The 72089-nt window shown below is 32.7% G+C and overlaps 5 protein-coding genes, 1 non-coding gene and 1 pseudogene across 15 annotated transcripts; 5 read left to right on the forward strand and 2 right to left on the reverse strand.

Moving 5' to 3' along the window:
- Positions 1-8456: 8456 nt before the first annotated feature.
- Positions 8457-8537, forward strand: TRNAL-AAG (transfer RNA leucine (anticodon AAG)). Its single transcript has one exon. It is a non-coding gene; the product is annotated as a tRNA-Leu (tRNA).
- Positions 8538-9836: 1299 nt separating this feature from the next.
- LOC107898984 (glycine--tRNA ligase, mitochondrial 1) lies at positions 9837-14096 on the forward strand. Its single transcript, XM_016824573.2, has 9 exons — positions 9837-10622; positions 10906-11288; positions 11442-11559; positions 11771-11965; positions 12051-12275; positions 12619-12678; positions 12825-12905; positions 13002-13407; positions 13648-14096. Exons 1-9 carry the CDS (start codon positions 10110-10112, stop codon positions 13878-13880), a joined length of 2214 nt encoding a protein of 737 aa, XP_016680062.2. The 5' UTR covers positions 9837-10109; the 3' UTR covers positions 13881-14096.
- Positions 14097-23164: 9068 nt separating this feature from the next.
- LOC121215926 (transaldolase) lies at positions 23165-26013 on the forward strand. The gene is made up of 7 exons (XM_041090807.1): positions 23165-23616; positions 23903-24074; positions 24173-24222; positions 24436-24736; positions 25055-25243; positions 25338-25520; positions 25609-26013. Exons 1-7 carry the CDS (start codon positions 23429-23431, stop codon positions 25852-25854), a joined length of 1329 nt encoding a protein of 442 aa, XP_040946741.1. The 5' UTR covers positions 23165-23428; the 3' UTR covers positions 25855-26013.
- Positions 26014-27143: 1130 nt separating this feature from the next.
- On the forward strand, positions 27144-29776 carry LOC107898981 (peptidyl-prolyl cis-trans isomerase FKBP19, chloroplastic). 2 transcript variants are annotated; one of them, XM_016824562.2, is made up of 10 exons: positions 27144-27427; positions 27522-27696; positions 27795-27880; positions 27978-28028; positions 28160-28240; positions 28327-28371; positions 28642-28697; positions 29024-29099; positions 29175-29327; positions 29413-29776. In XM_016824562.2, the coding sequence occupies exons 1-9, from the start codon at positions 27350-27352 to the stop codon at positions 29268-29270; spliced, it is 744 nt and encodes a 247-aa protein (XP_016680051.1). In that variant the 5' UTR covers positions 27144-27349; the 3' UTR covers positions 29271-29327; positions 29413-29776. The 2 variants fall into 2 exon arrangements, with proteins under 2 accessions (XP_016680051.1, XP_016680052.1); XM_016824563.2 differs by lacking the exon at positions 28160-28240.
- A 1535-nt stretch (positions 29777-31311) lies between these two features.
- On the reverse strand, positions 31312-34624 carry LOC121202922 (E3 ubiquitin-protein ligase At3g02290). 9 transcript variants are annotated; one of them, XM_041090814.1, is made up of 8 exons: positions 34266-34534; positions 34126-34135; positions 33454-33536; positions 33320-33346; positions 33113-33238; positions 32253-32688; positions 31970-32079; positions 31312-31724 (listed from the first exon to the last, which is right to left on the reverse strand). In XM_041090814.1, the coding sequence occupies exons 5-8, from the start codon at positions 33230-33232 to the stop codon at positions 31698-31700; spliced, it is 693 nt and encodes a 230-aa protein (XP_040946748.1). In that variant the 5' UTR covers positions 33233-33238; positions 33320-33346; positions 33454-33536; positions 34126-34135; positions 34266-34534; the 3' UTR covers positions 31312-31697. The 9 variants fall into 9 exon arrangements, with proteins under 9 accessions (XP_040946748.1, XP_040946750.1, XP_040946749.1 ...); XM_041090816.1 differs by having other exon boundaries at positions 33113-33346; positions 33464-33536; XM_041090815.1 differs by lacking the exon at positions 33320-33346 and having other exon boundaries at positions 33113-33255.
- A 976-nt stretch (positions 34625-35600) lies between these two features.
- On the reverse strand, positions 35601-44986 carry LOC107898109 (indole-3-acetic acid-amido synthetase GH3.17-like; annotated as a pseudogene).
- A 17090-nt stretch (positions 44987-62076) lies between these two features.
- On the forward strand, positions 62077-64904 carry LOC121215927 (probable protein S-acyltransferase 6). The gene is made up of 6 exons (XM_041090817.1): positions 62077-62365; positions 62445-62642; positions 62728-62910; positions 63006-63314; positions 63798-64031; positions 64114-64904. Exons 2-6 carry the CDS (start codon positions 62538-62540, stop codon positions 64555-64557), a joined length of 1275 nt encoding a protein of 424 aa, XP_040946751.1. The 5' UTR covers positions 62077-62365; positions 62445-62537; the 3' UTR covers positions 64558-64904.
- Positions 64905-72089: the final 7185 nt, after the last annotated feature.

Here is a 72089-nt window from a genome sequence, read left to right on the forward strand (position 1 = left end):
TTTGGTACCCAAATACTAATTGGCAAGCAAGGCATTCACATGGCAACCATACACCATAAATAATAAGGCCATTTACACATATATACATCACCAAACATACCAAAATCAAGCAAAATCAAATGGCTAAATACATGACCAAAACATATAGGCTACCATTAGCCAAAACGACCTATAGATGCCATTTAGCCAAAATATATATTCAAAAGTACCTAAATAACGTTTGATAGTATGATGAGATCCCTGACGACTTCCAATCCAAACGAGCTTTTGAATCACTATAAAAAATAGAAAAATAAACAGAGTAAGCAATTAAACTTAGTAAGTTCGTATGACACAAAATTAAACTTACCATTTCACCACAATTTAGGTAAGTAACTCAAAGCATAACACAATTCAATTTGGCCAAAGCCTATCACATAATCAATAACCAAGTTAGCCATGTATTCATATGTAAACCGAGAATCATGTATGAATTTAACAATTATTAAATTCCATGTACATGTAACATCTATACCGTGTATCCGAATAACACATATATACCATTTCCATGTAAATACCTGTACTAGTTCGCATCGAACTTGTATAATCTCATAATAACACTATGCCCGTTGAACCATTTAGAATATCGTTAGATACGCGGGTGGTACACACAAGGTGTACTGAACTGTAATCTGTCAATTCTTTACATGTATGCTCATACGAACGATAAATGGTAAGCTCATTCGAGCTAAATATTGGTAAACTCATACGAGCTGAGTATCGGCAAGCTCATAAGAGCTGGAATTGGTAACCTTAATGACATGTCATTTGTATCCTACAAATTCCTAAGGTTCAAATAGGGCTTGGTATTCTTCATATGTCGTCGGTTATGCATTCGACAATTATATATAATAATTAAACATTTCACATACATATATTTCAATTAAAACATACAAATACGCAATTTAATTACACGAACTTACCTCAACTCGCATGACGGAAAATGATCGTTTAATTGATAACTTTGTCCTTCCCCCGATCTAATTTCGTACGTTTCTTTTATTGATCTATATAATCAAATTTAACTTATTTAATCTTTATTCTATTCAATTTAATTCAAAATTCATGTTTTGAAAAAAATACTATTTTGCCCCTATACTTGTGACCTATTTACAATTTAGTCCCTAGGCTCGTAAAGAATGAATTTTATACAATTTCACCACACCCAAGCCTACTAGAAAATCCTATGGGCTCATAGCAGCCCATAAATTTTATAATTTCACATATTTAACACATACTTTTCATATTTCTCAATTTAATCCCTAGTTGACAATTTCATTAATACTCATTTAGCAAAAGTTGTTTAACTAACAACAAAGATTCATTTTCTTCCATTAAACTTCAAAACCCTAACATATTCATCAATGAAAAATCTTAAACTATTCAAAAGTTTTGCAAATTAGTCCCCTAGTTAGCTAGGTTTAGCTACAACGATCCTGAAAATATAAAAATTAATAAAAACGGAACAAAAACGTACGTACATGCAAGGGAGATATGGCTGAATATTTGAAGGTCTCCAATGGTGTTCTCTTTGCTGTAATTTTCGATTAGGAAGATGAATAAGGATGGTAACCTTTTGTTTTATTTTATTTTATTATCATTTATTTACCTAATTACCTATTTACCATTACTTACTTTAAAAATTACTCAATTACTAAGCCATGCACACCCACTAACTCATTTAATGGTCTAATTTCCATATAAGGACCTCCACATTAAATTTCTATAGCTATTTAACACATTTACCTAATAGAACACAACTTTCGCACTTTACGCGATTTAGTCCTTTTTCACAAATTGAGCATAAAAACGGTAAACGAAATTTTTATACTATAATACTATCATGCTGTAGATATTAAAATAACATTAAAATAATTTTTTTGACTTCGAATTTATAGTCTCGAAACCACTATTCCGATTTTACTAAAAACGGGCTGTTACAGCATCAATATTGATTTTTTATCACATGTTTAGGGGAATGTTTGTCTCCCAATAATTATTAGTTACTTGTTTGGCTTGTCAACGTGTGAGTCCCCTTCTAAAAATTCTTCATGTTCGCAAATAACATTGAATTAGATTTGGACTGTGCTACAAGTTTTGCCCTCACGCAACCATGAATTGTGAGTTTTCCTAATAACCCCCACAAACCCCATATTATCAAAATAATTTGTAATACCCTAAAATTATCTTACTTTTTTACCTTTTTCATTAATTTTATTTTTTAAAAAATAAATACAAATAAAATTATGTAATAATCAAAGTAATGTTAATTTTATAATTAATCATAAATTATTATTTTCATTATTTTATTAAAATATTTTTAATTTTATACAAATAAATGATAATTCATAAAATAATTTAAATTAATATTTAATAAGCAATTTATACGATCACGATGAGAACTCATTAGTGAAAAAGGGGAATATATACTTATTTGGAATGATCGATGTATAACTTGAAAATTTTTAGGTTTCTTCCATTTCTCCATCGATTGGCTCAAGTACAGTTTCCCAACTTATCAGCGGTAAAAGAAGATAGTGGACATGGTACATGTTGCATAGACCTTTTAACCTTGAAGAAGCGGAGGCAATTCAGTACATCCTAATTATACTTAACTATAAGGATAGTGTGCTAGTGTGACATCACGCCTAAAGCTAACAAAACATACTCGAGTTTAAAAACTTGGCCATGTTAATCTAAGTCTAAGAAAGCTCGAGGTTATTACAGATTCAAGCTTGTAAAAAACTTGAGCCCCAAAAAGTTCAATTGTAATGGCCCAAATTCAAGGTCATCGGAATAGTGGTTTCGTAACCACAAATCTGATTTAAAGAGAAATTTATTTTAATATTTTTGCATGAATATTTGTATGATAGGAAAATCGTATGAAAATACCGATAGAAAAATTTTACCGATTTAGTGGTTAGTTAGAAAAAGAAATTATTGAAGAAATTGGGTAAAAATAAGGTATCGAGACCTCAATCTCGTAAAACTGAGTCAGAAATATTTTTATAAATATTTATGAAGTGTTAGTAATATGGTATTAAAATTTCGTTAGAAAATTTTAATGTTTGGGTAGTCAATTAAGTGAAAAGGACTAAATTGAAAAAGGTGTAAAAGTTACTAGAATGATTAAATAGCTCAATTGTTAAATGAGGAGGGACATAAATTGAAAATAATCCCAAAAGGAGATATTTTGGGCGGCATAAGTTGAGAAAAATTAGGAGAATTGAAGAATTAAGGGTAAAATTGGAATATTGCAAAATTTACTTTAAAAGTTAGGACTAAAGTGAAATTATCTAAATTTCTCTTTATTTTTCTGCATTCTCATCAGCCAAAAACGTTTTAAGGGTTTCTTCAAGCTGGTTTTTCATAATTTTTGCACCAAGTGAGTTAATCCTTTCCTTTTTCTTGTAATTTTTGTGTTTTTAAGACTTTTACAACTAGGTTCTATTACTAAATTCGTTAGTTTTTGATTTTATGAATGAATTTGAAAGTTGCTATGAATATGTGCTGGAAGTTTATGATGAAATAGGATGAAATTAAAGTAGAGGTGTTCATCGCCCGGCCCGACGGCCCGCCTGAAATATGGGAGGGTTTGGGTAAAAATATAGGCCCGAAATATGGGCTTGGGCAAAAAAATGAGGCCCGTTTAGAAAATGGGCCGGGCCTCGGGCACTACTTTTTTTCTCGGGCCCGGCCCGGCCCGAATATAATAAATATATATTTTTTATTTTTTAAAATATTTTAAAATACTTTTTTATTTTTAAAATACTTTTTTAAATTTCTAAATTTTTTTTGGGTGTTTATTTAAAAAATGGGCCGGGCCGAGCCCGGGCTTAGGAATTTTCCCCCTGGCCGGGCCTGGACAAAATTCCAGGCCCATATTTTAGGTCGGGCCGGGCCTGGGCCTAGGACTCGGGCCGAAATTGTTTATGGGCCCGGCCCATGAACACATCTAAATTAAAGCTTTAATCTATTTATGAGATGATTTTATTAGGTAATTTCAATAGAAATTGATTTGTAGGACCTAATTGTGAAAAAGTTTGGAATCAAAGTCTAGTACTAAAATTCTGATTTCCAAAGCTTATAAAGTAGTCTAAAGTGATGAGATAAAGTGTTAATTGAGAAAAATCAGCTCAGTTGAGAGGTTAATTGAGCAGGGATGAAATTATCATTTATTGAAAGTTTAGGGAAAAATGGTAATTAACATCATACACTAAAACAGTTTTGGACAACAGCAGTAGTCTAACTTTGAAAAATCACAAAAATTTGTATAGATCTAATTAGAGGATGAATAAAATATGAAATTAAAGCTTGTTGAGTGTAGTTTCTCATAAAAGAAACGGTTTAATCAATGGAATTGTAAATCATGAGATATAATAGATTTTGTGAGACAAGGTCAGAATGAATTCGGGTTCCCTTATTCTGAATTTGGAAAATCATTAAAAATTGTACAAAAATGATTATGAGTTACAATATATATGGTTAGAATCCTTAATGAGTCTATTTTTAGAAAAAACAAACAGAAACATAATCCGAATTCTTTACAATGAGATAATTAATTTTTAGTGAAGAGGGGTCGGAACTGTCAAACAATGAAATAGGGGAAACTTTAAAGAATAAACTGTACTTTTTGGATAACCAAAAATTCTGAAAATTTTATGGTAAGAATATATGTGAGTCTAGTTTCAGGGAAAATTAATAAATCTTAATTTGGAGTTCTGTATCTCAAGATATAAATAATTTAGTGACTGTGACTTAGTGAGACAGCTTTGAATGCACTATAAATAATAATGGAATTATAGAGAATGTTACATATGAACATGAAATGTATTAGACTAATGATTAAATTTATTTATTTAGATCCAAAAAATTCAAATACGAAGCTAGATCGAGGAAAAGAAAAAGTTTGAGATTAGTAGATTTTTGTTTACAAACAAGTGTCGAGGTAAGTTCTTGTAACTTGAATTATATTCCTAAATGCTTAAAATGTTTGTTATGGATGTGAATAGGATTTGAATGTTTATTGTATGATAATTGATGAAGTATTGATATTCTTGATGAAAAGAGGAAATAAATCCCGGTTGAATGGAAGGAAAATTCGATGGATCTCTGAAAAGGAATTGACGGTAAAAATGATATAGCCTGGACGGGTGATCCTATTCTGATATAGCCCTTCCAAAGAATATGTGGAAAATGGATTTAGCCCGGATGGGTAATCCGAATTAGGGTCTGAATTTAGCCTGGACTGGTAATTCAGATCCAAGCTCATTAGAGTAATTGTCGTTGTAGGGGATTTAGCCTGGACTGGTAATCCCAACAATACTCTATGAGTTTATATTACAGGGAATTTAGCCTGGACTGGTAATCCCGCTGTAAGGATGAGGTTCACGGGAGTGTGCTCTCTGAAATGGAAATGTGCACACATGAATATGAATTGACGGACCCGGATTTGTACACTAAAGTGTACCTCTGAAAATTCATTGAAATTCCGAGAAATTCAACGGGATAAATATGGAAAAATAACAAGGAAATGAAAATCATGGAATTGATGAGCTTATCAATGATGGTATAAATTATTGATACATGAAAATTATTGGACTAATTTGAATGTTGAGTTTGTGCATGATAGGGGAATAATATATTGAATGGATGTATGAATGTTTATTGCATTGTATTGAAAATATTAGGTAAGTATAATTCTTGTTACATGAGCTTACTCAGCACAAAGTGCTTACCCTGTTTCCTTTTCCCCTGTTTTGTAGTGTTAAGAGCTCAGAGGTCGGATTTGGTCGGAGACGCATCACACTATAAACCTCAAGATCTCGGTACATAAAGAAACTTTATTTTGGAAATCAATGGCATGTATAAGCTAGTAAAGTAAATGTCAATGTGAAATGAATGTATGGTTAGCTATTGGTATGGCTAACAAATTTTGGTTTTGGTATGAGATGAGGTTATCTATTGAACATGTTAAATCTATCTTGAAAATATGTTGAAATGAATTGGTTGTGTTAGATTGGTCTCGGTTTAAAATTGCAAGGAAGATTAGATATTTATAAAGGAGTTATATTGAGTTTTAAAAAAAAATTCAGTAAAATCTAGTAATACCTCGTATCCTATTCCGGCGACGGATACGAGTAGGGGGTGTTACATCAATACTGAGAATATTTGTGCTTGAAAAAATTCCTACTCGAGAAAGCCCAAGTCTGTATGAATCCAAGTTTGAGGTCAATTTCGCCTAAGCCTGAGATAAATCCAAACCAAAGCCCCAAAATATAAATAAATTATTATTATTTATTTTATAAAAATGTACTAATAAGCATTACATATAAAACTAGCATGGTTCCAACCCATGCTTCGTTGGGTTAATTATTTATTTTTGGCTAAATTATAAAGTAGAAAATTTTAAAATTACAATATTCTAAAAATCCTTGTACTCTTTGTATGTTTAAAATTTAATCTCCATACTTTTATTTTCAGGAATTTAGTCCCTTTACTTTTTGAATTTAAATTTCAAGTCTATTCGTTAACACCATTAAATTTTTCTGTGAAATTGTTGGTGTGATATTTTGAAATAAAAAAAAACTCACTTGATATCCATGTAACAAAAAAAAAACATTGTAATGGACCTAAAGTTAACAGAAAATTTTAACAATTCTTAAAAATCACATTAGCATTTGAATCAAAATAAAGTATTTAAATTAAGTAATGACGTTATAAAGATGTCGAGGTATCAAATTATGTCAAAATTAAAGTATAAAGATAAAAATCTCAATTTTAAGTGAAGTACAAGGATCAAAGCCGAAATTTAATTATTCTTATACAATATAAAAAAAGTAGAGGGGCTAGAGTTGAAATTTAGCCAATATCTTAACATGTAAAAAAGGAAAAGACAAGAAAATAGCAATCGAATTTAACTCCTAACCTCATGAAATTTCAATATTTACTTCTATAACGCTTTAATATCGCTATTCACTTCATTTAAATCTTTAATCACAATATTTATTTCACTTATCAAATTTTAAACTTTTTACAATTTAATCTTCTTCATAGTAATTTCACTAGTCTACATCTACTCACTTATAAATAAATGAAAAATAAATAACATTTTACTCCTTAGAATTTAATCCTTAGTTTCATAAAATTTATTAATCATTAAATTATCACTTTATCATTTCTTAGATTACTGACATACCTTTAATTATATATTAACTACTAAATTCAATACGCATATTCAAAAATCTTAATCATATCTTATTTAATTATTTCATATTAAATTTTAAATACTAAAATATTCGAATTAAAATAAATTAATTTGAATTCAATTAAGTATTTACCTATTTTTCATTAGAAATTAATCTTTCTTAAGCTTTTCATTTACTTTCATCTTCATTTAAGTTGTTACCATGATTGAAATTATTTCCATAGCACTTTAGAATATGAAGTTAAGCTATAGTTTTAAGCAGGGGGGAAGCTAGAATAATTTTTTAGGGGGGCCAGATGAAAATTTAATTTTTTTATAGTCTATATCTTTATAATTTTTAAAAGATTAAATTAAAATTTTATAATTTTAGGGGGTCAAAGTACAATTTTATCTTTATTAATTTAGAATTTTAAAAAATCTCAAGAGCCTAAATAATAATTTTACATTTTAGGGGGCCGGGTCCCCTACCAGTCCCTAGAATCGCCACTGTTTTTAAGGAAAAACTAAAGAAAATTGCATGAGAGATTTTTCTCTTTTTCTTTTTCCAATTCTTTCTTTTCTCCCTTTCTTTCCATTTTAATTTTGTTGCCCAAAGGTGCTTCAGCCTTCATTTTGTGTAAAAAATTCTAAGCTTTTTTTTTTCAATTTAGTCTATTTAATCCATCATGTAATTAAATTTCAACACTTTTCAACCTTAATTTCCATAAATTTCCACAATTTTCCACCTCATCAGCTAAGAGATTTTAATCCCATCCTTATGTCTCTAAATATCAATTAAATAAGGAAAAAATGCACTTTAGTCCATGTATTTTTCCACTTTATTCAATTTAATTATTAGCCCAAAATTTCAATTCCACCTATTATTTAAAAAAATATGATTTAAAATGTCTCGGGTTAAATTCCAGTTGATAAATAACTTGATCCATATATTAGATTGTGAACAAATTGAATAGTAAAAATTTGATAACTCTACCTTGGTTGGGTATAGTTAAGCAAATACTGTAAAAGATTTTTGGTTTTGGTGTATATATATATAAATTATTTATTTGTGACTTTATTCTCGTTATATTTATAGGAAATGATCCTACTAGTAGCATTGATAATTAATATATGCATATTTAGAATGATGATGAATCTGTATAACTTAATGCTTGGTTTTTCAGCAAGCTTCTGTGGATAAAAAGCTTTTAGTGTAAAGTGGTATCGCAATGTTGAGATGGCCGAGTTGGTCTAAGGCGCCAGATTAAGGTTCTGGTCCGAAAGGGCGTGGGTTCAAATCCCACTCTCAACATTTGGTTTTGTATTTTTACAATCAGACGAAAATGAGCTTAACAAAGCCCAATCCCAGCTCTATTAATTGCTCTCCATACATAATGCTTTTATTTTTTATTTTTGTATGTAAAAATATATTGGCATCTTACGTTTGCCTTTTGCTTCTACTCTTTTTTCAACACAGCTATAATACATACATGTCTTATAAAAAATACCTACACGTCTGTTTTTGCATGTCTAATTGTTATACTTTGCAATAATTTACCATAAATAATATAAAATTTTGCAATAATGAAGTAAAAAAAACCTAACATGCTTTTCATATTTTTATTATTAAAAACAAAATTTTATCTTTATTTATCAAATATTTCTCTTAATTTTCAATTATTAGAATATGAAATTTATTTTTTAAAATAAGAAAAAAAAATACACAAAATCAAATTCGCATACAAAATTCGTGAAATTTATTACACAAAATATAACAATTATACATGCAAATATATATATACATGTATATATTTTATTTAGTAATTTCGACGCCCATCAGATATTTTTTTTATAAGACATGTATGTATTATAGCTGATTTGAAAAAAGAAAAGAAGCAAAAGGCAAACGTAAGACGCGAATATAACCAATTAATAGATCTGGGATTGGGCTACGTTTGCAGGCCTAAGCCCCTGATAAGGAATGGGCTTTGTTAAGGTTTGAACTAGATTCGGACTGTGCCACAAGTTTTGCCCTTACACAACCATGAATTATGAGTTTTCCTAATAAGCCCATAATTGGTGAATTGGTTGAGATATAATATTATTTTATTAGTATCATTACCGTAACAACTTTCTTCCTTTACTTCTTGATCACTTCTTACGTCGCATTGTAATAATTTTTTTGAAACCATCTGTAAAAAAGCAAAGCTGGGATTTTACCAATGTCTTGAATCTCATTAATCATAATACGATATATTTTTTACTTTATTCTTTTTCTACCTTTCTAGTGATGTCCTTAGTGGCCGTGACACGCTCAATCATCTTTTTGTAATTTGGAACTCACCCCTAGAATAGACGGTTGAAACCGCGTACTGTCATTACTACATCCTCTGCCAATTTCATCCCAAACCTTTTGAAAGCAAAATCCCTGGATTTTGAAAATATATTTTTATGCTTCTAAAATTAAAAAAGAAATTTGAATATTTTAGAAAATATTTTGAACCCATTAATTTGTTTCTCCAAATTCAAATCTTTTTTATTAGTATAAATCAAGTTAAAATTATGAATTTAATATTTGTATTTTAATTCCTAGCACAAAGGATAACAATTAGGTTATGCTATTAGTCTTATGGTATGATAATATGTTATTGGATAAGACTATGAAAATAGCATAACTTAAACGGTCAGATTGAAATTCCAAAATTAAAAAGTACAAGGATTAAATTAAAATAAAAGGATTATATCCATAATTTTGTATAATGCAGGGATTAGTAGAAACAATTACCCATTATTAATCGAAGCTAAACTAACATAACCTTTTAAAACCCTAGAGGTATTTTAGTTACATTCAGGCGCTTTCCTGACTGGCTGTCGCTTGATTCGCATGCGCTTTCTCATACCTCTCATTTCCTCATCCATTACCTCTGGTCACTATCGCATCATTTCACGCCTCTTAAGCGCCCACTCAACCAAACCCCAACGCTCAACCCTACCTCCCTTTTTCAATTGCCAACCGCCATCGATGGCCGCATCCGAGGAATCGCTCCGGAAAGCTCTGGCCGAAAAGCAGTCAGCTGTCGAAGCGCATGGGAACGCCGTCAGAGCTCTCAAAGCTGCCAAGGCCTCCAAGCCGGAAATCGACGCTGCAATCGAAGCCTTGAACAGCTTGAAGTTGGAGAAATCGTCGATCGAGAAGCAGCTCCAGGCTGCTGTTAGTGGTAGCGATGGTGATGGCGCCCTTAGCAGGGAAGCCTTCCGTCAAGCTGCTGTGAATACTTTGGAACGGCGTTTGTTTTACATCCCGTCTTTCAAGATTTATCGGGGCGTTGCTGGGCTTTATGACTATGGGCCGCCCGGTTGCGCCGTTAAATCCAACGTTCTTGCTTTCTGGCGTCAGGTATGGCATACCATTTGCTCTTGCAATTATATAGATTTTTATTCACTTTTGACTGCAATTCTGAAGAATTAGGACGCATGCAGATGTTTATTGAGTAGGCAAAATATAAATTAAACTTCATTAAAATCGAAGCTGTTTCAATTTCGATTATCAAAGTAAATTAGATCCACTTTGAACATATATGCTTGCTTAGTCGTGTTGATGCAAGTTCATGGTAGAGAATTGTATAATGAACTAAAACAGTTCTAATTTAGCTTGTTTAAATTGCCCTTTTTCCCCCCAGCATTTTGTCCTCGAAGAGAACATGTTGGAGGTTGACTGTCCCTGTGTGACACCTGAGGTTGTCCTTAAGGCATCTGGTCATGTGGATAAATTTACTGACCTTATGGTTAAGGATGAGAAAACTGGAACCTGCTATCGAGCTGATCACTTGCTGAAGGATTTCTGCAACGAAAAGCTTCAAAAAGACCTCACCATAAGTGCAGAGAAGGCTGCTGAGCTTAAGCATGTACTTGCTACATTGGATGATCTATCAGCTGAAGCACTAGGTGCAAAGATCAAAGAGTATGGTATTACTGCTCCAGACACAAAGAATCCTCTCTCCGATCCTTATCCATTCAACTTAATGTTCCAAACATCAATTGGTCCATCTGGTTTGAGCCCTGGGTAATGCTTTTGATTTAGTATGTTTTCAGCATGTAGTTTACTTATTTTTCTGGTGCTAGAGTTAGCTGATTCCATAATTTATTTTTTTTGCTGTAATTATTCATCATAAATGTAGTTGTATCTAAAGAATCATGTGTATTTTTCTTACTGTAGGTATATGCGTCCTGAAACTGCACAAGGAATATTTGTCAATTTTAAAGACTTGTACTATTACAATGGGAACAAGCTTCCCTTTGCTGCTGCGCAAATTGGTCAGGCTTTCCGCAATGAGGTCTTAAAATCTGTCTTTGAATCTGGAAAAGTTTCAAATTAGTCTCTTGTTGAGTTTTTCTTTTTGTTGGGTGTGGGTGTCTCCTGTTACAAGCTGGTGTTTCTTGGATCATTGCTTTTTTGGCTATTAAGATGCTTGTTCTCATTAATGCACATTTTATCATGTAACAGCAGAGAGATCAAATATATTGATAAAATTTCTATACGTACAGATATCCCCCCGCCAAGGGCTTTTGAGGGTTCGAGAATTCACCCTAGCTGAAATTGAGCACTTTGTTGATCCTGAAGACAAATCTCATCCAAAATACTCTGAAGTTGTTGACTTGGAGTTCCTGATGTTCCCAAGAGAAGAGCAAATGTGTGGTCAATCCGCAAAGAAAATCCGTCTTGGTGATGCTGTTTCAAAGGTTGGCTGAAGCTTGACCATTTAACTTCTTCCCCCGTTAACTTCTCTCTTCCTACCCTTTTGTGATGACACTGTGCTACTTGTAGGGAACTGTCAACAATGAAACCCTTGGCTACTTTATTGGCAGAGTTTATCTCTTCCTAACTCGTCTTGGTATAGACAAAGACCGCTTACGGTTCAGGCAGCATCTTGCAAATGAAATGGCCCATTATGCTGCAGATTGTTGGGATGCTGAGATTGAATGTTCGTATGGTTGGATTGAATGTGTTGGTATTGCAGACAGATCTGCTTATGACTTGCGCGCTCACTCGGTAATATCTTGTTCTATGTCTTCATCTTATCTTTCTTTCCTTTGTCGAGGTGGTCATTTGTAAATTATCTTAATATCATAATTTATGAGGGTAAGTTTTTATCCATCTTGGTTATGTTTAGGAGCACCATGTTAAGAATGTGTTCGATGAGGGACAGCGAGAGGGTAACATTGATTTTATAGGAACAAATCTGGTTTTTATCCATCTTAATGTTGTGACTTATTAGCTATATTTAAGCTAGATGAAACACAAAAAAGATGACTACTGTTATACTTCTTTTTTATGCAAATATAGTACACTAAATGGATTTACTCAAGCGGCACCATCTTATTGTGTATGACAGGATAAAAGTGGTGTACCGCTTGTGGCTGCTGAGAAGTTTTCAGAACCAAGAGAAGTGGAGGTATTTTTGTTGATTAACCTTATCATTCTCACATATTAGGCTAATATTAAGATGACTTGACATATAGATTTGTAATGCAACAAAAGATCCTTAAAGTGCTATTGTGTGAAGTCATAAATAAATTGACACATTGTTCATATACGCAGAAACTGGTCATAGCTCCTGTGAAGAAAGAACTGGGTCTGGCATTCAAGGGAAGCCAAAAGAATGTTGTTGAAGCTTTGGAGGTAAATGATAAAGTAGATTTTTTTTGTCCGTTTAATATTCCATGCTATGCGTTGCCTGCCCATATCACTTTATGCATGAATTTCTTTTTTGATTAGGCAATGAATGAAAAAGAAGCTCTGGAAATGAAAACTGCTTTGGAATCTAAAGGGGAGGTGGAATTCTACGTCTGCACTCTTGGGAAAAATGTGCCCATTAAAAAGAACATGGTCTCAATTTCAAAGGAGAAAAAGAAAGAACATCAGAGAGTTTTTACACCATCTGTAATTGAACCATCCTTCGGAATTGGGCGGATAATTTATTGCCTGTTTGAGCACTCTTTCTACACAAGGCCAAGTAAAGCTGGGGATGAGCAGTTGAATGTTTTCCGGTTTCCTCCCCTTGTGGCACCTATTAAATGTACCGTATTTCCACTGGTTCAAAATCAACAATATGAGGATGTTGCGAAAGTGATTTCAAAATCATTGACGACTGCTGGAATCTCACATAAGATAGACATTACAGGTATTTGATTAAGATGATCTTACTTGCTTGTTCCTACATATATATGCTCTGAATTTTAAGCAGTCATATCATTTATATTCACTTGTTCATAAATTTTTTCCTCACCAGTAACTGTTCTTCTTAAAAAGGGTTCAGGGTGGATTCTGAAAAATTAAGCCACTGTTTATGTATTTGATTTCAACTGATGCACGCAACTATAACGAAGCTCAACTCATCTTTGATCCCTTCTGATATTTACAGGTACCTCAATAGGGAAAAGGTATGCTAGAACAGATGAACTTGGTGTGCCATTTGCCATAACTGTTGATTCAACAAAGGATGTGACAATCCGTGAGAGAGACAGCAAGCTTCAAGTCCGTGTCAGTGTGGAAGAGGCAGCCTTGGTGGTGAAGTCTGTGACTGATGGACTGAGAACATGGGAGGATGTGTGGGAGAAATATCCCCATCACACTTCTGGCTCAGCAGATGATTGAGCCAGTAGAAATTGGAAGGACACATTTGTTGACGTAATAACAAAAAGTATCCACCAGTTGGAGTTTCTTAAAGTCCTCTTAATGATTTGGATGGAGATTACGGTATTGAACATTTTGTATTCAAAGAATCTGTTGATGTTGTTTCTGAAATTGCTTATTACATATCAGTTACGATACCTATAATAGTCATCACCTCGATATTTGGTGTTCCTTTTCTAGGTACTGTGTTGTAGGATTTTCCATTTGGACAGATGTCTATTGGTGGTTGACTTGAGGAAATGCGTTTGGGTATGGAAGGTATGAGCATGGCCTGTTGGATGGATCATGTAATCGATTGGGTCTTGCAAGGCAGGCATGTTGGGGTTATCCGAATAAAATTTGAAAATCAAAATAAGGAGGTATAACATGAGTTTGTGATTGAATTTGAATACGTATAGAATAGAACAAGATCCAAGTCTCTAGCGTGAGGGAATCGAAATCAAGTTCGCAAATAATCTAAGCATTAATCTTTTGTTTTTGTCATAGAAACGAAGTTAAAAATTCATTTTATCAAATTTTAATTATTATATTGATTCGATTGAAGAAGTAGCTGTCTTTTTTTGGTGTCGGAAACATTAGGTCAAACATAAATTTAGAAATTGGAAGCATAATAGATAAAATTGTGACGTAAGCCTGAAGTGGAGTGTGTGAAATAGGAATATATACTACCCAGATTACCCTTCCTCCTACCTTCTTACCCCTCAGCTAACCCACACCAAAATATAAAAAAAAGGAAAAAGACAAGATATATTATGGTATAAGAATTATGATGACATTCATTTAAAAAGTTAAAAAATTAATTAACAAATCCTATGGAGTTTTAAACCAGTTTTTTTAATGGGAAAGGGAACTCAAAAATGTATTACAAAATTAAGAGAAATTTCCATGCATAGTAAGCTCATTGGTATCCACCAATAACAGTGGGGATAAACAACGAGGAGGTATACTACGAATACAGAAGATAGCATGAAAATTAGCACTCGAGAGACATAAAATTGGGAATTAATTTCCTATCGTGTTAAAAGCATCCGTACACTTATTCCTTTCATGGAAGTTATGTTTCCACATCCTAAAAATCCTAGTAATTAAGAATATCTTATACTCATCAATTATCGCTTCTTTATCATGCTAAAGCATCAACACACTTGTTCTTTTCATGAATATATACTTTAGCCAGGTAATTGTAAAATTATAGTTTGCCCCTCTCCAAAATACTATAATTTCAATTTAGTCCTTTTCAAAACCTTGAAAATATAAGTCAACACAAGGGTGAAATTCTATTTTAGCACTCATAAAAATTTATAATTTAATCTCGACCCCTTTTAAAATTTTTTTTGACTTCTCCCCTAGCTTCAATGTCCCAAAATTCGTAATAGTTAAAAGCATCCTATACTCATCAATCAAATAGATAGCATGTTGGCAAAAAAAAAAAGAGAAGAAGATAGAAAACATGAGATTAGAAGTATTCTGTTTTGACAAAAAGTATTCATAATAGTTAGACATGCTTCTATCTCAAGGTTAACAATGTTCCTATCCCTCACAAGCCTAACTTTACCTTGGAGGGCCCATACTTCGGCTTCTGCAATAGTCGTAAACAAGATATGCCAGAATGCTCCAATGATCCACTTCCTTTCACGGTGCACCCATTCTTGCTTTTCCCAAATTGCCTATAGAAGATCCATCTGTGTTGAGTTTGAATCATCCTTTTTTTGGGGTTTCTATGAAACTGGGACAAAGGTGGGTAAGGGTCTTCAAGTAACTAGGGAAGAAAGAGTGAAAAATTCTCGCACCATTGTTATTACTTATGTGACCACATTGCTTTATTGTCTAGTACTTTCAAATGTCGTTGCATTCTTTTAAAGCTAAATTTCCCTTAGTCAAAAAAGGCAGTTTCAAGATCCCATTTTTGTAAACCAAGCCCGTATATATTAAATACAAATACTTATCGAGTTATTATATAGGTGAATTGAATTTTGGATAAGTAATTTAGTTAAATTAAGACATAATTAAGGTTCAAGTGTAACACCCTAGGCAAATCCCAATTGACAAAGTACGAGAGAGACCTGAGTTTTATAAAGGAATAACAACACTTAAGTGGTAAGAGGTCTTTTGAAGGTGTATGGCCTCTCCCAAGAATAAAGCCGTGAGGGCCATGAGAGCCCAAAACGGACAATATCTTATCAGGCTGGGTGTTGACTATGACAAGAGGCTTTTTGGGGGTGTATAGGCGCTCCCAAGAACAAAACCGTGAAAGCCATGTGCATCCAAAGTAGATAATATCTTATCGGGCTGGGTATTGGCTATGACATCAAGGACTAAATCGTAAAGTCCAATCACTATAGATTTTTAATTAGAAAAAGGCTTGAGGTGACTATTAAATCAATTAAACTAAGTATTATGTATATTAAAGTAATATTAATTTACTTAATTAACATGTTAATATCATTATAAATAACAAAGTTCGGTGGGAGAAGAGAGAACTTCATCTTCTCTACCGAATTGAAAGAAAAAAGAGAAAGGGTTTGAAGCCATCAAAGGGTTTTGAAGCTTTAATCAATAAATTGGTTAGTGCAATTTAGTTTTTTTTCTTGTAATTTTTATGTTTTTGAGGTCATGGGGGCTTGATTTAGCTAGCCCATGTACAAATTTGTAAAATTGTTAAAGTTTTGAAAGATGCCATTGTTGAGAATTGGAAATTTGAGGTGTTAAATTGATAGATTTTAAGCTTAGATGTGAAAAAGGACTAAATTGTAAAGCTAAATTGATAATTTGGTAACCGCTATAGATTTTTAATTAGAAAAAGGCTTAAGGACTTAAATTGTAATTAACCAAAGGTCCAAAACAACAATTAGACCATGATTAAACATTAAGAAAAGGACGATTTAAGCATGTGACTATTAAATTAATTAAACTAAGTATTATGTATATTAAAGTAAGATTAATTTACTTAATTAACATGTTAATATCATTATAAATAGAAAATTTTAGTGGGAGGAGAGAGAACTTCATCTTCTCCATTGAATTGAGAAAAAAAGAGAAAGGGTTTGACACCATTAAAGGGTTTTGAAACTTTAATCAATAAATTGGTTAGTGCAATTTAGTCCTTTTTTGTAATTTTTATGTTTTTGAGGTCATGGGAGCTTGATTTAGCTAGCCCATGTACAAATTTATAAATTTTTTAAAGTTTTGAAAGATTTCATTGTTGATAATTGGAAGTTTGAGGTGTTAAATTGATAGGTTTTAAGCTTAGATGTGAAAAATGACTGAAATTATAAAGCTAAATTTATAATTTGGTATATTAGGGACTAAAGTGAATACAATATAAAAATAAATGTATAAATAAGAAATAGGAGGTCTCTAATGGGTATTAGTGAAATCAAAATTCAATTTGAAGTTTTAAATTGAAAGTTAGGTTAGTCTCGATTTTAGAGACTAAATTGAATAAATTGTAAAATATGTGTGACTTTGTAATTGATTATGAATTGAGCTGGAATTTAATATTATGTATTATCGGATTAATATTCGTAGCTAAAGATTGTTGACACCATTTTTTGGATGGAAAACGGGGTCGACTTGGGTTTTGGAAAATGAAAACGAAAATGAGAGTCGCCACCGATCCTTTTTGATGAGGTGTGATCGGATCACCTCGAAAAGTGGTTATTTTTAATAAACGATTTGATTTTATTAAAACAACAGGTTTGGTCCACGAAATTCAGAAAAACGGGTTCGGGAGTCGGTTACGCACGAGGAAGGATTAGCACCCTCGATACGCCCAAAATTGGTACCTAGTTGATTACTTAATGTCTTATTGTCGAAAAACTGAAAACTTTAAAGAAATTTAAAATACGATCCTTAAAAAACTTGAATGGCATGGATTAAAATTCAATAGGATATTTGGCAATTTGGTTTAACGAGAAATCGAAACCCAGCACATTAGGGCACGTTCTTCGAATTTCCAAACGCAAAACATTGCCTTATTTTGAAATTTTTAAAAAGGATATTAAGCCATTTGGTTAAACGAGAAAAATCGACACCCAACACCTTAGGGCATGTTTTCTCGAATTTTCAAACGCAAAACATTGCCTTATTTTTGAATCTTTAAAAGGATATTAAGCCATTTGGTTGAACGAGAAAAATCGACACCCAGCACCTTATGGCACGTTTTCTCGAATTTCCAAGCGCTAAATATTGCCTCAATTTGAAATATTTTCCTTTTTTTTTGAAATATGATATTTATATGCATAATGAAATGATAATGTAAATAAATAAAAATAAAAAAACGAACAAAAACGAATAGTAAAATAAATCAACCATGCATATACCATAGCAAATAAATAAATAAATAAACTAAAGCATAAAGATAAACATATAAATAAATACATAAATGAACATAGAAATAAAAGAAAATTTATGAAAATTATAAAATATGAAAAATAAATGAATTGTAAGACAAAAATATAAGTATTTACATATGTATATATATACATGTATAGATCATGCAATGCAAAAAATATATATATATATACTATATAAATATGTATATTATAAAAACATGTGTACTCACATAAATTTATAAAAATATGAAAATATGTATATGTATGTTTTAAAATTATTAAAAATAAAATGAAATATATATACAAGTATGTATACATATATTTATGAGGAAAAAAGAGTATATAGATATTCATATATATATAAAAGTATTTAATATATTTTAAATAAACCCAAAGTTCTAAAACGTAGCATCTCGGTGGACTAAAATGAAATGAAGGAAAAATCTTAGGGCTAAATCAAGATAAAAGAAAACAACAAAATAGGACCAAATTGTAATGCGCTGAAAAATATGAGGGACTGCGCGCATAAATAACCCCTTTTAAGAAAACACGCGGATCCTCCCCTCTGGGTCGGGTCACCGCGCGAATCAGGGCCAAAACGGCGTCGTTTTGGCACCTGACCCCTAAGGGTAAAACGGCGTCGTTTTGTATAGGCTATAAAAGCCAAAAATTTGTTAAAAATTTTCATTTTTACTCTTTTCTTAAAAAACAGAGAGAATCCTCTCAAATGCCCCCCTTTCCTCCGGCCTCAGGTTCGCTGCACCTGCATCCCGCCGGCACCACGCCGGCCACCGTACACGGTGGTCAAAAATTTCGAAAAAGGTTTTTATTTTTACTTTTTTTTGTTTCTTTTTTTTAACGTTTATACGTTGTTTAAAAATAAAAGAAAAATAAAAAAAATCGAATGCAAACGAATGGAAGAAAAATAAAGAGAAAAGAAAAAAATAAAGCTTATATCGAAAAAGAGGTTTTTGAATTTGTTTTCTTTGCCTTTTTATTCCTTGAAATCATGAAAGAGGGGCCGAACCCCATTGTTTTACAATCATCGGTTTTTATAACCGAAAGCAAAGAGAAAAAAGAAGAAAAATCCCCCCGATTTTGTGGTTTGTTTCTGTCTTTCTTGTTGTTTCTTCTCTGCAGGTGCAAGTGGCGACAGGATGGTGGCAGGTGCGGCGCGACAGTGGCGGTGTCAGAGGCCAAGAGTCAGCAGATTCGGCGCTGTCAGGAGGCCAAGGGTCAAAGACCCTAGTGCGGCGCCTAGGGTTTCTGTTTCTGAAACCCTAGGCTGATTTTTTTGTGAAATTGGGCCTTGGTCATTGGGCCTTTGGTTAATCTGTTTGGGTTTTGGTCAGTTGGGCCCGGGCCAAAAATTGGGCTTGTACAAAGATGATGCGGGAACGTCAAGAGGGAGAGAAAAGACGAAAATCGACGACAAGTAATTCGAGTGTTCGATTTGTATTCCTATAATCTGAATCACTTCAATTGTTGCATATTTATTCTATTTTGCATGGAAAGATTATGAGGTGAGTTGAAATTGATTGATCAAATTGAATTGATACGATTTTGATTGATTATTGAGATATATGACTAAATTGAATAGAATTAAAAATATTGTAACTTGATGAAAATATGAAATTGACTTTGAATTGGATTGATTCATGTTATGGTACATATGAATTGATGATTTGGTTGATGAATTGAAAATGATGAATTGTGAAATTAAGTTATATTCGAAATTGGATAATTGGTTACCCTATTAACTGTTTGGGCAGAGTCAGATATAATTGGCATGACATAGGATAGATTGAGTACGATTTAATTTGACTACGCGTCAATGAGTTTTGGGCACAACTTTTACTTCGGTTAGACTGATAAGCGTTGGGCACAATCTATTTACTTCGAATTGTCCAATGAGGCATTGAGTGCCAAATTGGTGTGTTGGTTGGATCCATGTATTCATTCGAGTCTGAGTCAGGTTAATAGAGAATTAAAATGCAAATTTGATAATGAAATATAAATTGAAGTACTTTTGTGAAAAAGTATTCGAACTAGAATTATAAGTCAGGAGAATTAATGTGAAAATTGGATGAATTAATCAATTCGATTTGGAAGAATGACATGCTAATATGATGTATCCTATGTTAGTCAATTAAACAAGTATAAAAATGAATTGTATAGTATGATGACACATTATAACATGATATTTAGTACTCATTTTGAACTGTATATTGATTACATGTTTTCTATTAACTTGTATTTTATCGACTGAATTATAGAAATACCACTAGGCTTCATTACTCAGCGTATGATTTTGTTTTCCATGCGCATGTTAGGTACAATTCGAGATCTCGGGCATCGAATTCAGTATCCAGTCAGAATCTCAGACTCAACAAAGTTGGTGAATCTCTTTTGTTAGTTAAATGGCATGTACCTAGTTGAGTCAAGTTTTGGTTTGCTTTCTAAGTCCATGCTTCTTTTGGAATTAGTACCTTATGGTGAATATTTGGCCAAATGGTTGAAGGTGTTTATGAAATCTTTGCTTATATGTTTTTAAAGGTTGTAAATGGCAGCAATGTGAATGCGGTGAGATGGAATGGTATGTTTGCATAAAACCTAAGTGTAGTTTATCATAAATGTTTACTTTATAGGTGTTAAATTCTTAGTGTGTAGTTATGTATAGAACTGAAATGTATAAATTTGTTGTTTAAGGTTTATTCAGGTCATAGGGATATTAGAATATGTATGCATTTTGGTGAAATGGATATTGCAAGTTGTTGTTGTGCATAATTTGCATAAATAGCATGTAATGTCGCGACGTTGTTCGAATGTAGTCATAACGAGAAATGACCTATAAGGTTACAGTGCAACGAGGAGTCTGATGTCCCGACGAGGCCAACACATTAAGTGACGTCACGACGTTAAGTGGTCTGGCGCCGTAATGTGACAAATTGTTTGGCGATGCCATAATGTCAACCCTGTGTTTTGAATGCTTTATAATTAAGTCCTATTTCTACCTTAGGTTAGGTTTAGGGCTTTCGTAAGCTCGTGTAAGACTTGGTAATGATATTATTTTGTAATTAAATGTATATTTTCGTTGAATTTAAGCATTAATGGTATAAATTAACTGTGATTGATCGTAGTTGCTTCTACAACAAATGTGACATCTCATAACTCGAACCGATGATCGGGTCGAGTATTGGGGTGTTACACATACACACACATGCACACGCACACGCGCACACACACACACACACACACAGAGGTCTCCTTTTCTAATGCCACAATAGGGTTGAAAGCTTTGAGTTTTAAACCATTCAAGAGGATCGTGGTAATGGTAGTAGAGATGGAATTCATGGTTAAGATGATCCGACATTCTTAAGAACATTAAAACCTTTATCTTAAAGCTCTATTTAAGTTTATCATACACTTTCTCCAAATCTAATTTGATGACTATTGATCCTTTTTTCCCTTCATACATCTAGGGATGTATGATCTCTTGCACAATGATTAAATTGTTAAAGGTTTGCCTTCTAGGGACAAAACTTCCTTGGAATGAAGAAACGGCTTTCTATATGAGGGGTCTCATCCTCATCACTATAATTTTGGTGACAATCTTATAGGCATTGGTTATACAAACTAATAGGCCTAATTTGTTTTATGAAAGTTGCCTTTTGGCTTTGGAATAAGGGTGATTAGTGTATCATTTAATATTTTTGGTAGTTTTTCACTTTTGAAGATTTCAAGCACTATTACGGATACTTTCACCTTGATTTTAGAACAACGCCTCCAAGAGAAAAAAAAGAAAAGGGTGTAGTTCATTTGGATCTAGGGCATTCATTGGGCTAAACGACCATTCTGCTTTTGCAATGTCCACCTTAGTGATATCAACACACAACAACTACCAATTACTTTTTAGATAGTTTGAGCTAACTAGAAGATAGATCATTGGGCTTCAAAGTCGTGGACTCACTTGAGGATTGGAAAATATTAGTGAAATATTCTTGGACTTTTGCCTCAATTCCTATTTAATCTATGATCCAGCTATCGATCGAATCCCTAAGTCCAATAATTTCATTGTGGTTCTGTCTCACCATCGTGGTAAGGTGAAAAAAATACTGTACTCCATTCTTCTTCTACAATCTAGTTGACTCATGAATTTAGTGCCGAGATGGTTTCTTGTTTTAGTAATTTCTGATATTTCGCTACTTGAGTTTGTGAAGACCCAATAGATAATCACTTGGTGTTGAGGCTATTGCTCTTTTAGCTCAAGAAATTATCGTTAACAATTTCCCAAAAGTAGTTTTGTTCCATTCTCTAAAGAATTTTGTGAAGGTCTCAATAGTATCAACCAACGAGAGATCAAAACCTTTCTAGAAACTATCGAATTCATTAGAGAACTCGGATGATCAAGAATCAAAACGGGCTTATCTTATGTTGCCATAAATTGTTTTCTAAGCCGATTAAGATAGCTCAATGGTTAGAGCGAATATATGGAAATGAGAAACTTGTGTACGAAAAGAGTCTCGAGTTCAGATTAACAAAAACGTAATTTTCCATAATTTGTTTTCTAAGTTAATTAAGATACGACGTTGTTGTTCATCATCATCATCATCTTACATCTCGACCATATCATTTTCCTGAAAGAACTACTCATAGTCCCCAAATTCCTCTCCTAAGAATATGTCCTTGTATGACACCATCTTCCTTGCATTACCTTCTTGGTAAGGGCTCGCTTGCTTGACCTTTTTCGTACTCTTGAAGAGTTATTTTTCTTCAACCGAGAGTGCAGGGTTCTCCATTTTCATCGTCTCTAATTGTTACCAAATACTATGACTCTTCCCTTTACCAAAGGGACAAAGAATACCCGATGAACTAAATTATAATTTTATTCTAAACCCATAATTTTGACCGTTCATTCTACTATTCATGTATTGATAATAATTTTATTTTAAATATGATTATAACACATAAAAAATTTACTTAACATATATTACTATATGTTAGGTAAGGTGCACTTCTTTACAACAACCCTCCAACCGCACCTCGTATATATCTAAAAATCCAACGCCACCCTCCTTCCGTTTCTGTTTTCAGCATCAATTACTTTTTATTTTTTTCAGAGCCTCCTTCACCAAACTCCGCTCTGTTCAGCCCGTGATCTTTTGATCTTTCTCTATGGCTACCATTTCCAAGCTCTCTAACCCCAACCCAGTCGCTTCTCTTTCATCATCTTCCAAACCCAGATCTTCTTCATCGCTTAAATGCTTCGTTGGGTTCCCTACCAGGCCTGGTTTCTGCTCTAAGCTGGTTTCATCTTCTAGCTTGTCCTCGATAAACACCCACCCTTTCAGGGGCTCCTTGGTGTAAGTTTTTTTTTTTTTGCTTTATGTCAACGCCCTTTCTCAGTATGATTTCCGGGTTTTCTTTCTTTTCTCTCTCTCTTGCCTGATGTAAACATTGCTTGTTTTTTATGCAAGTGGCTATTTTGATTCCATTTCCTGATTTGATGTAGAAATGAGTTTGCTTTGATTCTTATTTATCAATTTATCATCACCATTGTGCATTCCTGTTCATTTTAGTTGCTTGCATGCTACTTTGCCCTATTAGTTTTGTCAATTCTTTGATTCCAACTGGGTTTTCTTATGGCAGTGTCAGGTGTTCTCTTGCTGATGGAAACGGTAGTTCAGTGAAGAGGACTACTTTGCATGATCTGTATGAAAAAGAAGGGCAGAGTCCATGGTATGACAACCTTTGCAGGCCAGTGACCGATTTGCTGCCACTGATTGCAAGTGGGGTTAGAGGTGTAACTAGCAACCCAGCGGTAAATACCCTAACTATGTTTCTTTTTCTCTGTAGTTTTACTTTGTGATATTTGTCTATTTTAGTCCCCTATTAACAATTTTGATTGTGTTATTGCAGATTTTCCAGAAAGCTATATCTTCATCAAATGCTTACAATGATCAATTCAGGTATTCTTATTGACCCCATCGTTTTAATTGTTACGGTGAGTAGCATAGATCATGGTATACCTAAATACATTTCCACAGCTCAAAGAAAAATGAAAATATAAACTAGAGAAAAACTAAGGCATGCTCATCTGAGTTGGTTGGTTATTGTAATCGAGACTTGTGTTTTCTGGTCTTTTGAATACTCATGTCTTTTGAAAATACTGGAATTTGCAGGGAACTTGTGCAATCAGGAAAAGATATCGAAAGTGCTTATTGGGAGTTGGTGGTGAAGGACATCCAAGATGCCTGCAAACTTTTTGAGCCAATCTATGACCAAACAGATGGAGGTGATGGTTATGTTTCTGTTGAGGTTTCTCCCAGACTTGCTGATGATACTAATGGGACCATTGAGGCAGCCAAATATCTTCATGAAGTGGTTGATCGTCCCAATGTGTACATTAAGATCCCTGCAACAGCACCATGCATTCCTTCAATCAAGGAAGTTATTGCGAATGGCATAAGTGTGAACGTCACTGTATGTTATTTCTGATTTCCTGGCTTAACTTGAAGTAGAAGATATGGTCTTTTGCTACACTCATTTGTTTCTTAAATGTTCTTACGAGTTTTTACTGTTAATACTTGTTTTAGCAATTACTGTTTTTGATGAGCCATTGGCTATAACTCAAGAACCATTTTTACCCAATCAGCAAAGTTTTTGGGTGGGTCATTATAGTTCTGGGCTTGTTCCACTGAAGTTGTAGATAATGGTGGTGATATATTGCCTTTACACTGTACTATATATGTTTCTTTTTATGTTCTAATCTTAATTTTCATTTCTTATGTGTATGTACAGCTCATATTTTCGCTTGCTAGATATGAGGCTGTCATTGATGCTTACTTGGACGGCCTTGAGGCTTCTGGGTTGAGTGATCTCTCCAGGGTTACTAGTGTAGCTTCCTTCTTTGTCAGTAGGGTAGACACCCTCATTGACAAAATGCTTGAAATGATTGGAACACCAGAAGCCCTTGATCTCCGAGGAAAGGTAACTAAACTGCAATACACATTTGTACATTCAAATATTTACTGAATTACACGTCAAAATTTGCTTACACCATGATATGTTTACTATTTTTTAGGCTGCTGTAGCACAAGCAGCTCTGGCATATAGGCTCTACCAGAAGAAATTCTCCGGTCCAAGATGGGAGGCTTTGGTGAAAAAGGGTGCCAAGAAACAGAGGTTGCTCTGGGCTTCAACTAGTGTCAAGAACCCTGCCTACCCTGACACCCTATATGTTGCTCCTCTCATTGGACCTGACACGGTGAGCTATCTTCTTGCTGAATGAAGTTTTCAAAATGAGTTGATGAATAATCCCATAATCTTTTCTGTCATTTTGGTGCTGTTTGCAGGTCTCAACCATGCCTGACCAAGCACTCCAAGCCTTCATAGACCATGGCACAGTTTCAAGGACGATTGACGCAAACGTGTCTGAAGCTGAAGGCATCTATAGTGCACTTGAGAAGTTGGGGATTGACTGGGGCAAAGTCGGTTCACAGCTGGAAGACGAGGGAGTGGAGTCTTTCAAGAAGAGCTTTGACAGCCTTCTCGACACATTGCAAGAGAAGGCAAACACTCTTAAATTTGTGATTTCTTAGATTTGCTGTCACTGCAAACACAATAAAAAAACAGGCGGGAGTTGGTTCCTGCTGTAAAAGAAAGTTGGTGGGCGAGCGTTATGCGAGACGTTGAATATTATGTAATATGAAGCAGCGAGTGTTTGTTTAATGGAACTTTCGTTTTGTGCTTTTGTTTTATGGCTCCTGCTTATCAATGTAGTTGCAGATGTGGTTCTAAAGCAACAGGAAACCTTAAAAAGGATAAGGTAATAGAAATCTTGGGTGTGAAAATCCATCGTAATCAAACTTGCCAAAATATTTGTGATTTTTTGGTCAACTTCTATCGTTTATGGTCAAAATTTTTTTCCTTGGTGAAGTTTTTCAAAAAAAAAAAATGAATAAATGGGGAATATGTTACCGTACTGTTTTTGTTTTTGTTTATTCCAATGGTTGACCTATATAAAATTTATTTTCTTTTTTGGTATTTTGGAAATTTAATTATAAAATGGTTTAATTTTACTGACGTCATTTTTAAACGAGTTGTTTATAGTTATTAGTTTAGACGTTAAATGACAGCTCAAAATTGATGCGGAACATATTTAAAATTCGAAATTTGCGAATCTAAGTTATAAACACTTGTACTTAATCATGTGGGTAACTTAAACTTGGCTGGTTAAGAATACGATTCTTTTAAGGTTCATTGCTAGTCTGTTTTTTAACATATCAAATTTAAATTACCCACGTACTAACATGTTTACAATTTAATTTATGTATTTTAAATATACTTCAAATCAAATCTGAACTACTATTTAATACTTAGGGTGGGTTTCGATAAGCAGTGTGTTTACCTACGATTAATGTAAAAATAACGGTGGCGGTGAGGTTAGATACTATAGTGTGAGATCAGAAGTAAAGTAAACACACTGCATTACACCGCCCATCATAACCTAATCTTAAATTGACAATTAAATTGATGAAAAGACTTGATTAATATAATTTTGATATTTTAAGGACTCAACCATAATTATTTGAAGTTTAAGACTGGGTAAAAGAATTCCACAAATAAATCTAAAATTCGAGGTGAGTTGAATTGAGTTGGATTGAAATTTTCAATTTTTTAACCATTCATGATAGTTTGCTTCGGTTATTGATATTTATAATAAGTTTAGGATTTGGATTTTAAAAAAAATCAGTAACTTTTGTACAACATTTTCAAAAAATATTATTTTTTAATGTGGATAACCATGAATGTTGTTTGATTCTCGATTTTGATGGCTGAAAATATGTATATAAAACAAATAGACCTGGCAGCATGCTAAAAACATTTGAAACCGGCGGCGGCCCAGCCCAGTGTCGCATAAAATCCAAAGGATAAATATTATAAGAGCGGGCATACAGCCGTAGAAGGAATGACACAAAAAGCTGAGGCCGTTATCTTCCCGCGTACAAAGTAGACACACTTTCTTTCTTTCTCCGTCAAAGTCTCACCGCCTTTCCTTTCCTGCTTTCGTCACGGAACTGAATACTTAGTTTGATGGCTTCAATTTCAGCAACTGGATTTCTGCCCCAATCCCTTACCTTATCCACTGCAACTGCAAGAGCTTCTACTAGGGTACGTCATCTCCTCCCTCAATTTCCTCATAATTAATTTCTTCTATTGACCACCCAATCCAACCCCAACCATAATGTATCTTCTTTGATTTCAGAGACCAATAGCATGCCTTTCTGTGCAACTCCAGCAGCAGCAGCCACCATCTCAGCGGATCGAGCGAAGGAAAATTATGGTAATTGGAGCGGTTGGATTAGTCGCTCCTGCTCTCTATGATTCTTCCAACGGAGAAATTGAGATGGCAATGGCTGCCTCTTCTGGATTTACTGATAGTATTTTTCTTTTCTTTTAGCTTAGTAATTCATTCCATTTGATTTTCAATTTTATGCATTTCATTTGCTAACCCAAATTGTTGGAATTTGGAGCACAGTGCCAGCACTTAGGGGAAAGGATTATGGGAAGACCAAAATGCGGTATCCAGATTACACTGAAACAGTATCAGGTCTTCAGTACAAGGTCATTTTGCTACGGAAATAATCCCATTCAATATTAATTTTAGTTTTTAATTGGTGCATATGTTCTTATCTTGATAAAAATTCCAATGAGAAAATAGGACTTGCGGGTGGGGGATGGCCCTACACCGAAGATGGGAGATACAGTTGTGGTAAGCATCAATTTTCAAATGTTTATGTCAAAACTTAATACCTTCAAATTTAGTGCGGAACTATTATTGTTATTGTTATTTTTGCCTAAGCTATTTCAAGCAGTTTATGGGCTACGAACTATATACTGTAGGTTGATTGGGATGGCTACACTATAGGGTATTATGGCCGCATATTTGAAGCTCGAAACAAGACCAAAGGCGGTTCTTTTGTGGTACATAATGCTTCCCGTCCTAATTCTGAATGTCATTTTAAATTAGTTGATTATTTCATGATATTATCTGGGTTTAAAACATGCAGGGAGATGACAAAGACTTCTTCAAATTTAGACTTGGATCCCAAGAAGTGAGTAGTTGGTTTTGCTGAATCAGATAATAGTGTTCTCCATACAACTCATGAATGTTAAAGATAATATAGTTCTAATTCACCTTTTTCTTGTTTTTGTGATCTAAGCAAATAATTTAGTTTTAAGGATTTATGATTGTCTGTCTCTCAATTAGTACTTTTTCTTCCTTTTTAAATTTATAAGCCACATCCAAAGTACAATATTATATTGAGATACAAATATAAAGATGAAACCTTCAAAATAAGATTTTCTCATTATCAATTATTCAGGTGATTCCAGCATTTGAAGAAGCAATTACAGGAATGGCTCTGGGTGGTGTTAGAAGGTGCTTGTTCTGCTTTTCTAATGCATATAATCTTGTTTACTGTATTCACACATCGCATACTCCGCTTTGTAATCTTGTGTCCTGTGGCTACCGACATTAAGTGTGTCAAATAAAAGATGGATTATTGATCAATGGTTTCAAGTGCATTTCGCTGCCTTTGCTAAATCGAGCTAAGAATTTTTGTGGTCCGAGCTATAAAACTTCTTTAACTTGTTGATGCAGATGCGTGATACTTTTTTATCATGAAATGAAAACAAGGATTAAGTAATTTCTTTTCTGCGATAATATCATATGCAAATTTCACAGTTTACTTCACAGTGATGCAGGATCATAGTTCCACCAGAATTGGGATATCCCGACAATGACTTCAACAAAAGTGGCCCCAAACCAACAACCTTCTCGGTAAAATTCAAGTCTTTGATCCATTATGTTGTATTCTTTTGTTCATATGATGACTGTTTTCGGTGCCTTCCGCAGGGTCAACGAGCTTTGGATTTTGTGCTAAGGAACCAAGGGCTTATAGATAAGACTCTACTGTTTGATATTGAACTCCTCAAAATCATTCCGAATTGATTTTGGCTCAAAGATCATAATGGTCTGAACATTTAGAGACTGAAATTATGTTTTGAGGTTAGATTTCATGGACATTTTATGCTTTTGAGCTGGTCATAGGTTCATTATCATACAATAAATCACAAATCACGTTTTGTCCCAGGGAAGTTTTCTCATATTGTTAAAAGTACTGGGAATTGAAGTCGGCCATGGAGTGAAAATATTGGATAACATTGAGCAAAGAATGTGAAGGATCTGTTCAAAGAAAGCAGTGTGGCCATGTCTCATTCATTAAATTCTAGCTATTCTTGAAATAAAGAATCTCTGCAATTTTTTGTTTTCGTTTTTATATCTTCCCAGCTGAAACATGATGGTGTGGAAAAAGATGTGGTTGTCCACTCTGTTCAAAGTTCGTTATGATCCAAATCCTCATTTCAGTGTAAAAAAGTTTTGTAGCCATCGTGTATTGTAACATGGATTTGTATTGTTCCCTTTGCTGGTAATTAAAAGTTCTTGTGTTCTCTACAGATGTCGGAGATAAATTGTTTTTCCTTTTTTTTTGTCTTCTCACATGAAACTGGGCAAGGCTCCGGCACAGCTTGTTGGACCAGGTTCAGTCTTACTGAGGCCATCCCTAACAGAAGGCAGGGGTTTGCTTGTTCATTTGACAAGGCCTATGGCTGATCTAGGTGCATACTGGTTGTTGATCAGTACAACTTAAGTATTTCCCATGGTTTGCATACTGGAATTTCTCTAGGAGGAAGCTCCAGAGCTAGATGCGATGAAGAGTATAGGCTCCGGATATGCTTCCGTAAGCTGGTCACTTGGCTTGTTTCCTTTCCGGGACAATATGCATACTGTATCATCAAATCTATTACAAGGAACCAGTTAATAGTCTACAATCATGGCTATCTTAACAGGCATATAGGTATAAGGTACAATTAGAGGTAAAAGCAGACTTCTAAGGTCAAGCAGACATCCCAACTGAGGGAGGATAGCTGGATAAAGATACAGGATTTGCTTTGCATGTTCATCCTTCATTTCTCTTTTCATTCGAATCTTTATTTATTTATAAGCTTGTTTGTATTAGATTTGTGTTCGGCAAAAATTTCAAAATTATGGTTATATTCATTCATTTGAAATTATATATGTTTTGATCATTCAAATTAAACAAACATGTTTATAAATAATTAAAAATTAATTCGTGAACAATAAACAAATGAATTTAAAACAAACCAAAAACACATTTATTGTTTTAAGATATAAAATAATAAATATATAAATAATTATATTATGAATAAATAAAAACATAAATGATAAATGAAATTGTTAATAACGCAAATGAATTAGATTTAGCTTGTTGGAATAAATAAACCATAACTTTGTTTATTTATTTATCAAGATAGAACCATATTCATGAATGATATATTAAATAATACACGCAAATTGGGAGGCGGCAGCATCATACCTTAAACCTACCAAGGTTGGGTTGGGTGGTTGCCATTGCCACATGCTCCCTGCGTGCGTTCAAATCAACAGACAAGTTGGTCCGCTCTTTGTCCAATCTAATTAGGTAGAAGTCCAGAGTCGTTCTATATGTGAAGAGAGATGGAGCACCGAAAGGTCTCATCTCATAAACCCCATTTCCTATTACTATGTACCAGCTGTAATGAAATTAAAGTCTTACAGTGTTCAAGATAATCTTGTAGAAATGAGAATCTCTGCTCCTAGCAGTTGCCACGACATTATTACAAGTTGGTCGACCACCACTATTATTGTACTTGGGTTGCTAAATGAATGAATGGTGGGTACATAATCAACTTCCCTCAAATTCAAGCTCAAAGTCCTCGGGATTTATTTAAATATGAATCTTGGATTATCCTAATCTACTATCCAACTTATTACATAAATCTGTATAGAACACAAAACCCTCGGATTAGTAGACAAAAACTCATGCACCACATACATCTAATTTTATCCATTCATTTATATGCACAAAATCAACCATGTCCGTTGGCTCAAAGATTCAAAATCAACATCATGTGAAACTTGAACATAATGATTTTCATCATCAGAACAAGAAGAGGTTTAAATTCTTTTATTCTATCCCGAGACTACTCCTCGTACTTTTGTAACGTTAGCATATTTAGCGTAGTAGGTAACAAAGTCCAGCTCATATTTCTTGTTACACATCATCAAGTTGATTCCACGTATTATAACTTCCACACAAATTATTATATTAGCTTTTTACATCGAAGGTAATGTCATGATCATTCGAGTCCGAGTAGGAAGAAATTACCAGGTAGCACTACTAGTGATGGATAAAGACAAACTCTTCTATACACGATGTGCCTCTTCAATAAAGATCAGAGAGCTTATACATACTGATAATACCTGCCGCTCTATATGTATTTGCTCCATTGCATTGAATCAAGATGCAACCAGACCTTAGGGGCTTTCACAGAATTCCATCTCCTGCAACGACACTTAAAATCAGATGCACCCCAAAGGTTCTGGAACAGAAATGACACTGTATGTTTAACTAAGTTGCTTGCTTTCTATTTTCTAAAGATAACAGAAAAAACCAATCGACAATCTTGGTAGTTATTATCATTCAAAATATTATGGAATTTACCCAAGTACCCCATTGGACTAAACCATACAACAGAGACTGCACATATCTGCATTTTAGATGGAGTAATTTGGCCTACTATACATACCTTGCCACATATTGGACAACTTTCACTCCTTTCCAACCATTCGTAAATACAACCAAGATGAAAATGGTGTGAGCAGCGAGCTGTGATTTTAGGATTTTCTGGTGTATATTCTGCAAGAAAATAAGCACTCATATGAATATAAGCAACTTAAAAATGCTAAAAGAAGTTCCTTTTTCAATCAAAACATCACCACATGCCTATCTTGAAAAATAACAAGCATATCATTAAAATTTAAAACTACAAAACAGATTTCTTCTTTAAAGACATATAGATGCAAAATTACCATCAAGACAAGTAGGGCAGACATCTTCTTCCTCTGCTGAAGGCTGTATATAGTTAGGTCCTTGTGCAACTTTTGGTGCCAAACTCCTCTCTGATAACTCAAGATGGACAATCTTAGAGTCGTCTTCCAACTCGACTCCATTCCATTTCCTCCCAATACCCAATGATTCTCCATCAGAACTGCTTATATTTCTTCTTAGTGGTTGAGTTTCTTCTTGAAAATGAGTCACAGACTTATCACGCCTAGAGACCAAGCCATCACGCTGCAAACGAGAGTACCTTTGCTCAGCATCGTAAGGGACCGGTCTGGACATTGTAACATGAGTTTCAATGGCTGAATTATCTGATATTGCAGTAACAGTTGTGGTTGATGACAGAGAAGCTCCTTGGATCTGGGATGCAGGTCGCCCATCCAATCTGTGAAACAGAGCACCATACTGCAGATCAAAGAAGAAATGGAAAATTACGAAAATGTTTCATTAAACTAAACCTAGGTATAAAATGGGTTATATGACATTGTGAAAGCAACTCAACTAATGTACTTACCTTTCAAGAGAAACACAGTATGCAGACAATCTTTATAAGGCTAATTTAAGTACTTAACATATAAAGAACTTCTGAATTTCAGACTTCTGAATTTCAGAGATTCTCTCAAGGATAGTATTAATAAGCTTTATAGACTTCATTCTTAAAAAAAGGTTAATTTCATGCAAATTGAGGCTCAGAGAAATTAACAAAATGACCTCAATCTGCTTTATAACATACCTTCAGTATTAACAAATTTAATGGCATGTATTAGCAGCAAAAAAATGAAAATAGGTTGCTTTTGTGCAGATAACCACAAGATAAGAAGAGACATACCCCAGTGAATAGCTGATAGAAGAAGAACCTTAGGCAGATGCAGTGCCTATATATTGAATTGCTAGGATAAGCATATTCTTCACAGTCATCACCACATGAGCAGCAGCAAAAAGCACCCATTTCTGCCTAGAATGTATATATTTCTGATTACACAATTCCGAAAAAGCTTTCAGAGTTTGCAGAAAAGGTCATAAAAGAATTGTTCACCTTCCTTCCAAATATACAAGACAATTCCTATGGGATTAGGGGGCAAAAAGGAAAAAAAAATTATAACATGAGTCAGGGATACAACTTTTTGCAATGAACAACAGATTCAGCCTGCTCAAGGGAGAAATAAGAACCTCGCTAAACCTTTCGTCACAAAAGATGCTCAGTTCATCAGTTTTCTGACTGTCTCAATTTCAACTCTTCGGACAAAAGTAATCTGATATATAGACAACAAGAAAAAAGATTAGGATAATGCTAAACAGCAAGAGAACAACAAGACACCTCCTTCATTAGGAGCTTGATGGATGATCTACAATTTGGGTTTTTCATGATAAACAGAATCCTAAAACTACTCCATTTAGTTTTACCATAACCATAAAGTTCCTTTCCAACAATGAGTTAACTTACAATATTGTAAATTAATTCACAAGTTAAAAAAAAACACATTGAACATTCTTTGTCCTTCAGAATGGTGATAAATAAAACAACTCAAATAATCAGCACTGACCGTTCTTCATTACAGACATAAAATCCCACAACGAAATTACAATCTCCTACACTAAAAAAAGCACTTTCAAGAAATTTGTTAAGTTCAGAGACAATAACCATACTTATAAACAAGAGAAACAGGCAATCAGCTATCTTATTTTAGACTCTAATAAGTTGCAAAGTAAAGCTATTTCAGCGCAAAGACAGAAACTTTAACAAAAAACCAAAAAAAAAGAAAAAAAAGAACATCAATCTGTTTCTCATCGAATTAAAAAAAAAACATAAAACAAAAATTAAAGTAATGAAACAATACTTACCCATCATCGACTATAAGACCACCATTTTCACGACCGTAAGTTTTATTAGAAAAAAAAAAGAATCAGGGAAGTTAGGGTTCCTGTAAGAAGAAACAAAGAAAGAGAAAAAGGGAGAGATAGATAAGAGGGGAAGTTCCTACTTCTATATTGAAGCAGACGAAAATAGATCCGAAGAGTAAGACAATCTAAGGAGCGGCCTGGGCAGAAGACAAAGATTAAATTTTTAATCTTATTTCCAGATAATTTAGGGGGAAAAAATAGGCAAAAACCGCGTGGACGGAAAAGAGGTGCTTTGATTGCAGTAGGTAACTAGAAAGAAACGGATTTGGTGAAGGGGTAGAGAATGGAGTGGACCAGCTTATCATTAGGATAATAATGTTGAATTTGTTAATTGCCGACAGCTTCATGTTTATTGGGTAAAATATTTTAAAGCTTTGAGAAATAAAAATTTGAGTCGAATGTCTTCTAAAATTGGTGTAATTTGGCATTATGACCTACAATACCACTAGCCAGTTGGATGTAGGGATCATCAATAAATAAGATTCTTAGAACATCGATTCATCAATTATTTTAACTTTTGAATTAAAGTTATTAGTATTTACTTTAGAAGTTGAACTGAAAATTTGATAATATGTTTGCTAGAAGATTACAACTTTGACTACTTGGCGTCAACATGGGAGTCATTTATGAAAGGGTTGTTTTAAGGGAGAGCAGCTAACGACTCAATTTTATCGATGTGAAATGGTGTACTTTTGAAGCTCCAATTATCCTTGGATTGAGTTTAGTTTATATAATGGATTCATTCTCACCATAGAAGCTGTGATTTCTACTTTTTATTATTTTGGTTATTTTATTCAATTTCTCTATGAATTAAGGGTGACTAAAATTCGATTCGATTCGAAAAAATCGAAAAAAGTTTAAATTTTAAGTTGATTGAATCATTCGATTCAACTCGAATAACTAGATTCGGGTTTCGAGTTCGAGTCGAGTTGAATTTCACAATTCAAATAAGAACCATTCAAATAACAGATTGGAGTAAATATCCTTTTAGTCCTTTCAACTTTGAAAATAAGTAAATTGGTCACTCTCTTAACAAAAAATTCAAAATATTTATAAAAAATTCAAAATTTATATTTTTAAAAAATATATAAAAATTCTAAAAAATATATTAAAAAAGGTTAAAATTTTAAATAAGTTCTAAAATCATAATTTTGGGACCTAATTAATGATTCAAATTTATCATACTCAAGTATTTTTTTTTTATTTTGCTATTTGACTCGATTTGAAATTTCAACGCACTCGAACACATGTCCTTCTATACTGACAATAATGCCAATATCAATCAAGTTAAGACTCAATCGGCTTAATTTATTAGGATTAGAAGCAAACCATTATTGAGACTGGGAGTCCTACCCACAACAGCGAAACAAAGCTCTAGGTTCAGTCACCAAATGAATTTATTTTCCTTGCATGCATCACATACTCTTGTTTAGTTTCCATTTCAATGTCTTATAACCAGGAAGTTGTTGGCTAAAATACCTTCCCACCACCCTTGAATTCAATATCTTCAAAGCTTCCTCAAGTTTGATGCATCGAGGTGTTTTGTATTGGCTAACAGAAGACTCTTTCGATACACTGAAGTCCATCAATGCATCAAATGTTCCATGCTTTACCATCCTTATCTCCAGGGGCCCTATCGAATTGCCCATCCTGCTAGCTCTATACACAAAATTCAATGGCTGTTCCACAATGTAGCAGCATTCTTCTATTATACTAGGACTCAGCTCTGGTGATTTACTACTTCCTTCCATCTTAAGCTCCCAAAATAATATACAGTGCCCTGGGATTAAGGATATATCAACAGCACTAGTGTAGTCGACCAACTGTAATTGGAACTGTCCAACGAAGAGCTTTGCCTGTAGTATCCCTTCTGCCAATTCATCTTCAGCGGTTTTCTCTAAATTAATGCTTAGAAATGCATCTTTCCGTCTTACAAACTGGAACTGAGGGGCATTGTTATGATAACCAGTTACCTTGAGTATGTCCCCCACTTTGTATCTATATAATCCTATTATTGATTTACATAAGAAAACATTATGATGCTTGGTTAATCACAATGAATTCTTTCTCTGTAGAACAAATTAAGGGTATATTGAAAGAGAAGAACAAAAAAACAATACCTATAAAAGTTGTGACAACAAGCTCATAACATTGGCCAAGCTTCACATTCACGAGGTCAACAACTTCAATTACTTCCTTCTTGCTCCTCTCTTCTTCATTGTTTTCATGTACAGGGAGAAACTCAAAGTAAGCCATATTGGGAACAAGGGTGTAACATGTATCACATGGCTTGCTTAAAGGTTTAAGATTGATCCCCAAGAGGCCTTCAGAGGAAGCATAATACTTTGAAACCAGATGATACGAGCCAAAGAGGTGACACTCAAGGGGTTGTTTTTCCTTGTGGTCCAATCACTCGAAGCAATGCACGACAATTAAAATCAAAGATGAATGCTTTTGTCCAAGACTTTGTTACTACAAATTTAATTCATCATGTTCGTGACATTGACAAATACAGGAATGCAATTCACTGGACCAATCTTGGAAAAGTGAAAGCCCATAAATTGGTGGATTAATCTTTTATGTATCTTATTATTATTATTTACTTAATTCTCATTGGTTGGGACACATCATTTATGAGTTAAGTAATTTTATTGGTTAGGTTATTATTTATTTATTTTCTTAGATAATTTTAAAGAGTTTTATTAGGATTCAATTACTCTTTAAAGAGTTTTTATTAGGATTCAATTACTATTGTAATTTGCCTATAAATAGGCTTGTTTTCTACACATTGGAGGAGACATAAAAAAGAGAGTATTTGTTTTCTTCCAAATTTGTGTGAGGCAAATTTTTGAGAGTAGAGTGATTTTTCTCTTGCTATTTAGTTTGGAGTTTGTTACTTTCGAGGGTATTTCAGAGTTACAAATATTCAAATTTCTTCCCGTTCATCGGTGTTTCTAGATGTTCTTCTTCTAGGGGTTTCGTAGGGAGCCGCTCAATCATTGGCGTTTTTGGTTGCAAGTTAACCAAGGGTTCCATAGGGTAAATCTATCCTTTTATTATTATTATTATTATTTAACTAATTTTATTTATTCTCTTTTTTATTTCTAATTTGTGTTTCTCTTGTGTCTAGATCCGGGGTTCCGCATCACCAGAGGGAGACCTCCGCAGTAGAACTCAAGCATTGGAATATATTGAGCCATCGAGCCTGTACCAATAGCATCGATGCATTTTGTCCCTGGCCAAAGTTTTTTAATTATTCCTTCCCATGATTTTGCGTTGCATATATCTTCTATCAAATCAGCCAGCTCTGGATTTGGTTTGTTGAGGATCATCGACAAAGAGTTTATGCAGCCAGTATCAGAAATCCAGGCACTAAGTTGACCTCTTCTTATGTTAGAGCATAACTCTTTCCAGTAATCTTCAAAGAACCTGATAGCTTGGACGAGTGTATATCCGAAAATCGAACCAACGCATACAACCTCGTTCTTTGTAGTAGAGCGCAAAGCATTTGGCAATACATGCTTTGTTTGCTGTCTGAGCACAAAATTGTTGCAATGCGACTAGTATGAAGACTGGATTCATGCTTTTCGAAATTTTTGCTAATCAGATAGCTTGTGAGGATAGATCTCATTGGCAAACCAGATGGGGCCTCAATCTCGGGTCTTACAAATAATAGTTGCATCCTTTTCCCTTGGTCTAATCCATCCACAAATCGTACTTTTAAATAACCAACTACTTTAATCTATTACCATATCCGCAGTATGTATTGCCAAGACAAAATTGGAGATACCTACTTGTTTATGACAGACGAAATAAGGCATTTACCGTATGTTCTTCAGTCTAGTTCACTATATGTTAAAGGCATCAACTTTGGCTGTCCCGCAGAGGTGCCAGAGCTGGATCAAAGATAAGGCAATTAACTTACTTCATTTAAATAACACCAACAACCAAAAGGAAACAGAGTTCATACCTTCTAGTAAGTGCAGTGATAGTTTCAGCTAAAATGATATTTGATGGCTCTTCATTGGCAATTCGCTCTATGTAAGGTTTTAATCTTCATAATCTGTTAGAACATTTTCAAATATTTATAGTGTTCTAATAAATGAATGTGTGCAATTAATCAAAAGTTATGTTATTTAATTTTGTGAAAAAGAATTATAACTATTTAAATAATATTATTTAAATAGTTATAATGTTAAATAAATAATTATGTGTTTATTTTTAAAGACATTATTATTCAAAAAGACACCTATTGAAAGATGTCTCTATGAATAGACATGAAAATTCCTACAAATAGGAATGAGATTTCATTTGGAAAACCCACCAACAAATTCTAATATTCTTTCTTTCCTTTCTTCCTTCATTTTCTAATATTATTAGATTATTCTATAAAGTATTACTGCAGAAATCATTTGTAGAATTTAATTTTCTTGTTGTACATTACTAAGTGCGTAGTGGATTATTCTTGTCAGTGCAAAACGCAAATAGTCATTGACTTCATTGTATCCTCGAGGTTAATTTGCTTGGAACTCATTTGCACACCGAAGATAGGTGGGGGCGAATATAACCTTAATGATAGTGGCTTGATACACGCCTTAGAGCCTTGTCTTATTTCTTCTTTTTCTGTTCGAGTTCCGTTCATGTGTTCAAGATTTTCCTCACTGGAGATTTGGACTAACAATTTTAAGGTTATAATTCATGATGGCTACCACAACACATGAAAGTGAAACACTAAGGGAGTTGGCTTCTAACTTTGTCAAACTTGATCGGTTTGATGATGGCAATTTTCGACGATGGCAGAAAAAGATTCACTTCTTATTATTAACTTTGAAGATTGCTTATGTTTTGGATACTCCAAGACCTGAAGAGAATGATAACGAATCTGTTGTTGCAACCCGAGAAAGACAAAAATGGGACAATGCTGATTACATGTGTATAGGCCACATATTGAATGGTTTATCTGATGGTTTGTTCAATACCTACCAAAACCAGGTCACCACTAAAGAATTATGGAACAAATTGGAGACAAGATACATGATCGAAGATGTTACAAGTAAGAAATTTCTTGTTAGTTGTTTCAATAATTATCAAATGGTTGATGGTCGTTCTGTTATGGAACAATTCCGTGATATTGAAAAGATATTGAATCAATTCAAGCAATATGATATGAAAATGGATGAATTGATTGTTTTATCCTCTATAATAGACAAACTTTCTCTATCTTGGAAAGACTTTAAAAGAAGACTAAAACATAAGAAAGATGAAATATCTATTGAGGCTTTGGCAAATCATCTTCGTATTGAAGAAGAATATCGAAAGCAAGATCAGAACCTAAATTTTGAAAATGCCAAAGTGCATGTTACGGAAGAAGTACAGACTACTAAACCATTTAAGAGAAAGTTCAAACAAACTGATAGAGCACCCAAGTTCAAAAAGAAACAAAAGGGCTCATGCTATCATTGTGGTAAGTCGAGACATTTCAAAAATGAATGTCGATTTTTAAAGAAGAAATCATATTCTAAGGCTGATAATAACGAAAAGTTCGTTGCAATGATATTTGAAATTAATATGGCATAAGATGATAATACATGGTGGATTGATACCAAAGCAACCAAACATGTATGCAAATACAAAAGCATGTTTACAAAGTTCACACAATGTGAAAATGACAATGTCTTGTACATGAGAAATTCTTCCACTGTAGCAATCAAAGGCAAAGGGTCTGTTGAACTACAATTCACTTTTGGACCTTAAATGATGTATATTATGTACCAGAAGTTAGGAAGAATTTAATGTCTGGAAGTCTGTTGAATAAGATTGGTTTCAAACTTGTTTTTGAGGCAAATAGGTTTATTTTTTCTAAAGGAGGAATTTTTGTAGGGAAAGGGTATATGTATGAGAGTATGTTCAAACTCAATATTATTAATAAGAATAAAAATACTAGTTCTGCTTATATGGTTGAATCTTGTTGTTTATGACATTATAGATGAGGCCATTTGAATTATAGAAAATTGAATGACATGTATAAGTTAGATTTAATTCTTATTTTTAATAATAATATTGAAAAATGCAATACATGTATGTTGACTAAAATTACAAGAAACCCTTTCCCTAAGGTTAAAAGGAAAAAAAAATTGTTTGATTTGATACATAGTGATTTATGTGACATGCATAATACTTCTACATTAGGTGGAAAGAAATATTTTGTTACATTTATTGATGATTGTTCTAGATATTGTTATGTATATTTATTGCATTCAAAAGATGAAGCGCTTGATAAATTTAAAGTTTATAAATCTGAAGTTGAACTTCAGTGTGAATCATTTATCAAGTGCTTAAGATCGGATAGAAGTGGAGAATACTATAATCCAAGTTATTTTGAATCCACTGGAATTGTCCATCAAGTTTTAGCTCCTTACACACCACAACAAAATGATGTAGCTAAAAGAAAAAATAGAGTCTTGACTGAAATGGTAAATTCAATGTTATCATATTCAAGTCTTGGACAAGGTTTTTAGGGAGAAGCTGTTCTAACAACTTGTCATATATTGAATAGAGTTCCTAATAAGGAAACTAAAATAACCCTCTATGAACAATGGAAGAAAAGGAAACCAAACCTTAATTATTTGAAGGTTGGGGTTGTAGAGCTATTGTCAAAGTTCCAACACCTAAACATAAAAAGTTAGGTGAAGAGGAATTGAATGCATATTTATAGGATATGCACATAATATCAAGGCATATAGATTCATGGTAATTGTACCAAATGATTCAATTTCAATTAATATTGTTATTGAATCAAGAGATGCTAATTTAATTCTATATCAAGACAATTACAGCCACAACAATTTATTCATTCTTCAAATGAGAATGAGATTCCATTGGAACAAATTGATAATAATGATGAATCTTATCAAGAATTAAAAAGAAGTAAGAGGATTAAAAAGGTCAAAGATTTTGGATCAGATTTCATTATGTTTCTTGCAGAAGGAAAATGTCAAAGTATATACAATAAGATATCTTATTGTTATAATACGGAATATGATCCTATTACATTTGAAGAGGCAATGAAATCTCAAGACTCTGCTTTTTGGAAAGAAGCAATAAATGATGAGATGGATTCAATAATGGGAAATCAAACTTGGATCTTAGTTGATCTTCCACCATGTTCCAAACCAATAGGTTGTAAATGGATCTTCAAAAAGAAAATGAAGGTAGATGGAACCATTGATAAATTTAAAGCAAGGTTAGTAGCCAAAGGTTTTACACAAAAACAAGTATTAATTACTTTGATACCTATGCTCTAGTAGCAAGAATTGCTACAATTAGACTCTTAATATCACTTACATCTATATATAATTTGGTTGTTCACCAAATGGATGTTAAAACTGTATTTTTAAATGGTGAATTGGAAGAGGAAGTGAACATAAAGATTTGTTGTTCCAGGACAAGAGCATAAGGTATGTAAGCTTGTTAAATCTTTATATGGACTTAAACAAGCACCAAAACAATGGCACTAAAAGTTTGAAAAGGTTGTTTTAGCTAATGGCTATAAAATAAATGAATCTGATAAGTGCATATATAGAAAATTTAAAAATGGAAAATGTGTCATAATTTGCTTATATGTAGATGACATGCTCATTTTTGGCACGGATTTGGAACAAATAGAAAACACAAAGAAATTCTTGTCAAAGAAATTTGCTATGAAGGATATGGGTGTAGCAGATGTTATTCTTGGGATTAAAATAACCCAAGATGAAAGCACTATAACTTTATCACAATCACATTACATTGAAAATGTGCTTAAAAAGTTTGATCTTTTCAACTGTATACCAGCATCCACACCCATGAATCCTCAAATAAAATTAGTATCTAATGCTGGTAGGAAAATTGATCAATTGAAATATGCAAGTCTAATTGGTTGTCTTATGTACATAATGACTTGTACAAGACCAGATATTACATATGCTGTTGGAAAATTGAGTAGGTAAACAAGTAATCCAAGCAGTTTGCATTGACAATATTTGAATAGAGTACTTAGGTACTTAAAGAAAACTATTAACTATGGATTGTGTTATAATGGATATCCTTCAGTTTTAGAAGGGTATTTGGATGCTAGTTGGATTACAAGTTTGGAAGATCATGCATCTACTAGTTGATGGATCTTCATTCTTGGTGGAAGAGCCATTTCTTGGGGTTCCAAGAAACAAACATATATTACTAATTCCACCATGGCAGTAGAATTTATTGCATTAGTCGCTGCATCTAAAGAAGCAAAATAGTTAAGAAATTTTCTTTATGATGTACCTTTATGACCCAAACCAATTTCACCTATTTCTATCCATTGTGATAGTGAAGCTACTCTAGCAAAGGCATATAGCCAAGTATATAATGGAAAGTCTAGACACATTGGTTTAAGACATAGTTATGTCCGACAATTAATCTCAGATGGAGTGATCATTATTAATTATGTGAGGTCAGATGAAAATTTGGCGGATCCTTCATTTTCTAATATTATTAGATTATTCTAAAAAGTATTACTACAGAAATCCTTTGTAGAAATTAAGTTTCTTGTTATACATTATTCAGTGCGTAGTGGACTATTCTCGTCAGTGAAAAACGTAAATTGTCATTGGCTTCATTGTATTCTCGAGGTTAATTTGCTTGAAACTCATTTGCACACCGGAGATAGGTGGAGGCGAATATAACCTTAAAGATAGTGGCTTGATACACGCCTTGGAGCCCTGTCCTATTTCTTCTTTTTCTGTTCGAGTTCCGTTTGTGTGTTCGAGATTTTCGTCACCAGAGATTTGGACTAACATAATCCACAACTAGTACTTTGGTTTTGAAATGTTCCTTATCAGAATGCCCATTGAGGAACTGGCTAAGATATTCAGTGTGTAATTTCTGAGTCAGAATCTTTTCCAACACCTGTTATTGTGTTTGATAAGCATTTATGGTCATATCCTCTAAGATCTTCCACCCAGATTCAATACTAATTGTTGGTCCATCAGATCTTCCGGTTGCTTCACAATATAATAAGCTGACTGTAAACCCAGTAACAGAGGCATGCAATTGCTAATAAGAGTAACAAAAAATAGAGCATACAATCAACCAAAAAGAAAGAAACCCAAAGAAGAAAAATCTTCCAAACTTGGAAAATTGATGACTACAAACACAAATAAATAAATAAATAAATCAACCATATCACATCCCGGTTCTACACATGCTAAATGTCTTTTTAACAGCAATCTCTGTCGTTTTAGAAACTAACCTATCCAGAAAACACAAGCCAAAGTGACAAAAGATTAAACAGGAAAAGAAAAGTAAATTAAAGAAACTCTTAAACTGCAAGAAAATAAAAAGATGAACTTCCAGAAACATAATAATCAAATCCAAGAACTTGATCCATGTCGTGATAGATTTTTGCTTTTCTTAATTTCTTTTTTTTGAGATAGAGTAAACGAAGCTCTAGAAATTATGAGATATAAACTTAAACTGCTTTTGCTTTTAGGTTTAAAAACATTTTTCAAAAGTATTTCTAACTCCAAAAATTATTTGTTTAGCATTGTTTCTTGCTTTTTGAAAAGTAAGGCTAAAGAAAGCCTTACTCTACTGACAAAGAAGATAATGCATTTGATCTAGAGCTCATCTCTTTACTTGAATTAATAAAGGTTCAGGATATTTTACAAAGCAAAATCCTTTTTGCTAATGCATTTTATGCTTTTAATTATTATTTTATGTAAAATTATAATTATAATTATCTCCAACTTTAAAATAGGATAATATTATCTCATTATCTAAGAAAATTTGACCCAAAGTTCAACTAAATCAAAATTATAATCTAGTTTAAGTAGTGACCAACAAAAGGGATTTTTTTGTTTGTGTCTTTTTCTATTAACCCCGATTGCTATAATCGTTTAAGGAAATTTTTCTTCTTCTTAATTTTATTAGGTTTTTATATTTTGGATTTATTTGCCTCAATCTTTTTTCTCATAGGTGGAATTTACACATAAATTAAACATAATTAATTTCATTTATTATTCATACATGGCGCCATATCATATATTTAACGATAAGTTAAAATTTTTCATCCATTCTGACTAAAATGACAATCACGATAATTTGAAGGGTTAAAAATGGCCAAAAAAAAATTGAAGAGCTAAAATAATTTTTTTTTGTAAAGTTGAAGGTCTAAATAAGTTCATCATGCTATATTGATGCTTAAAAAGTCGTCGGTATATCTATACTCACATTCTTTACCAATGGTTAGCAACGTTGATATATGTTCAGAAACTCGGTTGATAATTACCCCTATACATACTCTTTACCAACGGTTAGTGATGTTGCTATATGTTTGATAATTTAGTTGATAATTACTCCCTGTACCAAGGGAACGAACTCTTGGATATACTTATATTGAAGGTTAAGATCTGTTACTATAGGTATGAGCGAATTAATTATTGTAGACAGTACCTACAACGACAATTATTATAATAATGGCATCTAAAACTGATGTTATAAGTAGAGATGTATCTAGAAGGGGTAAGAAAGGACCTAGGACCCTTTGGATAAATGGAATAATAACAAATTTGGTCCCTCTCAATTAAAAATAGTTGAATGAAAAGGTATGTTAAACAACATAGGTCAGCCAACTTTGCTTAAGTTTTTTTTTGGTCAACTATTAGGCTCAATATACACCAAGAAGAGGGGTGAATTGGTGTATTAAAAAATTAATACAAATATGGCAATAAAAAAGGACACAATAGTTTATAATGGCTCGACCCCAATTGCATACCTCCATTACTTTAGCTTACCACAATTAAGAATTTTTCCAAATTTACTAATTTGAACCTTTTAAGGAAATGTTTTAACCTTCACACTCTTTATCTTTTTAATAAGCAATATAATGTCACTTACCTTAAGGTTTCCTACCAAAAACCTTAAGTAAAACCTCACAAAAAAGAGAAATAAAATTGAGAACGGATTGGCACTTTTAGAAGGTAGATATACAACAATTAAACACTCTCACAATACAATAGAAAACTTGAAAGAACAAATCACAACTAACCCCACAAGTGTGTACAACTGAAAATAAGAATAATAATGAGAAATGCTTGGATTTTCACTCTCAATCTTTGTAAACTTGTTTCTTGTCTTTATATGAGTGTCTTTGAATGATATTTATACCTTCTTATTGAATTATTGATGTTTAGAGCCGTTGGAGGGAGTTTCTAGCCATTGAGAGCATTTATTTCGCGCATTTAATGTAACCTGCAATATTGTATCTTGAGGCAGTAAGAACAAATGTAACACCCTTCGCTCGACCCAATTTTCGGGTCTGAGTTATAGGATGCTACAATCGTTGCCGGAGCGGTCACGAACAATTAACATTCTAAACATAAATCATACGATCATAGCAATTTCAATTCATAATCACTCAATACAACCTTTCTCGAGTTTTATATGAACCTACATATGCTCTAGAATCAACCCAGAATTAAATAAGGACCAATTTGCAACGTTTTCAAAATTTTAGCTTGAAGCCACAACGTGAGGGGTTCCTCATCACAACGTGAGTCAATGACTTGGTCGAATGGCTTCCTTGTCACGGCGACGGAGTTCTTCGTCGTGTTGAGACTTAGAGTTCGCTTGACGTTGCAACGTGGACTCTATTTTTGGCATAAAACAGGCCTTTTGGTACCTATTTCAAGTTAATTCGACCATTTGCACTTTTGGTACATTTGTGCACTTCCAGACCTGTATAAAACATGTTCAAACACATTCTAAACAATGCATTTTAGCCAATTCAATTCAACCAATCCAATATGCCACAATTTGGCACCAAAACATATCAATTCAACTTATTCAAACTTCACCTATACAATCATGCTTTTAAACCATTTCATATAATCATTTTACCATATCATTTCATGCTTAATTATGCAATTATAAGTACCATTCATAACACATAACCTATTACCAAAATTACATATACAAATAAGCATTAACCAAATTTTAAATCAAAAAAATTATTTTAAGGTAACAAATTGACACCTATGTACATCCACAAAAAGAACTTTAAACAATCGAAAAGCTACCGGTTTGAAAATGGGATAGTGTGAGCTTCTGGATGATCTTCAAGTTGACAATCTACAAGGAAAAAGACAATAATAAGGTAAGCATTTCAAATGATTAGTAAGTTCATAGTTTTTTAAATGAGAAACTTACCTCGATTTACAATTAAAACATATTAAACTAATTAAGTTGTTATAGTTTACCTAACATTGGAAATCACAACATCAATGTGAGCTTTAAGACATAATTAATCATATAATGTACCCAATTTATAACATATCAATACATATCAATTAAGTAACCATATCAATCTAATGTTAATCAATAATAAAGTAATCATACATGTATACCAAGGCTTTATGTAACACCTTATACCTAGTTCGATCATCGGACCCGAACTATAAGATGTTACGATAATTAACAACATTTAACCAGCACGAATTCTTCTTAAAGATACAAATAAACATTCAAGCATTCAATAACATAATTAAAATATTATTCACAATCAAAATTGAGCCTCAATCAAGCTTACGAGGCTCTTAAATCGACTCGAAACCAATTCAGGACTAATCTAAAACTTTTACAAAAGTTTAGATAAAAAGGGTAAACAGGAGTAACAATACCGTGCAATATCACATAGTCGTGTCCCTGAACTGTGCAACAGACTGATGCCATGTATAAAAGGATCACACGGCTGTGCTATAACACCTCTAACCAATTTATATCATAAACACCACATCAAATTAAGATTAGTTCATAATCTAATATACATCATGTTCTTTTATACTCATTAGCCGATTTTTTTTTACTAAACTGAACTTAAGCATGGAAATTAGGCCATTTTCGCATGACCATTTATATACATAACCCAAAATCAAGCCTTTCAGTTATGCTATACATGCCATAAAATTTAATTCAATTTCAACGAAATACCGAAAGGAGTCGATAGTGTGATAGCCTTCTCTGACGATCCCCGAGCTCGTAACCAACTTTCAAAATCTATAAAACAAAGAATAATCATACACATAGTAAGCTTTCGCAGCTTAGTAAGTCATAAGCAACATTAATTATATGAACATTCACAATAAATCAAATAGCCAAATCAACCCTAACCTTAATTAAATATACATATATCACACTCACAAGTTTATATGTTACAAAAAATGTATAGCTAAATGCACAATTACACATAAACATATATAATTATCATTTTTAAATATTACAACTATATCAATAGGCCGAAACACTTATGTTCAATTGGGATAACACATAATTTATTTCTCTCATAGCTTTAAGTCATCAATTCAAGTATACAACTTACCTTAATTTCATAACCCAGCATGAAAACATACCTGAAACATTTAATTCGATTTCAGATTCTGTCTTTATATCACATTTCCCGTTGAACTATTCAGAATTAATATAGATACTCGGATAATTCGTAAAGATCTTACAATGCCTACGTCCCAGACGAGGTCTTGCATGTAATCAAATATCGATGCCACTGTCCCAGACAGGGTCTTACACGTAAATCATATACGATGCCAATGCCCCAGACATGGTCTTACACGTAAATCATATACGATGCCAATGTCCCAGACATGGTCTTACACGTAGATCTCAAATCAATGCCATCATCCCAGACGTGGTCTTTCACAATATTGTATATCAAAATTTCTATTCATTAGGACTTTTGAATGTCACAATTAAATCAAATTAAGCTCGAAACAGGTCATTCCATGCATAGTTAAAAATTCGGCAACAACTCATCAATTATACAGGACATTAAATTTATAAATTCATACTCAATATATATTATTTCAGATAATGTAAAATCATAAACAATGCAAGTCCCTAAATCAGCCTAATATTATCACATTTGGACAATGTTGTTAGCCCAAAACGGATAGATTAATTAACACCAAATGGCAACATAACCACATCTAAATTAGACTGAAAAATCAATAAATTCGGACAACTATTTTTATTAAATAAACGGCATAAATGGTAGTGCATTGCATAATGAATTTAACACAATCAGGCAACTTTAATTTAAGCTCCCTATCATTTAATTAGTGTATATAACATGTACAGACATTGCATTTATAGCTTGTTTCAATCATCTTTAAAAGAATGCATTAAATGTTGAAATTTATAGCATTCAGACAACAATTCTCATTTTTTTTGTCAGGGTTAACTTTTATAAATTAATATATATTTTCTTATTTACAACAGCAGTAGACCAATTACACTAAATTTGCTGCACATTCAATACAACAATTGCATGCTGAAGTAATAATCATTCTTGCAGTAGATTTCAACAGCTCTTGTTTGTTTATTCATTAATTTTTTTTTCTTTTTCACTTCTAACTGCAGTATTTTGATAAATATATATAACATGTATATTGAGCTACTAAATTCTGCTTAGAAGTATTTATATTCAAACATTATTTTCATGTAATAAATATATTTTAAACATAAAAATTTTACAAAATTTTCTTCGAAGAACTTACCTCGGACGAAGACGAACGAATCAGAAGACTATTCGACAACTTTTGATTTCCCTCGTTCCAAATTTGATTTCCTCTTTTCTTGATCTAAATCAATACAAATTTAACTCTTTTATTCACTAAAACATTCAATTCAATCCACATATTCATATTTAGGGCATTTTACAAATTAGCCCTTACATTTTCACATTTTGACATTTAAATCCCTAATTCACAAAATTACAAAATACACATAATCTCATTTTACACATGCTAGGCCGATTGTTTATACTCTTCATATATGCTCATATGTTTCATTTGTTCCACAATTTAATCCCTCTATTTCATTTTCACATTCTAACCCAAAATACTCAATTTCATAAAAAGTCTAAACACAAAACATATTAATCTCATACCAAGCTTTCATAACTCATCAATTAACATCATTAAACCCACAAAATCATCAATGGAAAAACTCAAAAATCATCATCAAATTCTGAAATTGAGGCATGGGTTGAAGAGAACACATTGCAACGGTCACAAAAACGTAGAAATTATAAAAAATCGAGCAAATTACATACCTAAATCAAAGCTTCAAAATGTGCCGAACCTAAACAACAACCATGGCTTCTTTTCTTCTCAACATTCAACCATGCAAGAGATGAAATACTCCACTAACCTTTTAATTTGTTTTATTTATGTCATATTAATACATCATTTACAATTTTAACCTTAGTGATTTAATTTAAAAAAAAACACATAATGGTTGTCCTTTGCTGTCCATAAGCTTTAATAGTGGCCTAATTTCCCTTTAAGGACTTAAAAATTAATTAACCATAGCAATTTAGTACTTTAATAATTTAAATGCCACTTTCACATTTTAAGCGATATAGCCATTCTTACAAATTAAGCACACAAACGGATAAATTAAATCATGAAATTTTCACACATGTTAATTCATATACTATAAGCACAAAAAATAATATTAAAATATATTTTTTTTCTAACTCGGACTTGTGGTCCCGAAACCACTGTCCGACTAGGGTTTAAACCGGGTTGTTACATGTGCCGCCAGGTCGTGTAACAGACTTTGGCCGTGTGTACCTAAAATCACCAAAATCAAATAGAGAACACGATCGTGTCACTTACCCATGTGTGACACACGACTGTGTAATAACCCATGTGGTAACCCGTGTGTGTCTTAATGTACCTTGAATTGCAAGTTACACATCCATTTGCTATCTTAAGTCACAAGAAAACCAAATACCATTCATTTACCCTATTCAAGACACATCAAAACATACCAGAACACAATTTAAAACACCATCCTATGTGCCAAACCAATATGCCATAAGACACCATCATAAACAACATTCAAACCTAATGATCAACTCCATTTACTATCAAATTCACACTTAACCAAACAATGTCATATTAGGTGTCAAAATGCTATAATTACTTTCACCAACTAACAATAATTTAACAAGGTATGTTCACTAACATATTTGCCATCAAAATATTGGCACATATTATTTCATGCCATCCAAAACAAACTCCAACCAAAGTTTTACCTATTTAGACATTCCCTATCACATTATAACTCATCTATATGTATTTCATTCCATCACATATATCCCATCACATATCAAGCTCAATACTGCATTCAAATATCCATGCCAAGCCATGATCAACTACATTATTAGTTAACAAGCATACAACTTTTATACAAGCACAAAACATACCACTTGTAATGAACACTTGTATACAGATACAAGTTACTCCTATTTATTACATGCCACCAAACCAAAAATATAACGTTTTTGAAGTCTACCAAAAGACAACTGGATATTGTGATCTTTAGGCTTATCTAATCGCCCGGTTCAGCAATACAAAATCTACAAGGAAACATGAAAACGACATTAAGTAAGCTTCAATTGAGCTTAGTAAGTTCATAGGTAGAAAAATAATATAAAATACCTTAATATAACATTTATAAATTAATTGAACAATTAACTAACACAAAATCCTATCATCACAACCATGTCAATGGGTGAGATCCTTACATATATGTAAGTCATATAACCATTCAAACCGTACAAGATTATTCAATACCAAATCAAAATATAAAGTCGGAAGACATGAACACATTTACAAGTTAATCACCAAAATATTACAACCAAGTATCAAATACACATCCTCATGTCATTTAACCATTAAGATTTATCCCGATGAACTATATGAACATATATAGATACGCGGTTATCCACCCAAAACACGCAAGAATGCTCAACTGAGCTAACCCAACCAAGAACACACCTGGGCACTGAGTGCTCGGCCCGTAGGCTCACATCCTCCCCCAAAAATATGCCAGAATCACTGTAAGTATAACTCAGTAATCTACAACAAATGCTGGATTTCGATATATTCAGTGTATAATATCATGTCATATAACATTATCTCATCACATATCAATCCTGTACAATGCGTGAAATAATCTATTGGCATGCCAATTGTATCCTCTCCTTTATTCATTCGAGCTCGATACATATAACAATATAACACTTTTCAATTTAATCCATTTTCTCACCTTGTATCAAATTGTAACAACTTACTTGAAAATATATATATTCAAACATATCCATAATTAACAAATCAACTTAAGCATTACAAATTACACAAAACTATACTGTATGAACTTACCAGGGCCAAACAACAAAGATGGTAGTATCAGGGACTAATTTGTAATTTTCTCTTTTCCTCGATTATCTACCAATTCTTGATCTATATAGTAATGTTATTTAAATTTATCAGTCCCTCTTACGGTAAAACATCCAATTTGATGCATATGACCTCATATTAATATTTTTCATGATTTTCCTAAAGTTTTGCATTTTGTTCAATTTAGTCTCTAAAATCGAAACAAGCATTTTTTTTACAATTAAGCCCTAAAATAACATGTCAAATTCATATCCATCCCTATTCAGCCCTCAAGTACTAAAATATTACAAGAAAACCATGCCAAATTTAACATACTTTCAATTTAGTCCCTAAATTTAAAAACTGTTCAAAATCACTTTACAAAAGTGTCATTTTTCATCACCAAGCTTCAAATTCAAGCATTAACATCTAAAAAGCTTCAAGAACATCAATGATTGGTTTTCAAAATTTTAACAGTATTTCAAAATAGTTTCTAGGCTAGCTAGATTAAGCTACAACGATCTCAAAAACATAAAATTCATGAAAACCTGACTAAGGAAAAGCTTACATGCAATGGTCAAACTTCAAGCTTACATGAAAATATGATGAATTTGTTTTGTTTTTTTTTTATTTTAAACCATTTTCATAATTACCATTTTAACCTTCATTTACAAATAATTTAATCAAAAACATGCATGCAAACCGTCCATATAAATATTTATGGCATAATTTCCATTTAAAACCTTTAAATTATATTTTTCACTCAATTAGCCCATTTAAACTAATAGCAATTGACTTTTGTAGTTTTTACAATGTAGTCATTTTTCTTTTATTAACTATCCAAAAGTCAAAATTACTGGACCAAATTTCAATATGACACTATAGTGACTTCGTAAATATAAAATAATTAATATTTAAGGATTCACATATCATAATTCTAGTCCTGAAACCACTATTTTTGACACCACTAAAAAATGGGTTGTTACACTTTATATTCAAACAATTCATCAATACTTCATTTGAGCATTAACTGCATGGCATGTTATCTCAATTCCTCATTTTTTGCAATTGTATTACCTGATGAAACTCACTAAACAAACTCAATTACACTAGTACTAATCACATATGTTGCTCGTCCGAGCTGAACATATAATTATGTTAGGTTACTCGTCTGGGATAAACATTTGTAATGAAATATCAAATAGCTTGGCCAAAGCTGTAAATATACATGTTAGTTTACCCGTCTGGGCTAAACCTTTAAAACGACATCAGGTTACTCGTCTAAACTAAACCTGTGTCACATGTATCTTCAAGTCCACAAAAAATATTGGATCTCGATAATCACAGGTAATCAATCTGTATCCATGTATACTAGACATTTATGAAGTTTCATCAAGGTAATTTCAATATAAAAGTTCTTATTAATTTCTTTACAATTTAATCCTTATACCTTAATTAACTATCTGATTGACTAAATTAAGGGACCAAACTTTAATTAAATTTTATACTAACCTCGTAAATATTAGATAGTAATATTTACAGACTTGAATATTGAAAATGGGATTCCAAAACCACCGTTTCTAACACTACTGAAAAATGGGCTATTACAACAAAAATATGATCCTTGGAGCCTGTGGTCTCGAGACATAATAGGTTGGTCTCGAGAAAAATTGCTACATACCTCAAGAAAAATACTTGATTGTCTTGAGACAAGGCTCCTCTAAACAAACCTTAGCTTCAATGTTGGCTGGTCTTGAGACAAATGGACTTTTATCTTGAGACAGGGGCACTTGAAGCAATATTTAGCTTCGATGTTGGTTGGTCCCGTGACAAATGGGCTTTTGTCTCAAGATAAGGCACCTTTGAAGTAATTTTAGCTTTGATATTGGTTTGTCTCGAGACAATGCCTGTGTCTCGAGACAAGGCTTGTGTCTCGAGACAAGACTCAAATTGTCTTGAGATAATGATGAATTTTGAAAAATACGACTTAGAAAAAAGGACTTAGGGGTACTCAAAAACTTTTGTAGAAATATTTAAGTCATTTAGAAACTTTATTTTTGAGTTTGTAATACTTGAAAATATATTTGAATGTGATTGAAATAATTTATGCAAATTTGATTAAAGGAATTTAGAATTAAGTTTATTATATCAAAACATTTTATTAACAAGTGACGCAAGACCTCGATTTGTACTTTTTTTTATTTGAGATTGAATTATTTGATTGTATATACATGTTGATTGAATGATTGAATATTGAGGTGAGTATATAGTGATAGTATGAATTGTTTGTTGTGATAAATATGTATTATCGAAATAGTGGACTAAATTGAATAAAATAGAAAATAACATGAATTAGTTGGAGAATGATATGTGATATGGAAAGTGGATTGGAATATGCTATATGATATAAGATACATGTGTATTGATGTTGAATTAAACTGGGATTATGAAAATTTAATGTTATATTCTGTATGAAATGGATGATATAATGTAATTGAACATTGATACCCTATTAACTAGTCGGGCTGAGTCTAATATAGTTGGCATACCATAGGATTGGATTATGTACGGTTTTATGTGATTATGCTCCAAGATGCACCTCATATGCTAGTATAAGCTTTGTGTACTAGGGATGCGTTTCTTGGCCAAAATGCACCTCCTGTGCTAGGATGCACTTTGTGTGCCAATATGTGCTTTGTGGCCTAGGAATGCATTTTTTGTGCTAGGATGCACTTCGTGTACCAGTATGTGCTTTGTGTGCTAGGAATGCATTTCGTCTGCTAGTATGCATTATACGTGCCAGTTTCCCTTACTTCGATTTATCCGATGATACACTTTGATGCCAGTTTGTGTGTTGGTTAGACGATCCATGTATCAGTCCGAGTCCGAGTTAGGTTAATATGGGTTATAAATTGTAAACTTGATATATGATACCAAAATGAAATTGTGTAATGCTATGGAATCAAGAATATATATATGGATTATGATTGAGAAAACATGTAACCTACCATGCAAATAAATTGAAAATGAGCCCTAAGGGTTGAAAAGAATGTGAATGAGTCGATAGACTCTAGAAAGAGATTTGAATGATAAATTATATGATTAAATGATATGGTCTGAACATGGAATTTGAATGGCATACAAGTATATGTTTGATTCATGATCGATATTGAATGCTATTAAGGTATAAGGGATGGTACTTGATAATTAGTATGTATTAGTCACTTCTCTTACAAATATTGAAAGAATTGGATTGTCATTTTCCATATGGGTACTCGTTTTTATCTTTGATATGAAATTGTTTGGCTTGTTAGGATATAACTTGAATAGGTAATATATATTGTTCTTACTATGATCTATTACTAATGTTTAGGTTATGTTATCTTGAATCATGAAAGTACCACTGAGCTTTATCGCTCAACGTACGATTTGCTTATTCTGTGTTCGAGTATAAGTAATTCTCAAAGCCTCAATAGGAGAATTCAACACCCATATCTCAGCCTTCGGCTCAAAGAAGACTATATAGCTCTTTACATTTTTTTAAGAGGCATGTACCTAAGATTTTCTAGTTTCAAATTGTAAATGGTCCAACTTGAGTAATGTTATAATGAATAAATGGAAGAGGTAATGGTTCATGCATGAAATTGGTTTTGTTGTCTTAAGTGTTGTATAAAGAACTTGTTAAATGTGTTGGATGGTCATTTAGAGCCTTAAGGCCAACCATTGTTGCCATATGCTAGTTTAGAAATGTATGAAAATAGAAGTGTAGTATATTATTGAGGAAGACGCGACTCCAACCCTTGGATGTCGCGGAGTCGTGACGCCCCCTGTTTAATGTTGCGACGTCGACTTGGTAATGCTTTAAAAACTTTACTATTTGGTCCTAAGGTTGGGAAGCTTGCTCACTATCTTTAAGGTCGCAACATGAAACCATAGAAGTCGGGACACCAGCCTGAGAAGTTTTAAAAATTTTACAATTTAGTCCTTGTTTGACCATGGGATAATATTGAGCTTTTGCAAGCTCATATATGACCTGAAATGCTTATATATTGTATCATACGAATGCATACTTGTATCTAAATTTTTTATGATGGAATTTGATTATAATTTATCGTAGTTGTTCTGGAAACGTGTAATAGCCTATTTTTCAGAGGTACCAGAATCGGAGGTTTCGAAATCTTATTTCTAATTTGCGAGTCTATAAATATTATTATTTAATATTTACGAGTCTAATTTATTAGCATATTGAATTTTGGTTTAGCAATTTCATTAAATTGATAGTTAATTATGGTATAAGGATTAAATCATAAAAATGGTAAAAGTTTAATTGCTATAGATTTTAATTTGTTAAAGGCCTAATTAGGTAATTAGTCCTTTTTATAATATAGGTCAGTGGATGATGGCAACAGTTTCCATTAATTTAGCTTAACATTGGGTTAGTTTAAGCTAATTAAGCTTAATTAGTTAAATCATGTTTAATTAATAGTTAAATAAAGTATAAAAGATAAATGAAAATGAAAATGAAAACGAAAACATTTTTTGTGCTCAACTTCTCCCATTCACGAACGAAAGAAAAACAAGGTTCCAAGTTTCCAAATTTTATTTCCTTCAATTAGCAAGTGATTTCAAGCTTGTTTCTTGTAATTTATGTTTTTGAGATCACGAGAGCTTGATTTACCTAGTTCAGGTACCAATTTGTAAAGCTATTAAAGTTTTCAAAAGTTGCAATTGATGAATTCTTGAATCTTTTGGTACCAAATTGCTAGATTTTAAGCTTAGAAGTGAAAAAACATTATTTTGTAATATAAAATTGTTAAATTTGTCAAAAAGGACTAAAGTGTAAAATTTGTAAACAGGGGTGTGAAATTTTTGTGATGGTAGCTATTAGAGAGTCATAAAAGAATGTATTTGAGATCAATTTTGAAATCGAAGCTCAAATTTGAAAGTTATGATAATTTCAGTTTTAGGGGCTAAATTGAATAAAATGCAAAACTTTAGGGTTGTCTTGAAAAAAAGTTAAATATGGTCATGCATATCATAGAATGCTATAAAATAGTTGGTATTGATAACTTGAAATGAATTATCGTATAGATCAAGAATTGAACCAACTAGAGGATAATTGAGGAAAAGGAAAAATTACAAATTAGTTTTTAACCTCTCGTCTGCTGTCGTTTTTTGTCAGGAAAGTTCATATGAAAATAACTAAATTATTTATGTTATGATCGAATTATATTTATTATGTTTATTCTTTAATTGTTGTGATTTGGATGAAGTTGGTATCAATTGGATTAAATTGTAAAGCATGGAAATTATGGTTATTATAGATTGATGTAAAGTGATGAATTGGACAATGAAATGTATATATGAAATGTGTAAAAGTGTATATGGTTACATAGTTGAAAATTACTTGGAACCGGTAAAAGTTCTTGTGAGAACTTAGTAAACAATTAGGATTTGAATAACGTGCCATTAGGGTTAAAAAAGAATCGAGTGTTTGATTGAGAATTTTATGATCGATGGCTTGAGATCCAACATCTGTTGCGGATTCTCTAAAGCTTGTGTGAGCAGCATTGAATCATTCTTTATCAGTGGCTTGAGATTTAACACATGTTGCGGATTCTCTAAAGCTTGTATGAGCAACACCAAATAAAGCTTATATACGTAATCCTGATCTGAAGCTTGTGTGAGCAACTTGGATATGTCAGCTTGTGTGAGCCAATAGGTCCTGTATATCCAAAGTTGTTGTACTATAGTTCTCCGGGAGGAAAACGAAAAATTTGAACAAAAATGAATGGGTGAAAAGTTTGCACTTGAATTCAATGATTATGTTTGAATGAGGATCATGAATTGATTGGTATATGATACAAGTTGGTATGGTTGAATAAGTATATGAATTGTGTATGATGAATTTTGATATGTTAATGAACTAACCTATTGGTTGTGTTGTGTTGTTTAAGTTGTATATGAATGTATAAGGGAGCCAAGGAAATGCCATGTTATGTACCATCATGTTTTTATTGCTTAACTTATTGTAATTCCATGGTAACTTGAGTAAATTTTCTTATGAAACTACTAAGCATTCGATATGCTTTCCATTTTTTTTCCTTTCTCATATAGATTGTTGCTTTCGGAATGCATCTGCGGATCACTAAGAAACTCAGACTATCTCATCTTCAATTTGGTAGTGTTTCGATTGCCCTTAGTCCAATCTTTTGGCATGTGTACATAGGTGTCTTGTACTTTCTATTTTGGATGTTGAACTTAGTTGTAATGGTATATTTTACATTTATGCTCAAGTGCTTGTTTGGTATGCTTTGGAGAATTCTTAGATATGAAAGTATTGATAGTTACAAATGGGATGGTATGGATATCGTGGAATGGCATAGTTAATAGAATTAATATGTGGATGGTTAATTGATTACATTAATGGATATCATGTAGTTAAGTGAATTGAATGGTATACTTGGTGATGATTTTGAAGTTATTTGGAAATTGGTTGAATGTGATTAGTTTTATATAATGTTTTAACTTGTTTTTAGTAGATTGGATAGGTAGGAATGTCAATTGTATGAATTTGCATATGGTATGTCTGTGGTTTAAGAAGCGTTAGGTGTTTCAGGTAAAAAATTGCAAGAATTTGTAGAAACAGTATGTAATGTCGAATGTTCGTCCTCGTGACAAGCTATTGGTTTCAAGCCACAACGCAACGAGGAATCTCGTTGTTGTGACAGGCCAAGTCAGTATGTCATGTCACGATGTCGTTTTGAAATTTTGTAACTTTTACAATTTGGTCCTCGTTCAATCTCGGGTTAACTTTAAAGCGTATGTAGGTTCGTTTAAGACTCAATATAAGTTATAAATCGTATTTAAAGTATGAAAAGCATGTGTTTACTCATTGAATGTTATGATTTGACCATTAAACATTTGTAATTGCTTCGGCAACAGTTGTAGATCTAGTAGCTTGGACCTGGCAATCAGGTAGGACTAGAGGTGTTACACAAAAAATGTGACATCCTGTAGTTCAAACCAGATGATCGGGTCAGGTATGGGGTGTTACAGGTATGTAATTAGGGAGAGTTTAGTCATGATGCTGTGGTGGAATGACTTCATAACTAAATGAGTTTATAAATAATAGGCGAAAGGCTAGAACTTAATTATAAATCATTTAAGCCCTAATTACTTATGTGCAATTGGTCCCTTCGCTAGCTCATTGAAACCATAAATGATTTGCATGTTGAATCAAATGAACAAAAATTGATAAAAATGATAAAGGTGAAGAAATGGGTTACATTCGGAAATGAACATGGTTTCTCACTAAGTATTGAAATGACCTAAGAATTAATTTAAGTTTTTCAAATTATTATTTAATTAATTGAAGTTCAAAAATGAAATTAAATTAATTTGTCATTATGAATCCGTTGAATGTAAAAATTAAATATATTTTATCATATATTCTTTTATGATAAAATTGTGATGATTTGAACGGAATTATAATTGGATTGAGAAAATTATTTAATTGAAAAATTATTTAATTTAAATAATTTAATAAATAATATTTATTTTGGGAAATAGAAAATATGTATTGGGTTAGATTAAATTATAAAGTGTTGAGTTAAAAATCCATAAAGCACATATAATTGAATCCGATACAGGAGAGGCCCAAAACCCCTTATGACAAGTATGAAGGGCGACAACCCTAGTAAAATAACTAGGGTTAGTCACCCCTTTCTCTCCTAATTCAACTAGGAGATTGTTTTTCTATTAAATAAATATTTTTTTATTCTACTAGTTCAAGTAGGGTTTCACTTTCTCCCCCTATAAATAGATGACACCGGTAGGGCTAAAAATACACCACAATAAGAAAAATTCTACATAATTTTTCAATGCTGTTATTTTGCCTAAAAATAGTTAGAATTTATTTCTAAGTATAAATTTTATTTTCGAGAATAACAATTCTATCAATTTCTATAAGAGAGAGAGATTTACATTCCTATTGAAAGTAAGAAAATTATTTATGGTTCTGTGTTTGGTTCGAAATTGTTCGAACCTACACTCGAAGAAGTTTGTGGTACGAGAATAATGGAGAAGGCTGTTTGATTGAAAGTCGAGAACGTCAGGGATTCGTCTCTCTCAAAGTACATGTATATTTCAGAAAAAGTTTATTACTATAAATATCACAAACCAACTTAGCTTTTAAATTTTTATTTTTTCGTTATACAAAAAGACCGTTTTCGAATCGGAATTTTTTTCCAAAAGTAATCAATAAGCATTCTCACTATTAGCCAAGAAAAAAATTGAAGGAATTTAAATAATGCAGATACACCATACAAATATTAATTATATTACATCCTACAAAAGAATCTTATTATTTACAATATTTACAACATTACACCCATTGAATTCCAGTATTACTTTGAATCCTTTGTCATAGAGTTGACTAATACTAAGGAGGTTATGCTTATGACCATTGACATAAAACACATTTTCAATGATGGTGGAAGAATTTATACCTATGGAACCAATACTTCCAATTAATCATTTGAAGTTTTCACCAAATATAACTTCTCCTCCACTTTTTGGCATTAACTCCATGAATTAGCTTTTATCACTGGTCATGTGCTTGAGAATCCAGTAGCAAGGTACATGAATTTTTCTTTGAGTTGCTTGCCTTAAGCAATACTCTTCCTCCTATAAATACAAAGTTAGTTAAACTTTAGATTTTAGTACCCAAAGTTTCTTGACACTATTGAGAATGTAAGATTATTGGCTAATGTTAATCTTAAAATCCAAACAACATAATGTTATTTAGAAATATTACATTATCTAGGAATGTAAGATTCCTTGAATCAAATGCCCCTGATAGTATGAAGCATTTGTGATTATTGTGTTAATGGTAATCTCAATTCCTTAAAAAAAATACTATTTATAATATATATTTTAATAAATTTATTAAAAATAAAATTAATAATGAAAGTTTTTATAAAAATATTTAATTAAAATTTAATTATTTTGCTTTTGGTATTAAATTAAAATCAGGATTTGATTGAATCTCATATTCAAATTTTTTGAGTTTAATTCTTTTTCAATTTGATTTTTTCAAATTCAATTTTTTTACCAAGTCATATTTAAATGAATTCAACGTGGCCTTTGAAATTGGATCAATCATGCCACCAATTCTTGATGTGGTTAGTTTGATTGATCAAGTTTCAATTAAATAAATTATTAAAAAATAATAAATAAAAAAATGAAAAATTATAAAACTCGATTCAGTCATTGGTTTAATCTTTTTTTATCCTAATTCAATTTGTTTATATTGGTTCACAAATTAACAAGTTCTCTCCCTTATTTCGAACGAATGTATTGACTAATACCCAATTTGATCGATTTGATCGGCTTCCGCTCAGTTTCAACAACTATGGAATTTAAGTATAAAGTTTTTAGAATGGTTAAAGTACCTAGGAGGTCTCTATATTCTAGGGACTGGATCAAATTAGTCCCTCTATTATTAAATTGATTTATTTAATCCCTATGCTATTAAAAAGAATCAAATAAATTCAAATTGCAATAGAGTTAACATTTACAATATAAAAAATATCTTGAAAAATATTGTTTTCAATTGCAGTTCAATTCCAAATAAAAGATTCTATTTATAGAACCATAAAAACTTAAAAAAATATTAATTTTGTTAAACGGTAAATGGTATTTTTTTAGGAAGTAATGTTAACTCTATTCCAATTTTGTCTTATTTGATTCTTTTTAATAATATAAGGATTAAATTGATCCATTTAATAGTATAGGGACTAGTTTGATTAGGTCCCTATAATAGAGGGACCTATCAGGTAAATTCACCTTTTTAGAAATTGGGTTCATTTGGCACTCCAACGAAGGGCAAGTTATTCATTGCTTAAAAAAAACACTTCTGACTCTAAAAGCATTTTTGAAAGAAAAGCTGTGAAGAAAAAGCTGAAATTTTTAACTTTTTAAAAGTGCTTTTAAAAAGCATTTCTGAAAGGAGCTGAAAAGGAGAAGCTAAATGTTTTAACTTTTCCTCTCCCAAAAGCACTTTAGGTGCTTAATTATTTTTTCACCCCTTCAATAACATAGTATTTTCTTTTTTTTCTTGGTGCTTAATTACAAATGTGTTAAAATCATTAATTACAAATAAAAAAATATTTTTAAAAAATACTAATTACAAATATTTAATGATTATATTTAAATATTTAAAATATAATTTATAAATTCTAATTAAATTTTATAAATAATTAATATTTATTGCTTAAAAATATTTAAAATTTATATTTCATATATTAAAATATTAACAATAAGTTATAATAAATTTTTTATATTCTTACTAAACTATAATAATATTAACTAATTTAAATATTATTTAAATGCATATTTGTTACTTGATAATAACATGTTTAAAATGAACATTTTATTTTTCAAAAGTACTTTTTGACAGTAATATTAAACACTCAAATTTTAAACTAAATTTTTCAAAAATACTTCTCAAAATCATTTTTCCACTTCAGTTAAAAAAAATGAAGAACTGGTCTGAAGAGTCGAAGACCACATGGTGGTATAGAGTCTTCCATTATTTAAAATAAATAATAATAATAAAAGGAAAAAAGAGAAAAGAAAAAGGAGTGCAACAAAAAGTCGTCAAAATCGACGATCCGACTCGTCTGGCGAAAAATCGCCATGCGAGCGAAATGTGCAATCCCATTCTCTCCCTGTCTATCTGTCTGTGTAACCATCTTTGCTGGCCTTTTTTCCCAACTTTTTTGGCTTTGAGCTTTTTGGAGAGAGATTCTAATCTCCCCTGCTCTGCTCCGACACCGATCTTTTGGCCATTTTACCCTTTCCCCTGCTACTCTGGACACTTTCTCTCTTCCTCTTTCCTTTCCCTTTTTTTCCAGGTATTTTTTTTAAAAGAACTCTTTTATCTTTCTCCGAAAAGAATGTATAATAATGTGGAAAATTGTTATTGGCTTGCAGAGTTGCCGAGGGACAAATGTTATAGCAGTAAAAGGCATAGGTAGATAGATAGATAAACTATTATAGATAGAGATCAGGTTCTGGTTTCAAGAAATGTACAGAGCTCCATTCCCGGCTCAGCTCTCTGTTTCCGACCGCCGTGTCATCGACAACAATGCCACTGACGTTCGAGTCTATCAAGTTTGGAAAGGAAGCAATGTAATTTACTACTTTCCCCATTTCTTTTTCGTACTTTTAATATTTGTTCTTGCACTTAAAACAATTTAATAATCTTTCTCCCCAGAAATTTTTCCTTGGAGGTAGAGTGATATTCGGTCCCGATGTAAGGTCAATCTTCCTTACGATATCTCTGATTGTGATCCCGGTCTTATTATTTTGCGCTTTCGTTTCTCGAAGAATCATTTACGCATTTGACAACCATCTTGGCAAACTCATTATATTTATTCTAATTCTCCTAACCGTATATGTAAGTTCTCCTCTTCCATAAAACCAATCAAATCTCTATTCGCTTTCTGGGTTTGTTCTGTAATTAACATTGTTTTGGGTGTGAAACTAGTTCAGGATCTTATTCTCCTGCTCCTCACTTCCGGGAGAGATCCTGGCATTATTCCACGAAACTCCCATCCTCCAGAACTGGAGGAAGATGGTTCCACTATGTCTACGGATTGGCTAGGGAGTCAGAGTAGTGCTGGTGTTCCTAATTTACCACCTACCAAAGATGTTGTGGTTAATGGGGTGATTGTCAAGGTTAAATACTGCCAAACTTGCATGCTATACCGTCCACCGCGTTGCTCTCATTGCTCTATATGCAATAATTGCGTTGAGCGTTTCGATCACCATTGCCCCTGGGTAGGGCAGTGTATTGGGAAGGTATGTTATGCTTCTGTTTTAATTTTTCAGTTCATGAAAAATGTGGGTTAATTTAATCATTGTTGAACCAAATAGAAATGATGCTTTGTGATTGAATATGATGCTTATAGTACTTCACAGTTCAACTTTATAAGAATCAATCTAAGAGGAAGGATTTAAGATATGTTTCTCTATTTATTTATTTATTTATTTTGTATAAGAGAAGGGGTAGAGTCCTTCAAATGGAGTCTACAGATTGAATTATTGAATGTCTACAATACTATTGTCATTGTGAAGTGAGATCTTGGTCCTTTAAATTGAAAACATTGCCCTATGGCTTGCCTAGACTATAAAAGTGTCCTGCTTCTCTGATTCATCTTACTTTTTTACCTGTAACTATGACATAGATCTGATTATTAGGTGATTTCTCATGTGCTTTGTTGGATTTCATTGTGGGAACTTTTTAATCCTCAAGGGTTGACATGTAAAATTGTTTCTTGACAGAGAAATTATAGATTCTTCTTCATGTTCGTGTCTTCGACAACCGTACTATGCCTGTACGTTTTTGTCTTTAGCTGGGTAACCATTAAGAAAATAATGGCTGAATACGATTGTAATCTCTGGAGTGCATTCTTGAAGTCCCCTGTTTCAGGGATTCTTATACTATATACATTTATGACTGCCTGGTTTGTTGGAGGCCTCACCGTGTTTCACCTCTATTTGATTTGTACCAACCAGGTTGTGATCCCTTCTTTTCCTTCATTTCTTCCATTATTGTCTGTCCTCTTTCTCTGTCTTTGCTTATTTTATGTTTTTGCAGACAACATATGAGAATTTTCGGTATCGTTATGATTCAAAAAGGAATCCTTATAACCGTGGTTGTGTTCGCAACGTTTGTGAGATATTCTTGTCCAAAATTCCCAAGTCTAAAAGTAACTTCAGGGCAATGGTCAGGGTGGACTCATCTTCTCTCTTTGGTAGCACAATGTCATTGGCACGACCCATGAGCCCAAATATACGGAAAAAAAGCTTTGACATTGAGACAGGAAAGCGGCAAGCTGTTGTTGCTGAGGATTTTGAAGATATACACAGCCAGATTGATAGCGTTGGTGGATTGGAAAGATGTGGAACACAACCAAGGCACATAATCCAGTGTGAAAATTCCAATTGGGAGATCTCACCCAATATAAGTGTGATGTCTGCTGAGTTTGCAATGGAACAAGGTTTCAAGGATAGGGAGAAAGTTTGTAAAAAAGGCCACTAAAGTTGGTTTCACCTAAATTATAGTCAGAAAAGCATATTAACAAACTTAGAAGTACTTGAAATTTGCCAATCCAATTGGTTGAAATTGGCAACTGAACAATGTCACTAAGATAGTAATCATCAGGATGTTATTTTTTAGGCTTTTATTTGTCTTTGCAAGGAAGGAAGGTTCTGGTCTTGGTTAAGGTATGCAGGGTTCTTGTGATAAATCTTATTGCTTTGATAGTTGCTTGGGGTAAGTTTTGTGCTATAATGTGTTGGTTTGTGAGGAAATGAGTGGGTGTTTGTAATTGATTTGATATGTATGTGAAGGATAAATTAAATCATCAATGGTAGAAAGGTTTCATATACTGTAGAAACACCTTGGGTCCTTTTCCTACTTTTCGTCGACATTTTTGGGCAAAACTTGCTTAAACTCTCATGGTGTTGATGCCAGTATTTGGTTCCTGAGTTTCCTGAAACCGAGTTTAATTGAAGGCAAGTTTATGTCGTCTCCTATGGAGTTGATGGTTCTAATGTCTTTGAGCTTGTGGTAGGAATTTGAATTTGGTTAGGCTTTTTAACTTGTCACTAGAATACATAAGAACGGTTCATCTTTAGAGAGCAGAAAGTCGTATAATCGAGGGGTCTTGAAAATATGGTCAAAAGGAAGCAGAAGCTTGTAGCTTCTTTAGGAGATGAGATCTCCATGATGTCCATAAGATCCCCAAAGATAGTTTTCCCGTGAGTAATAAGATGTGAAAAGTGGGATAGAGTCCTTTGTCCTTATCCCTTAAATATATATATGGATAAACTACACCCATGGTCACTTTTGTTTACCTTAGGTTATATTTTAGTCACTTATGTTTGAAATGTTACGTTTTTGTCACTTATGTTATCGTGTTGTAACATTTTAGTCATTGAGCTATTAATTGTCGCTAACCGTGTAACGGTAAGTTGACGTGGCACGTTAAATCATCATTTTAAACAAAAATTTTAGGGTAAATTATACAATCGAAACTCATATTTTTTCATTTTGAGCAATTTAATTTTTTTTATGTTCATATTTAATTTTTTTAATTATTTCCCATTATTTTATGTTTCTCTTTATATTTTCTTACATTCTCCATTTCTTTTAACATATCAAGAAGTCGAATTGGCAGTGAAGAAATAAGTAGGAAAACGAAAACCATCATTGCCTATAACTAAAACCCATTAAACCCATACCATACTTTTTTCTTTACTGCCAATTTGACTTCCTGATATGTTGAAAGAAATGGAGAATGTAGGAAAATAGAGGGAAAAGCAGAAGAGAATGGAAAATAATGAAAAAAAGAAGTTAAAAGAACATAAAAGAAAAAATTAAATTGCTCAAAATGAAAAATATGGGGACCAATTGTATAATTTAATCTAATTTTTTGTTTGAAATGATGATTTAAAGCGCCACATTAGCTTATCGTTATACCGTTAACGACAATTAACGGCTCAATGACTAAAATGTTACAACACGATAACATAAGTGACTAAAACGTAACATTTCAAACATAAGTGACTAAAATGTAACCTAAGGTAAACAAAAGTGACCATGGGTGTAATTTACCCTATATATATATAAATAGTGCTTTTGGTGGGGCTCAAGCAATGATGTCTTATTCTGTGAATGGTGCTATAAGTTATAGATGATATTTATGAATAATTACTTACATGAATATGTTTTTGTTTGTGAATATGAGTTTTGCTATGTTTTGGATTTGGTCATTCGAATAAATATAGTTGTATGTAATTTATCTAACATGTTTCATACCCCATTAAACAATTAGTACAATGGTAGTTGATTGTGTCACGGCATACGAACGCCAAGCAAAGAATTAGCACAAAATATAATGATTTAAAAGCATTTTTTACTGCAAGTGTGACATGTCACTTGTAATATTTACAAGTGTTACAATGGGACACTCCGAACATTCCAAGGATCAAATCCAAGAGAGATCGGGAGATAAGATAAATGGAAACGATCGATCATGCAATTAAGAAGTCTAACTAACTAATGGCTAAATGCTATATTACGACAATTCATTATCCAAGGTTAATTAAGTTAAACCATACCTAAGAGGACTAAATTAAATAATATTCAAAAGTACAAAAAAAATCAATTCAATGAGATAAAATGCTCGATTGATGTCCATGTTGCTAGTTAATTCTTGGATTAGGGATCTAAATTGTTCAAATTCCTAATTGGTCCAATTTTACCTCTTAGCCATCATTTTACCTAATTAGATGGTTTAATCCAGTTTATCTCTCGATCGCACTAAACTAAATCGGGACAATCAAATTGGTTCACAATAGGATCTCCTCTCGGTCTCACCTATCTAAATGTTTACCTAGGGTCGTCAATCCTAGGTTTTTAAGTCTATTTGATTTAGTTTAACTTTTGCAATTTGGTCCTTGACCCTAAAATTAATCATGCAACATTTCAATCAACCAACCACTTTAAAACTTAGTTTCTACTCATCATGAGAATACAAAGTTTAGCCAATTTCATGCTTAAATGACTCATCAATTAACCACAAGAGAGATAAGGGTTTAGAAATGTTTAGTGACTCCTAAAGGAGTCTTTGATGAAAATGATGACAACAAGAATGTTGACAAATCCATAGTCCAAGTTAATATTTTTGCACTTTTGATAACTAACAATATGTGAATCTATTGAATGCTTTAAAGGAAAACCCAAAATAACAATGAAGATTTTTTTGTATCTTTATGAAAGAAAACTAAAAGATTAATAAAAATAAAGAAGAAAACATAAGCAAATAACTATTAAGCTAAGAAAGGAAAAAGCTAAAAAGCTAAAAATGGTGAGGGAATAAAAGATGTTGACAAAAAGATGATAAAATATCCCCCTTTTAGTTGTGGCATAAAGATGCCTTAAATACATTAGATTCTCGAACCTTAACATTGACAAAACACCCTTAAAGAAGATATGACTCGAACTGAGTTTAGACACAAAATTACCCCTACAATTTTTTGCACCCGTTAGACTTCAGTGTCGCGACACCCAAGCTTTGGTGTTGCGACATTCGTGGTAGTGGACACTATCTTGGCTTGGGGGTTCTTGGTGTTGCAACACAGCCTTGTTGGTGCCCCGACCTCAACGACAGTGACACTGGACCCTTCACTTTAACAATTGGCTTGGAGTCGCGACCTCATAGGCTTGTAGTTGAGACTCGATAGCTCAATGTCGCGACACCACACATTTAGTGTCGCGACTTCAACATGTTACTCCAAGTTGAGTTTTTCGTTGAAGTTCGCTTCCTTGAGGTGATGGGGGGTCAGTGTCGCGACACACATGCACCTATGTTGTGAATTTGCATAATAGTTGAGGTCCTCCTTGATATTTGACCTTAGTCATCTCCTTACACAAGCTCAAATCAATCATTAGATTCCCAATGACAGTTTTTTCAATTTGGGTCTCAAAAGAAGTAAAATATAAGAAAAACTATCATTAACACGTAAATCTAAGAATCGGTAAAAAACATTAAAAGGACCAATAAACTATTTGAGAACAAGTTTGTTAAGTACTCTAAAGAGCCTAATTTAAAATATTAAATTACAACATATTAGTAGTACATGCTAGCATTATACTTAACCTCTTATTGGAACATTTTTAAAATGTTAAGAATGTTTCAATGGTTATTAATAATATGTTATAATTACCTAAAAAGTTATAAGTGATGAATTATGTCTCTTATTTATTAAAATTATTAGTATTTGATTATTAATAATTAGTTATGACTATTCAACTTGATATATAACCAAAGGATAATTATGTAAGATGTGAACATACATGAATTTTTTATATATATAAATAAGACTTAAATTTCACTTGAAAAATCACAGAAAAAACTTTGAAACAAAGCTCATTTTGATTTTTTCCATATTGATATTCATATATTTCTTTTAGAAAGAAATCTGTAGAAATTTTTTTAAAAATTGATATTCTTATTATACATTATTAAGTACTTAATGGACTATTTTTGTTAGTACAAAACAAAAGTAGTCATTTTGCTTCATTATATACTTGATGTTTATTTACTTGTATATCTTTTGCATACTAAAATATATGGTGGAAGTGAATAAAACTTTAAATATAGTGACTTTATGTACATCCACTTAAAATTTGAAACTTTTCTACTAAGGTTTAATTTTCTACTATTGTTTAATTTTATAAATAAGTATGTGGTAAGTTTTTGTAACGGAATATAAATGTAAAAGTATACTCAAAATATTCAATTTATCCATTCACTTAAAATTTTGAATCATTCATGAGATTTTTTAATGGTTAAATATTGATAATATTGATATCTCAATTTAATTTATGAAAAGGGATAATGATACCAAAGACTTAATTTTTTTCTATGTTATATGTATAAAGGGCACAATCGAGCAGTTTTGTCATAAAAAAAATGAATCTTTTGCTTTCATCTTATTGGTTAGTTTCAAATTTTCTTCCTTTAAACATGTTTTCCTTCACAAGTTTAGCATTGACATCACATACATGCTTCCATTTTTCCAACATAGTCTTGTAAGTTTGAAGAAACTCATCACTTGACTCTTTTTCAGAATCATCATTAGTGTCAGAGTGACCGCCGCCAGACGTGCGAACGTCTGGATTAGAAATATTGTAGCAAATATATATGATTAGACAACGATGTCTGTAAGTATACGAGTTAAATTGTAATATAGTAAAGTGTTACAAAAAAAAACACTCCGGAAAGTATTCTGAGGATCGTACCCAAGGGAGGTTGAATTAAACTAAAATTCGTTTTCTACACTAACAGGGCTAAACAGTAATAACCTAAAATTATAGTACGAAAAACTAAATTAAAATCAATTAATTGAAATAACATAAATTAAAAAGTTAAAAAAAAAAGAAAATTAACAATCGGAATTAATCCAATTAGTCAAGCAGAAGATTAACTCACTTCAATGTTCCTAATTAACTTCAGAACTCGGGTTTTATCAAGTTAGCTATTAATTAATCAGTTATTACCTTTTGGCCTCTAAATAATTAACTAATCGATCAATACTCACTTATCTTTCGACCTCACTTTCTTGATCGAGATAAATCATAATTTACTCGGTAAACTTATCTTTCGATCTCGTTTATCCTAAATTACTTCATATGATTGTCAATCCTAGGGTTTAATCAGACATAATTTAACCCAACTAACTTAGACTCAAACCCTAATTCTTTCATTAATTATTCCCACATCCGATTATTAATCTCTCTAAAGAAATTAGCCACTCATGAATCTAGATACAATTTTCCCTAATTTCATATTCAACATGCAAAGAAAAAAAATTAAACGAAAAAAGGGAATAGAGAAATTAATCTGTTTCGATATCGATTTGTGTACGAAAGTTGAAATTCCTTTGACAGTTGCGAAGACAATCCCGATTGCAATTGAAAATCGAGAAGAAAATAATATAGGCTACATAAATAAAAGCTTGGATTAACATCGAATCCAAGTTAAACAAAGGAAGAAATTCTGGTTTATGACATAAAAGGATTAAATTGAAATAAAGTAAAAAGTAGAATAAAATCCCAAAACTAAACTAAGTGGCTCATTCGGCCAAGCCTCCCAAAGTAAGGCTAAACACATCTATTTATAGCCAAAATAGTTTGACCTAACTAGGTTAATTAACAGCCCTAAAACTAATTAATATTTATTATGTGGATAAAAAAAACTTGACTTAATAATTCCTATTCGTCATCCAGTGTCGCGACACCACAGGATTGGTGTAATCACACTGCCTTTTGAGGGTGAATTCTTTGGCTTCGAATTTTGGTGTTGTGACACCACATGCCGGTGTCGTGACGCTGCCGTCGTCCTTCGTATTCTCAACTTGAAAATAGTGTCCTGCACACTTAATTGGCTCATTAGTTCATCCCTAGGCCTCTATTTTCCCGTTAAGTCATCATATGGCTAAAATTTGCATAAGCAATCTATCACCCTGTAATAGGCCCAATTTGTCCGGGCCCGCATGCATAAACCAAATAAAAGAATAAATAAAGGCCAACAATTCCAAAGTCCATTTACATTTGTCCAAAAGGCCCAAATTACATCGGCCCAAATACTAGACCCTAGCCCAAATACAATGTGACCCAAAACGAGCCTTTAGAAACCTTAGTAGCAGCACACGACCCCTAGCGCCGTAGCGGCCAAAGTTTCCTCCGCGCGAGTTGCGCCTTCACGTGCTTGTGCACCTCCGTCCGTTGCTCCAGGCTGGCCTCCAAATCTGCAAACAAACAGCAACAATAGAAAAAGGCAACAAAAATACAAGAAAATGGGGATAACAGATTGGATTTTGGGAGGCATTTTATTTTGATTTTTTCTATGATTCCGGCTATAAAAAGCCAATACGAATATTGTAATGGGGATTAAAAAAACACACAAAACAAAAAGAGAAAAATGAAATCAAAGAGGTGAAGCACATCTCTGATTGTTTTTTTTAAATTTATTTTTGTTGTTTTATTTACTGTTTTTTATATTGAACAAGAATGAAAATATTACCTTCGTGGTTACGCCGTTGAGATCCATGTCTACCTCGCCTGAATCGGGCCGGATTTGGTGTCGGGATTCGGATCGGCCGAATCATCTGAGAACGGCGGCGTAGAGGAGGGTTTGGTGTTTTTCTGAAATCAGTTAAAGAGAGGGAGGCTGATAGTTTTAGGGTTTCATAGGGTATTTATACAGCACGTGAAACGATGCCGTTTAAAGCCTCTGTTAATAGCTTTAAAACGGCACTGTTTAAATGTATAACTCAGCGACTCGACCCGAGTAGTGCAGGATCCGCGTGTTTTACTTTTAATGGGCCATTTGCGCATTTGGTCTTTTGATTTTTAGAAACGTATTTAAATCAATTTTTTTAGTTTCTTTTAAATTTAGCCACACACTTTATTTTTGTTTCAAATCAATCCTCATTGCTGCGCAGCGTTTTAGGGAGGCGGATTATGTAACACCCCTTACCCGAGCCGTCTCCGGAATCGAGTACGAGATGTCATCCAATTTAACTTACCGATTCGGAGCATAAAAATTTGCTTTTAAAATTAAATTCACTGTTCATAACAACACTGTCCACCTGCGCAACTGTCACTAATTTAATTATAACTTGAGTTACGAAACTCAAAATTTAAATCTGTAAATTTTCTGTGAAACTAGACTCATATTCCTACTTACCATAAAATTTTCAGAATTTTTGACTTAGCACATTAGTACAGTTTATTCATTAAAGTATCCCCTGTTTCACAGCTCGACAGATCTGACCTCTTGGCGCTAAAAATAAAATATCTAATTGTACAGAATTCATATAAGGTTACCATTAATTTATTTTGAAAATAGACTCACTAAGGAATCTAAACATATAAATTATGACCTATAATTATTTCTGTACAATTTATAATGATTTTCTAAAGTTAGAACAGGGGACTTCAAAAACCATTCTGACCCTGTCTCACTAAAATTTAAATATCTCAAAATATACAATTCCTTT

This window comes from Gossypium hirsutum, chromosome D04, assembly GCF_007990345.1.
Source record: "Gossypium hirsutum isolate 1008001.06 chromosome D04, Gossypium_hirsutum_v2.1, whole genome shotgun sequence".
Classification (NCBI taxonomy): Eukaryota; Viridiplantae; Streptophyta; class Magnoliopsida; order Malvales; family Malvaceae; genus Gossypium; species Gossypium hirsutum.

Excerpts from the sequence above, each read along its gene's own strand:
- LOC107898984 (XM_016824573.2), top strand. The coding sequence starts at position 10,110 with ATGCGCTTTCTCATACCTCTCATTTCCTCATCCATTACCTCTGGTCAC. Across the intron at positions 10,623-10,905 it reads TTCTTGCTTTCTGGCGTCAG|CATTTTGTCCTCGAAGAGAA; the intron begins GTATGGCATACC and ends TTTTCCCCCCAG. Across the intron at positions 12,906-13,001 it reads ATGTTGTTGAAGCTTTGGAG|GCAATGAATGAAAAAGAAGC; the intron begins GTAAATGATAAA and ends TTTTTTGATTAG.
- LOC121215926 (XM_041090807.1), top strand. The coding sequence starts at position 23,429 with ATGGCTACCATTTCCAAGCTCTCTAACCCCAACCCAGTCGCTTCTCTT. Across the intron at positions 23,617-23,902 it reads CCTTTCAGGGGCTCCTTGGT|TGTCAGGTGTTCTCTTGCTG; the intron begins GTAAGTTTTTTT and ends TTCTTATGGCAG. Across the intron at positions 24,223-24,435 it reads GCTTACAATGATCAATTCAG|GGAACTTGTGCAATCAGGAA; the intron begins GTATTCTTATTG and ends TGGAATTTGCAG.
- LOC107898981 (XM_016824562.2), top strand. The coding sequence starts at position 27,350 with ATGGCTTCAATTTCAGCAACTGGATTTCTGCCCCAATCCCTTACCTTA. Across the intron at positions 27,697-27,794 it reads CTCTTCTGGATTTACTGATA|TGCCAGCACTTAGGGGAAAG; the intron begins GTATTTTTCTTT and ends TTTGGAGCACAG. Across the intron at positions 29,100-29,174 it reads CCAAACCAACAACCTTCTCG|GGTCAACGAGCTTTGGATTT; the intron begins GTAAAATTCAAG and ends TGCCTTCCGCAG.
- LOC121202922 (XM_041090808.1), bottom strand. The coding sequence starts at position 33,232 with ATGGGTGCTTTTTGCTGCTGCTCATGTGGTGATGACTGTGAAGAATAT. Across the intron at positions 32,689-33,112 it reads TCTATCAGCTATTCACTGGG|TATGGTGCTCTGTTTCACAG; the intron begins GTATGTCTCTTC and ends TTTGATCTGCAG. Across the intron at positions 32,080-32,252 it reads CTGCCCTACTTGTCTTGATG|AATATACACCAGAAAATCCT; the intron begins GTAATTTTGCAT and ends ATTTTCTTGCAG.
- LOC121215927 (XM_041090817.1), top strand. The coding sequence starts at position 62,538 with ATGTACAGAGCTCCATTCCCGGCTCAGCTCTCTGTTTCCGACCGCCGT. Across the intron at positions 62,911-63,005 it reads TAATTCTCCTAACCGTATAT|GATCTTATTCTCCTGCTCCT; the intron begins GTAAGTTCTCCT and ends AAACTAGTTCAG. Across the intron at positions 64,032-64,113 it reads ATTTGATTTGTACCAACCAG|ACAACATATGAGAATTTTCG; the intron begins GTTGTGATCCCT and ends ATGTTTTTGCAG.